At 49.6% G+C, this 68695-nt stretch overlaps 3 protein-coding genes and 1 long non-coding RNA gene across 19 annotated transcripts; 1 reads left to right on the top strand and 3 right to left on the bottom strand.

Moving 5' to 3' along the window:
• Positions 1–659: 659 nt before the first annotated feature.
• Positions 660–16013, bottom strand: VARS2 (valyl-tRNA synthetase 2, mitochondrial). 7 transcript variants are annotated; one of them, XM_073225181.1, is made up of 30 exons: positions 15898–16013; positions 15210–15437; positions 15000–15081; positions 14800–14900; positions 14391–14512; positions 14227–14293; positions 14033–14130; positions 13345–13426; positions 13086–13205; positions 12536–12647; positions 11779–11867; positions 11198–11288; positions 10831–10958; positions 10607–10710; positions 10293–10374; positions 9928–10004; positions 9777–9852; positions 9419–9524; positions 9090–9190; positions 8888–9013; positions 8562–8666; positions 8333–8401; positions 8136–8214; positions 7903–8030; positions 7623–7775; positions 6626–6832; positions 1719–1830; positions 1385–1560; positions 1103–1231; positions 660–997 (listed from the first exon to the last, which is right to left on the bottom strand). In XM_073225181.1, exons 2-30 carry the CDS (start codon positions 15408–15410, stop codon positions 902–904), a joined length of 3219 nt encoding a protein of 1072 aa, XP_073081282.1. In that variant the 5' UTR covers positions 15411–15437; positions 15898–16013; the 3' UTR covers positions 660–901. The 7 variants fall into 7 exon arrangements, with proteins under 7 accessions (XP_073081282.1, XP_073081284.1, XP_073081283.1 ...); XM_073225183.1 differs by having other exon boundaries at positions 9120–9190; positions 15898–16011; XM_073225182.1 differs by lacking the exon at positions 15898–16013 and adding an exon at positions 15577–15886.
• A 109-nt stretch (positions 16014–16122) lies between these two features.
• GTF2H4 (general transcription factor IIH subunit 4) lies at positions 16123–21729 on the bottom strand. Of its 4 annotated transcripts, none has more exons than XM_017680672.3 (14): positions 21482–21725; positions 20774–20916; positions 20412–20516; positions 19946–20077; positions 19582–19678; positions 19403–19491; positions 19074–19185; positions 18856–18924; positions 18565–18648; positions 18182–18314; positions 17848–17978; positions 17113–17160; positions 16886–16964; positions 16123–16416 (listed from the first exon to the last, which is right to left on the bottom strand). In XM_017680672.3, the coding sequence occupies exons 2-14, from the start codon at positions 20911–20913 to the stop codon at positions 16244–16246; spliced, it is 1392 nt and encodes a 463-aa protein (XP_017536161.1). In that variant the 5' UTR covers positions 20914–20916; positions 21482–21725; the 3' UTR covers positions 16123–16243. The 4 variants fall into 4 exon arrangements, 2 of the variants coding, with proteins under 2 accessions (XP_017536161.1, XP_036882515.1); XR_001856349.3 differs by having other exon boundaries at positions 16332–16416; positions 16886–16967; positions 21482–21729; XR_001856348.3 differs by having other exon boundaries at positions 16359–16416; positions 17046–17160; positions 21482–21728.
• A 4293-nt stretch (positions 21730–26022) lies between these two features.
• Positions 26023–41421, bottom strand: DDR1 (discoidin domain receptor tyrosine kinase 1). 5 transcript variants are annotated; one of them, XM_017680675.3, is made up of 21 exons: positions 41320–41421; positions 39728–39888; positions 39429–39546; positions 38734–38795; positions 36853–36982; positions 36658–36760; positions 36222–36450; positions 34705–34852; positions 34350–34458; positions 33694–33880; positions 33343–33589; positions 32705–32800; positions 32436–32587; positions 31394–31559; positions 30606–30716; positions 29271–29515; positions 28991–29118; positions 28511–28729; positions 27812–28046; positions 27124–27273; positions 26023–27012 (listed from the first exon to the last, which is right to left on the bottom strand). In XM_017680675.3, exons 5-21 carry the CDS (start codon positions 36938–36940, stop codon positions 26872–26874), a joined length of 2754 nt encoding a protein of 917 aa, XP_017536164.1. In that variant the 5' UTR covers positions 36941–36982; positions 38734–38795; positions 39429–39546; positions 39728–39888; positions 41320–41421; the 3' UTR covers positions 26023–26871. The 5 variants fall into 5 exon arrangements, with proteins under 5 accessions (XP_017536164.1, XP_017536162.1, XP_017536163.1 ...); XM_017680673.3 differs by lacking the exon at positions 39429–39546; XM_017680674.3 differs by lacking the exons at positions 38734–38795; positions 39429–39546; positions 41320–41421 and having other exon boundaries at positions 39728–39953.
• On the top strand, positions 40052–46018 carry LOC108409890 (uncharacterized). 3 transcript variants are annotated; one of them, XR_012126078.1, is made up of 3 exons: positions 40052–40147; positions 43063–43358; positions 43444–43643. It is a non-coding gene; the product is annotated as an uncharacterized lncRNA (long non-coding RNA). The 3 variants fall into 3 exon arrangements; XR_001856350.3 differs by lacking the exon at positions 40052–40147 and adding an exon at positions 45176–46018 and having other exon boundaries at positions 42024–43358; positions 43444–43507; XR_012126077.1 differs by lacking the exon at positions 40052–40147 and having other exon boundaries at positions 42024–43358.
• The last annotated feature ends 22677 nt before the right edge of the window (positions 46019–68695 follow it).

The raw sequence follows: 68695 nt of genomic DNA on the forward strand, positions 1-68695 counted from the left end.
AGTTTTTATTCTCTGAGCACGTGTCTTCATCTCCCAATGGAGCAAACACCCACTTCACGGGTTTTCAGGAGGATTAAATGGCACCATGGAGCCCATGATAGGCCTGCCATAAAATAGTTACCCAGAGCTGCTGAACAGAAGAAAACTGGGCATGGAAGCACCAGGCCCCTTGAGATGAGACAAGGTGTGTGGTGGAGGTGGACGTCTGTGAATACATACCTCTGTCGGGCTGGGCAGTGTGTCCTTGGCACTCTGGTCTTGGGTGTACAGAATGAGAGGAGGGCACTAGCCCTGTGCACACCATGCAGCCCCTCAGGCCTGGAAGTCCTGCTCTTCTCAGCACCCCTGGGGACAGGGCCAAGGAGCAAGGAAGCTTCCACAAGCTGAGGAGGAGGAAGGGCCTGTAGAAGTCAGGACACTGGCAGTAATTCTGGGAAGTAGGTGGCATGCCAGTCACTGCACCCAGGTCCTACTTGAGAAGGCTCCTCTTTCCTCTAACATGGCAGGCGCTGCCCAGCATCCATACTCCCACTGTGGCCCAGAGCCTGAAGCAAAGAGGCAGCCTTCTTCTTTTCCCAGACCAAAGGCCTGGGCAACAGTAGGAGGCAAGAAAGTCACCCCTAAGGGAAAGAGGGATAAAAGGTGCACAAGCAGACATGTTTGGGATTTTAAAAGTTTATGTGAGTTTTCTCACCCCTAAACTTCCAGGCAGGACCACACAGAAAGGAGGCTGGGGCAGAAGCATGAATGCAGTCAAGCTGACCAGGCCTGTCTGCCTCTTCATGCACAGAATGAGGGAGGTGGCCATGTGGCCTCTGTGGCCCTGGCAGCTGCCAGATCTGTTTGTCCTTAAAGGCAGGTCTGGGAGGGAACAAACCCACCAGGGATGGTGAGTAAGAGCTCACAGCTCCCCAGGGCAGGGAGAGACATCCATCAGCTGTCGGAGGTGAAAGGCCGCTCTGTCCAGTTTTGACAATTCCAACTGGAGAGATGAAAGCTAGAAGAGGAGGGAAGCAGGGGAGGATCCAGATATGAGGCCCAACTCCTCCAGCTGCACCCCCTTGGGCAGTCAGGCTTCCCGAGTAGCCTGCACCAGCCTCACCCTCTGTTGCCTCTGTGTCTCTGCCTCTCCCTCTGATGGGGCCCGGGCTACGAGGCCATCAAGTTGCTTCTGCAACTTGTGCCTTCGGGCAGCTAGCAGAGGTAGATGAGTCTGGGGGTCCACCAGGCCCTGCACAAGAACGGAGAGAAACTTAGACATCGGCAGCCCACCTAGCACCACCTCCCCGTCCTAAGGACCCCTCCTCACTTTATAAGAGCCCACTCCTTCCCCTACTCCCATCCTTTTTGACCCCTCCCCTGAGGTCCAATCTCCTCTGGGCACCTGCAGCTCCATGTAGACCTGAATGGTGTCACTGAGTGGGACGTGGGCCCAGCCGGAGGGAGCCACTGCACCCGGAGGCAAGAAGCTCACAGCCCCACAGTGGCCCAGGGTGCCCAGGGGCTCCAGGAACGCCTCACAGAGCACCTGCTCTCTGGGATCTGAGCTCTGCAGCAACACTGGGGAGGAAAGGGTAATTGCTGGGGTCAGGGCATGAGACCCTACATTCTTCCCAGCCTGCACCTCTTAAGTCTGGGCTTTGCCCTCCAGGCTCTCCCATCTTCCCCCACCAGCTCCTTCTTTCTGCAGGGACTCAGGAGCCCAGGACCCGCCTCACCTTGGGGTCGCGCCTTGCCGAGCTGGTATGTGGCTCGAAGAGCTCTCAGTGCCTGCACTGCCTCCTGGACCAGGGAGAAACTCTGTTCCAGCTCAGGCTGGTGCCAGGTCTCCTGGAGAAGGGGACCCAGAGTTGACAAGAGGGCTCCTGGGAGATTCAGTCTCAATTCTCCTGGCTTTATCCTCCACCTGCCCACCCCCACCTCCTTAAAGGGTCTTTCTTCACCACCACACACAAAATTCGCCATCTCAAGGAAGGAAAAAGAGCAAAAATTGGGGAGTCATCTAACAAGGTCTTAAATGATCTGTGGTCGACGTCTGTTGATTCAATCTGATTGAAGATGGCAAACAACCAAAAATAAATTAGAATTAAAATGTATACTAATTTTTTAGAGACAGATGGCAACATAGTTACTGTGGTGAGCATCCTGTATATAATTGCTGAATTACTATGTTGTATACTTCGAACTGGTGTCATATTATATAGCAACTATAACTCAATTTAAAAATTTAATTTTATTAGCCACAGCAATCAGACAAAACAAAAAAATACAAGGAATCCAGATGGGTAAAGAAGAAGTTAAACTGTCACTATTTGCAGATGACATGATACTGTACATAAAAAACCCTAAAGACTCCACCCCAAAACTACTAGAACTGATATCGGAATACAGCAAAGTTGCAGGATACGAAATCAACACACAGAAATCTGTGGCTTTCCTATACACTAACAATGAGCCAACAGAAAGAGAAATCAGGAAAACAACTCCATTCACAATTGCATCAAAAAAAATAAAATACCTAGGAATAAACCTAACCAAAGAAGTGAAAGACTTATACTCTGAAAACTACAAGTCACTCTTAAGAGAAATTAAAGGGAACACTAACAGATGGAAACGCATCCCATGCTCGTGGCTAGGAAGAATATCACCAAAATGGCCATCCTGCCCAAAGCAATATACAGATTTGGTGCAATCCCTATGAAACTACCAGCAACATTCTTCAATGAATTGGAACAAATAATTCAAAAATTCATATGGAACCACCAAAGACCCCGAATAGCCAAAGCAATCCTGAGAAAGAAGAATAAAGTAGGGGGGATCTCACTCCCCAACTTCAAGCTCTATTTTAAAGCCATAGTAATCAAGACAATTTGGTACTGGCACAAGAACAGAGCCACAGACCAATGGAACAGACTAGAGAATCCAGACATTAACCCAGACATATATGGTCAATTAATATTTGATAAAGGAGCCATGGACATACAATGGCGAAATGACAGTCTCTTCAACAGATGGTGCTGGCAAAACTGGACAGCTACATGTAGGAGAATGAAACTGGACCATTGTCTAACCCCATATACAAAAGTAAACTCAAAATGGATCAAAGACCTGAATGTAAGTCATGAAACCATTAAACTCTTGGAAAAAAACATAGGCAAAAACCTCTTAGACATAAACATGAGTGACCTCTTCTTGAACATATCTCCCTGGGCAAGGAAAACAACAGCAAAAATGAACAAGTGGGACTATATTAAGCTGAAAAGCTTCTGTACAGCAAAAGATACCATCAATAGAACAAAAAGGAACCCTACAGTATGGGAGAATATATTTGAAAATGACACATCCGATAAAGGCTTGACGTCCAGAATATATAAAGAGCTCACACACCTCAACAAACAAAAAACAAATAACCCAATTAAAAAATGGGCAGAGGAACTGAACAGACAGTTCTCTAAAAAAGAAATACAGATGGCCAAGAGACACATGAAAAAATGCTCCACATCGCTAATTATCAGAGAAATACAAATTAAAACTACAATGAGGTATCACCTCACACCAGTAAGGATGGCTGCCATCCAAAAGACAAACAACAACAAATGTTGGCGAGGCTGTGGAGAAAGGGGAACCCTCCTACACTGCTGGTGGGAATGTAAATTAGTTCAACCATTGTGGAAAGCAGTATGGAGGTACATCAAAATGCTCAAAATAGACTTACCATTTGACCCAGAAATTGCACTCCTAGGAATTTACCCTAAGAATGCAGCAATCAAGTATGAGAAAGACCAATGCACCCCTATGTTTATCACAGCACTATTTACAATAGCCAAGAATTGGAAGCAACCTAAATGTCCATCGGTAGATGAATGGATAAAGAAGATGTGGTACATATACACAATGGAATACTACTCAGCCATAAGAAAAGGGCAAATCCCACCATTTGCAGCAACATGGATGGAGCTGGAGGGTATTATGCTCAGTGAAACAAGCCAAGCAGAGAAAGAGAAATACCAAATGATTTCACTCATCTGTGGAGTATAAGAACAAAGGAAAAACTGAAGGAACAAAATAGCAGCAGAATCACAGAACTCAAGAATGGACTAACAGGTACCAAAGGGAAAGGGATTGGGGAGTATGGGTGGGTAGGGAGGGATAAGGGAGGGGGAGAAAAAGTGGGCTATTAAGATTAGCATGCATGGGGGGGTGGGAGAAAGGGGAGGGCTGTACAACACAGAGAAGACAAGTAGTGATTCTACAACATTTTGCTACGCTGATGGACAGTGACTGTAAAGGGGTATATAGGGGAGAGCCTAGTAAACAAAATATTCGCGATGTAAGTGTAGATTAATGATAAAAAAAAAAAAAGCAGTTCCTGTGTGGTGACCTCCAATGAGTTCTACACAATGATATAAAGGGCATATAAAAGTGTAGACATAGGGTCTGTTTGTGTTTATACAGAGGATCAAAGCCTAATTTGGCTACCCCGAAAATGAACTAAGATACGATATGAAAAAGAACTTCCAACATCAGCACTCTTGGGAAGACTCATGCCAGAAGATGACCATCAAAAAACCCCAACAAAGATCCATGCACTGCTACAGATGTAGATGCACTCATCCCACCAGTTCCTGGACTTGCCATGGGAATGAAGAAGGAGATATCTAAGCTGGCCTGTGCATACAGCAAAACAACAAATGTGACTGGATCTAAACTGTTGGAACTCAACCAAGAATTAGGAGAAGTGCAAATTGTAGCGCTCCAAAATCTTACAACTACAGACTATTTACTGTTAAAAGAACATATGGGATGTGAACAGTCCCCAGGATGGGTTGTTTTAAATTGTCTGATTTCTCTCAGACTGTTCAAGTTCAGTTGGACAATATCCACCATATCACAGATAAGTTTTCACAAATGCCTAAGGTGCCTAACTGGTTTTCTTGGTTTCACTGGAGATGGCTGGTAATTACAGGTATGCTTTGGTTACGTAACTGTACTCCTATTATGTTAATGTGTGTGTGCAATTTAATTAGTATACATGCTGAAGTTACTCTACAAGAAGGTATGTCAAATAAATCATCAATCTTCCCAGGTTTTCTTCCACCTGCTACTTCTATAGCTTTTCTTCTTCCTTCCTAATTATAACCCTTTTCATGCCTCATATCGAATTTACCGAGTATCATAATTCTTCCAAGTGGTAAAGACACCTCAAGACAAATGCTGGGCATAGAAGCCACAGGGCATAAAATATGCAAAGAAGTAAAAAGCTAACCTTTTCAAACAATAAGGCTTCTCTCTCACTTACCAACTTAACATTTCCCTGTATGGCCCCGGAAGATGACTGGTTAGCCAGAGATGGTTAAGATTCCTCAAGTGAGGAACAACCTAAGACAGGCACAGTCGCAGGGGGGCCATCAGGTGAGAAAATGGGGATCAACAGAGGTAAGGCTTAGAACCTCCCCCCCCCCCAGGTTCTGAGAGAAATCTTCTGCATACGTGGATGTTTTATTGCCCTTGTCTAGCTCGGATTAACACATAGTCTACAGGCACACACCTGATCATCTACAATTGCTCTCCTACAACACTAAACTATGTTTTCTACCTTTATCTTGTATCTACCTACCACTTCAGCATTTTATTAAAAATAATAATAATAAAGAGAGAAATGTGGTATCCACATATAAATCAAGTATAAAAATCAAATGAATATTCATATTTGAACTGACTGTTTATAGTTCATAATGCATGAGCAAAACCAAAAGCCTCTGTGATGACTGCCCTTGTAATGTTCACCATGTAAGAACTTGTTCGTTATGCTTCAGAAGATTGGAGACTGACGAAAATTAGGCTTGGGGTGGATTAATGATTGTGCATTGAGCATTGACCCCCCTATACAGAATTTTATTGTGGTTAACAACCATTTGATCAATAAATATGAGAGATGCCCTCACAAAAAAAAAAAAAAGTACACACTTCCAATTGTAAAATAAATAAGTAACTGGGATGTAATGTATAGCATAGGAATATAGTCAAAATATTGTAACAACTTGGTACGGTGATAGCTGGTACCTAGAATTATCATGTATATAAATGTTAAATCACTGTGTTGTACACCTGAAACTAATGTAATACTGTCTGTCAACTACCCTTCAATAAAAAAATAAAAATAAATAAATAATTAATTTTAAAAAGGTGTTATTCAAAACTCACTAAATCAAATAAGTATAAAAAAATTTAAACAGTTGAACTTTAGAAGGATTTTTTTGGTAAGTCTATAGCATTTTACATAAGTCGGTAGTTCTAAGCTCTAACTTCAGAAGGAAGAGATTTTGGTGATAACCTATTACTAACTTCTAATCCTCCTCACAACCATGATGTGTATTATTATTATCCCTGTGTAAAAATGGGAGGACCTTGGGGCAGTCACAGCTAATAAGTCAGTCTGGCAACAGAGTCCTGCTCTTGTGCACTGTGCCCCTAAGACAGCTGTGCAGAAATGACCCATCCTCCCAAAGTCTCCATTGGAAAGTGTAAACCCCTGCTGCTGATGACCCGTAACAGTTAACCTTTCAGAAGACTGTCCCCATTACCAGCAGGCCCACTCCCAAGACGCCATGCACATGTGACTCACCAAGCTCCGGGCACTAGGGTAGGGGGCCACAGAGATGCTGGGGGGAAGGGGGCTTCCAGGCCTTGGGGGCAGCCTCTGCCAGAGCTCCTCAGCCATGAAGGGCATCAGCGGGGCCAGAAGGCGGAGACCCACATCGGCACAGGAGAACAGGACCTGAGGAGGCCCTAGGGGGCGGGGCGAGCGCCGCAGCACCGGCTTCACAGCCTCCTAGGGAGGAAGCCAACTGGTCAGGGCCACAGCCATGTCCTTCCCCCACACATCCACCCCCTACCAGCCGGGAATGCTGTGAGTACCAGGTAGGTACGCTCAGCATCTCCAACACCACAGATTGTCCCAGGAGCTGCTCTGCAGCACGCAGGAAGCAGGAATCCAGGGCAGAGATTCTCAGGGGTGGGTGGGGAATAATTTGTCAGGGAGATGTGTGTAGCTTAGAAAGAAAAGCAGTAAGTTTTTTGCTTATCAAAAAGAGACAGTAATTTTTAAAAGGTTGAGAAACAGTAATTTAGGGCAATGGCCCTGAGCCAGAAGCAGCGCCTGGGATGTGGGAACTCTCACCACCCTGCCCCCAACCTGCTCAATGAGCCACCCTCTGAGGTTGGCCAGACCTCCCGGTGATTCTCACATGCGATCAAGTGTGAGAACCCTGGTCTACGAGCACTGCTGTCTGCTACAGCCCCCGGCAACCCAGGGCCCAAACTCAGCATACAGGGACTGAAAAAGAATCTCCATCTGCCTCCCAACCCCACTCTGTCAGACTCAGCTTTCTAGACGTCTCCCCATCCTCCTCCTTCCTCCAGGTGACAGGCAGGGAACAGTGCCCAGGCTGTGCTGCTGAGCCCAATCCCAGGGAAAGGAAATGGGGACATCCCTGGCCTGTCTCTTCCCAGCCAAGGGAAAAATTAGGAACCGAGTTCAGGGCTCTCCGCCAGGGAAGCAGATCTCCAGGGCAACAAGCAGCAGTTCTGGAGTGGAATGCCACACCTTGAGCCTCACTCACCAAGTAGACATCACAGAGGCTATGGAGCCAGAAGTGGTGCAGGGTGTGCGTGACGAGCGGGAGCTCTCGGGCGAGGAAGCCTCGCTCACACTCCCGGGCGGTACTGGCAAGGCGGCTCATGATCCAGGCGTCCATGGGGGATAAAGGGGCCAGCTGAGGGCAGGAGGGGGTTTCAGGGTGTCACGGCTCAAATCCCACTCCCCTACCTCCTTTCCTTCCAGATGCCACCTTCAACCCTCAGAATCTGACTACCCTCGCTCCCAAGCATCTCTTCTCTTACCTCCTCTGCAGGCTGGGGCATGAAGTTATCCCCTAGAACATTGAAGATAAAGCGCAGGGCATTCCAGATCTTGTTACAGAAATGCCGGGAGCTCAGGACCTCAGAGACAGACAGGTGCACGTCACCTGCTGGAATGGAGAAAGGGGAGAGTGGGCCCTTGGGTGGTGGCAGCACAAGGGGCCCTCAGCCCCACACTGCCCCTCTGCACCTCCCTCTTCCTTGCCCAGGCTTACCGAGGGCCCCATGGGAACACAGGGCGAATCTCAGGGCATCTGTCCCACACTCAGGAATCCCATGAGGGAAGTCCTCACTCTGCAACCAGAGGGAGAAGAGGGGTGGCAGATGCCTATGAGGCTGCAGGGCCAGAAGCCTGAGGTTCAGAGGAAAGCAGAGCACTAGAGGCAGGACAGGGCAGACACTGGCAACCCACCTGAGCTGTGGCCGCGATCGCCAGCTCCTCGCGGGCCAAGTTCCCATCCTGCAGCTTTTTCTTAAGCACCTGGGATAGGAGAGTAATTCACTGGCCTCAGTCACAGACCCTGCCCCAACAAGGTTCCCACCTCTCTCCCTCACTGTCCCAGCCCTGCTGCTGGTGCCTCTCCTCAGGTTCCCTTCCTCTCTCCCCAAACCTCATTCCTTGCCATCCCCTTCCTCCTGACCTGTAGCTCCACCCCATGGATGATGTCCCGAGGGTCCAGCACATTCCCCAGGGACTTGCTCATCTTCCGGCCCTGTCTGTCCCGAACCATGGTGTGAAGAAGCACCTGGGGGCAGGGAGGGAGGGTCAGCAGAGGGGGCTAGGAAAGCCTGTCCCTGGAGGGTCCCCTGGGATCGCTGGCCTCCATGCTCTAGGTGTTAGGCTGGGAAGTAAATCAGAAAAAAGGAATCGCGAGCATGGAAACCACATTAGGGGCTAGATGGGGGGACAAAGTTTGGGGCAAAGTGGGGAGTCACAGAGAAGGGCAGGGCACTGAAAGGTGGTTACCTTGCTAAAGGGAAGCTGCCCTGTAAGCTGGGTCCCCAACATGACCATGCGGCCCACCCAGAACAGCAGGAGGTCACTGCCTGTTTCCAGAAGGGACAAGGGATAGAAACGAGCAAGGTCTGGAGTCTAGGAGGAAAGAGATAAGCAGTAAGAGACCCAAGCCCTCTGTGGGGAGCCCAGGTGTCTACTTCATCATCCCTACCTTCAGTCTCTTCCTCTCAACCTGCCATACCTCTTGGGGCCAGCCCAGAGCAGCAAAAGGGAAAAGAGCTGAAGAGAACCATGTGTCCAGGACATCAGGGTCTGGGAAACAGAATGGGGAAAGGGGACAACTGGAGCCTCAACTTGCAGGACCTTAGTCTGTTGCTGTCCCCCCTCCAGCCCAGCCACCCCAACCCTGGCAACACCAGGGGGTGGGCCCTTTGCTCCATTCCCGGTATCCTGACCCTGCCTTCTCCCCCTCAGCATCTGCTCCCTCAGAGACCCAAATGCCCCGACTGCACCCCTGCCCTCTGCAGCTCAGGCACTCACCCCTCTCCAGGGTCAGCTCTGCCCCTGGTCTCCCTGTCAAATCTGCAGCTACTTCTCTGGCTTCAGCCTCTGTCCGCCCGACCACCCAAAAGTCCTCCCTTTCGCCCTGCAGAAATAAGAAGAGGGGAGATGATGAAGAATGGCCCTTTGAAAGGTGTGAACATCATTGAGCTACGTTCTCATGGGGTCTGTAATGGCCAGACCCCTCCGACGCAGACATGAAGGCAGGCAAGCTCAGGTTCGGGAGCTCTGATCACACACAGCAAAGGCAGGGAACTGGAATGGGCAATGAAGTCCTTTGACTCCTGCACTAAGGCTCCCCCATGCCCAGCCCTCCCATCTGCTTCCTCCTGCCAACCTCTGCGTGCTCCTCCATGACCAGGTAGGCCGGAATCTGATGGCCCCACCACAGCTGCCGAGAGACACACCAGTCCCTGCCAAGGGACATGAGTGGTTTCTCAGCATAGCCAGTGGGCTCCCCCCACCTCCATGAGCTCCCTTCCCCTTACCCAATGTGGGCAAACCAGTGCTGCCAGTTCTTCTGATGGAAGGATGGACTGAGCTCCAGGGTCCCCGACTCTACAGCCTGGAGGAAAGGACCCTTAGATGGTTCTCCCTTCCTGCGTCTGCACCCATCCCGGATGCAACAAGTGGCCTCTGAGATGGTTCTAAAACTCAGAAACCTGGAGGAGTCTGTGCTTGAGTGAGGACATGAGTCAGCCGTTTCTGGGCCCCCCTGCCTCCATCCCCACAGCTCTCCTCTCAGTTATGCAGCTAGACAGGTCTGTGGTGCCAGTGGCCCCCGCCCTTCCTTCCTCCAGTTCTCAGAGAGCCCCGCCCCCAGGCCCTGCCTTTCCTAGCCCTGCAGGCTCACCTGGGCAGCTCGGTGCCCCATCTCCCGGCAGCGGACAAACCACTGGCTCTTCAGTAGGTATTCTACCACGTCCCCGGAACGGCTGAGGGGAGACAGAGTGAGACGTTGCTCCTCCAGCCCAGCGCCCTTCCCCCAGGGACATGGGGCCCTGCTACACGCTAGCCCTCAGGACTGAGGGTGCAGCAGCAACAAGGGACTGGCACAGAGCTTGTACTCTTGTGTAAGGGGTGCACAGTTCATCCTGTTGTCACTCTGAAGTTTCATCTGTCCCCTTCCGGGAGTGGCCCAAAGTAAAGGGGTTCAAACAGGGTTACCTGCAAATGGGCAGCACCATGGGGTGGTTCTGGAGGCCCCGGAACAGGCCCCGCTCCCTCAGTGCAGACATAATCTTCTCCCGGGCCACAAATCGGTGAAGACCCTGGGGACAAAGTGCAACGGTAAAGGTTAAAGGCCACTAGAAAGATAGAGTGGCAGGGGAGGAGGAGAGCAGGGCAGAGGGGGCTCCCAGAGGACAGGCTAACCCTAAGGCCAGTACCACCTGCAGCCAGTCCCCACAGAGGGAAGTCATGGTCCCATCCTCCGCAATGACGCTCAGGGGGCTCAAGCCGTGTCGGGCCCCCAGCTCAGCATCAGCAGGGCTGTGAGCTGGAGTCACCTTCACTGCCCCTGGGGGAGAACCGCCATGAGCACTGAACCCTGACCTTGGCTTCTGCTTTTCCAGAGGTATCGTCATGGCCCACCCTTCCCTGTGCCTCCCTCCCCTGCTCTGTCTGTCTCCCTTCTGTTCCCCACTACCCATCAAGACTACCTATATGAGGCTTTCTCTCCTCCACTTTCTTCCTCTCCTGGTTTCCTCCCCTCAGTTCCCAAACCCCTGCTTTCTCTCCTCCCCGACCTCCACTCACCTGTGCCCACCTGTGGCTGAACAGTGGAGTCTATGATAAGAGGGAGTAGCTGCCCCGTCAAGGGGTGACGAAGTTGTCGCCCATGTAGATGCTGAAAGAAAGGAGAGGGATCAAGGACAGGCACATGTGTGGCGTGGCAAGGTCTGGGCTGGGGAGACAACCCTGGGAACAAGAGTATGAAAACCAAAAGGTAAAGAGCAGGGGTCAGTGAACTTTTTCTTAAGGGGCCAGAGTGTAACTGTATTAGGCTTTGTGGGCCAAGAGCAAATTCAGCCTCTGCACTCAGCCACTGTACCGGAATTAAGTAATAGGTCATAGGCAATACATAAGACCATGAGTACAGCTCATACAAACACAGACAGTGGGGTGGCTCTAGCCCACAGGCCATAGCATGTCAACCCATTAGCCAGAGAAAAAGCATAACAACAAGAAGAGAAGGGAATAGAATCAGAGCCATTGGCGAGCTGAGATGAGAGACATCTTAGCAAAAGGAAGTAGAAGCAGGAGGGCAGGAGCCACCATCCCAAAGGGAGGGGAAGAGAATGTGGGGGCAGAAAGGCAGGGAGCACGCATTATATTACTGTGTATCGGGAATCGTGGGGATGAACAGCCACAGCCACGTCTCCAGGCAATGTCTCTGGCCTCGTGGTTCCTACCACAACCTCTGTGTCTAAAGACAAAATTCAAGAACTTAAAGCTGATCACCCCAGCCCCTCACTTCCAACACAACTGAAACCAGGAGAACTAGAGAGGGTGGGGGCAGGGGGTGGTCAAGGATGAGCAGGCCCCCAGGAGGAACTAGAGAAAGTGAGGACCAGTGTCTGTAAGAGCCTGGGGTTTCTGTGGAAGCTAATGACCAAAAGGCCACGAGGTGTCTGGTGCCAAGGAATTCCTTGACAATATGCAAGGAAGAAATGAGTACAGCATTAATAAAAGAAACCAAATTCCTTGCATCATGCCCAGAGGACACTGGGAGTTCTTGGCATCCTATCACAAATGCTATGCATTCTTCAGAGTTAGTGCCAGCTCCTTGGTCCTCCCCTTCCCTTAACACTTCAGAACACTCACTGCTCAAACCACACTTTAGAACTGCTCTTCAGTCTCTTTCAAGAGTAGCAGCCTCCTACAGAATCATAGTGAACTCCAAAGGGAAATGATGATGTGCCCTTTTCTTACACAGCCCAGACAGCCTGGTAAGTGCCCCCAAGAATGCAAACACTACTCTTCCCACCAAGTTGTGTGGCAAACAGGCTGGTGGGTTCCCTCCCCTTAGCTCAAGGTGGGCTTGAGAAACAGAAGCAGAAAGAAGTGGGTGGCCCTTCTGAGGACTATCCTCACCAGGCTCTCCATCCACAGGGAAGGCCACAGAAACAAGGAGGCCAAAAGACACAGGGGTGGGGCAGCCCGGCAGTTGAAGCTCCATGCGGCCAGGTAGGGGCCGGCTCTCCACCTGGAGGTGGCAAAGAAACAGGGTCGGAGAGCAGCCTTTCCACAAGGCTCACACCCAGGTTTTCCCTCCTCTGTTCATCCTCCGGACAGCCCCTCGAAAAGAGATTTAGAAGCCACCTCCCTCTGCCCTCAACAAATTCTTGCGTAGTCACACCTACAGAGAACACTCACAGAGCACATAAACCACATTCAGGTATCATGCTGAGCATCTTCCAGTTCTCATTGAAACCTCACAACACCCCCTGACCAGGCATTTCCATCACCCCAATTTACAGATTGAAGAAACTGAGGCTGACGGAGGCTAATGGCTGGCCAGGAGTCACACAGATGGTAGGAGGCAGGACTCAGACGTGAATCCAGGCAGCCAGTCTGGCTCCAGAGTCCAAGTTTTCACCTGCCCTGGAGCTCTCACAGACCTGCTTCTCTTTCTCTGCCTCACCTCAATATCTGAGATGGCTGATCTTAAAGCGCATGACCAGTTGACAAGCTGCCGGTTTCGGTACAATAACCCAGCCTTGTATAGTCGCACGAAAGCTTCAGTCACGGCCACTGAGAAGCCCTAGAATGACCTGAGTGTCCACATCCAGTGGCTCCTCAGCCCATCACCCCACTCAGGGACTGTGCACTCTCGCCCTCCTACCTCCCAACACACAACCCGCCTCCCTGACACCACAGGAACCAAGGCATGGGACACTCACTGCATCCATAGTGAAACACTCTCGGTCCCAGTCCAACGAGGCCCCCAGAGCCCGGAGCTGCTCACAGATCTCTCCACCTTTCCTGTGCCCAGAGAGATTTTTGTCAGCCAACAGGTTCTGAGCACCAACTATGTACAAGGTGCAGTGATGTCCCCTGCAATGCTGGGCACTAGAGTACAGCTTTGATCTAGACTCTAGAAACTAATGAAGGTAGACATAAAACCCAGTATGGGGCCTTCCATGACATTAAAAGAAGCAAAGAGTTCTTTAGTAACCAAGGAGGGGTTTGGAGCTAATTTGGAGGAAACTCAAAGAAGTTTTATGGATAATAGGTGGTAACAGACCTGAAAGAATGAGGGCAATTTCAGTGAGGGCAGGCGGGAGGTGGGAATAGGTAAGGAGGAGAGATGAAGAAATCTCGACAAGGAAAGATGGTATAAATAGAAGGGGGAAATATACATATATATGCACATATACACACAAATATATGTCTTTTAAAGTACACACACACAGCTTGGAGACCCCACCAAATGCTAAAGGAGTCCAAGAGAGTTTACATGTCTGAGGGAAGTCAGACTGGATGGAAAGAGGCTCGACCACAGGTAGGAGACAGTGGCTGGGAACCTGCCCTCTTGGCCACACACCCCAAGTCCCGACCTGTCCCCAACCCCCTGCCTGGCACACTCACTCTTCCTTCCACTTCCACACCTCCCTAAGGAAGGCTTCTCGGCTCAGCTCGTGTCTCCTCACTCTTCGATCCTTCCACAGTTGTTTCTCCACCACAGCCTATGGGAAAATTAGAAGGGAAATGAACAGTGAATCAGATCACTTTGGGAGAACTTTCTTTCACCCAAGAAAAGGAAAAAGTGGCAAAAGACATACTTGTGTAGCAATTCCTGCATGATCAGAGCCAGGGACCCACAGCACCTGATCCCCACGCATCCGGTGCCTATGAAAGAAATACCTTGAATTCCTGAGCTCACATGTTTATCCTCATTTCTTCCCACAGTTCCTACTCCCCAGCCAAGAACTCAAGCCCCTCTCACCAGCGCACAAGGGCATCCTGTATGGCCACCGTCAGTGCATGCCCAATGTGCAGGGAGCCAGTGACGTTGGGAGGTGGGATGCACATGGAGAAGGCCTCCCCTGTGGCCTGGGGCAGCCTGGTCTAGAAGGAGAAAAGTCAAAGGGCAAGAGAGGATTGGATGTTACTCAGAGGAGAAGCACCCTCTGGTGTCTCCAAGGCAGAAAGAACTTTAGGAAGAAATCTGGCAAATACCAAGGAAGGGAGAACCTGACAAGAGAACACTTTGGAGATGCCGGACAGAAGACAAGCTCTCCCTGGTGTTTTGGCAGGTTCTACAATATGAGCTCCAGACTCTGAGGCCCAGTTGTGCCCACTAACCTCAAGGACCCTATGGGACCATTTAGTAACCCTCCCTGCCTGGTACTAACCTGATATTCGGGTTTGAAGAAGCCCTCTTGCACCCACCAAGGGTACCAGGCAGCCTCAACATACCAGGGGCTATAAGCAGGAGGCAGGGGCTGGGAGACATCTGTGGAAGCAGAGAACTGAACTTTGTTCCTATGCTGCATTTCAGCAGACCAAATGGACAACAAAAATGTAAGAAAAGGCCTTCAAGTGTCCTAGTTACCTTTCTTTTCACCGTATTCCGTGGGGATTTCATACAACACTATCTCCTTAGGAGTCCAGGCCTTAATTGATTCTGCAAATGGCTGGAAGTGCAAGGGACAGGAGATGCAATTCCCAGTATACCCCAGGCATCTGAAATCGAGCCAGTCTCTTCTCCAGCCCCCTCCCGCGTCTTCTCAAAGAACCAAGGACAAGCTGTCTAGCCCCTAACCTTGCTCTTCCGGGCTGTTCCAGCCTCCAGCGCCGCCTGCTTCTCTCGCAGGCGCTTCTGTTTGGCTTCACTGTCCCTCCGGGAAATGGAGGATCCATAAGGCTCTGACTGGGTAGAAAGGGGATGGGACCTGGGGAAGCCCCGTGAGGGCCTCAGCCCGCAAAGTGGTGGTCGAAAAGAGGCCAGAGGCAAATGAAGCATCAGGAGTGCTTGGAAAGAGGCCAAGATCTGTTCCAGATAGAGCACATTAGGAGAATATGGGGATAGGGAAAGGTCACACCCTCTGATGTCACACCCTACACCCTATTCCTCATTCCCTACCTTCTGCTAGCACATGTCTGTTTTTCTGTTATCCCCTCCCACATACCCCTTTCTCCGCAGGGCTAGAGTGCGTGGTGTCGATTGTGACAAAATCTTGGAGTTGAGGACACCAGGGATCATCTGGGGCAGGATTGGAGTCTCTGTCCCTCTACATACGCATCTGCAACGTGGGGTGCCCTCTGACACACGGGAACGTAAAGAACTCCGGAATTCCAGGAGATGATGGACATCAGGGCGCCACAGCCAGCAAGGAGTACCGCTTGGGTCACTGTTATCTCGGCCGCCCCAGCCCCACTCAGCACGCCTTCCTCCCGTCCTACCTCGCGGCACCGCCCCCCGCCCCCCAGGGCCACGCGAGCGGGCTCACCGGGACAGCCCGCCACGATCCCAGGGCGCCCCGCAGCGGGAAGGGTGGCAGCAGAGGTTGAGAGCTACCCGCGACCTCGACCCCGGAACTAGACCCGCGATCTGCGCAGTTCAAGTAGGCGGAGCCCACCTATGCGCATGTGCGGCAGCTGGCTCGTCCCCTCCCGTCTTCCCTCCAGATCCAATGGCCGCCGACGCCAAAGGAATGTCACCGCGGAGGGGCGTGTCGGGGGCCGTGGGGCTCATTTCCACAGCTTTATTAACAAGTAGAGTCCAGACGTGTAAATAAAGCACCCGTGAGTTCTGAGGCCGCGCCCGCCTCCCCGGGGCCGGTCCCGGTCTCGCACTCAGGAGCTGTGCTTCTGCCGCTTCCAGAAGCGCTTGACGTCGCTGTGCCCGGCCGGGGTCACCACCATGAGCCGCTTGGCCGAGTTCTCGAACACCAGCACGCCCAGCTCCCGCGCGTGGGCCAGCAGCAGCTCAAAGTCCACTTGCGACAGGAACTGGTTATACAGGACGCCTGGGGATCCACAGGCATGAGCAAGGAGGGGAGAGAGGCGAGAACGTGAGGCAGGGTCCCTCGGTGGCACCTGCAGGGCAGTGGTCTGGACTTGTCACCCACCACAATTTAAAAACGAACCCTCTACGCTTGTGTCTGTTCCAGGGCTCATCATAACACTAGTGTGATCCAGCCATATTTAGGAAGGCAATATAACACAGTAAGAAAACCCATTAATGCTCACCAAAACCAGATAAATTACTGTGAATTACCCCTCCCAATTTCCCTCTTCTAGCTAAATCTGAATTTCACTGAGTCGAGACAGTTTACTATTACTGATGCACCCCAAAATAGTCTTTACAGCTTTCCTCTGCCAGCCCATGCAGTAAGCAAAAAAACAAAACTCATGAATAAGCCTTTTTAGTTCATCAAGACCAAATTGTCCTTCCTCTGCCCAATAACCAAGAAGCAACCACCAGAAGCCACTCACCCTCAGTGAACCGGAGTCTGTCCCTTTCCAGCTCCCACAGCCGAATCTGGTCGGTAATGGCAGGCGGCAGCACAGGCATCTACTAGGCAAGGTACTGTAAGATTCAGGAATACTGCCTGAGACAGCCCCAGCCCTCCACTCATTTCCTAGATTTGGGTACCCCTTTTCTCTTTTCCATCACTTCATCACCAGGTGCCAGGAGCTGTCAGCCTCCAGCAGTTTGGTACCTGTTTGAGCATCACTGGGTGGGCTCTTGTCCTTAGGAAATGGATGATCTAGGAAAACAGACAAGAATGTGCTCAAGCACTCCAGTAAGAAGGCAGGAAAGTTACCTGAGCTGTCACCTAATGTCACTGGAACATCAGCTTACTATTTAAAAATTCATAGCCTCATGCCTGTCGTCAACTCAACCCATCCCTGTTCAGCTGTTGTCCCACATTACTGTTCCCACTGGTCATGTCTGCTATTCCTTCTCTGGACCATTTACCCTTTCTACAAACTGCCCTCTGGAGTCTTGTTTTGTTTTTCTTTCTTTAAAACAACAACAGCTATTATTTTTTGACCCGTTAACTGCCCTTCAGGCTCTAACCTAAATGCTTTACCTCTCTCATTGAATCCTCCCAACGACCCTGTGAGGCAAAACTCATTATTTCCATTTTTACGACAAGGAAACTAAGGCTCAGAGGAGTGAAACAATTAGGCTGTTTTTGCAGCTCAGAAGTGGTGGCATCAGGACACAAAAACAAAGCTATCCCTCCTCCCTCCATGTTTCCTCCCCTCAAGTGCCTGCCTATTCCCACTGGAGCCTTGACTTTCATGTGCCTGGTCTGTGCTCACAGAAAACTCACCACCACCTGTTCTAACAGACCTGGAGCTAGACTTCTGTAAGGTGACCACTCTCTGTACCCCACAGCCCACGTGCAGCCTGTCTTCCAGCTCCCACCTCTCCCAAGTGGGGATACCTGCTGGGCTGTGATGCCACTGGCGATGGCCTGCTGCACGCTCTCCCGGGTCACCTGTGCCACCACCATGTTAGGGAAGCGATAGAGCATCTCGGAGAAGAGAGCAATGAGGGCGATCTGCAGCTCCGATTCTAACTCAGGGACAGGGACAAGTTGAGGAGGTTACCCCCATACTCAGACTCCCTCAAGACCTTCCTTCATGTGTGATGAGAAATGTCAGAGAACCCTCTAAACTGCCAGGTAAGTATGAACATACACTGGCATTCCCTCCTGTTTCCTCCCCTGCCCCCCTCCCATCCCCGACCTGCTTTCCCCAGGCTCTGTCTGGACTCACCTGTGTAGGCATACAGTCGGTAATTGGTTTCCACGACAATGAAGCCCGGCTGATGCACAGTGCCCCCAGCCCCAGAAACGCCTGATGAGAGATTAATGGCTAGGCGCGTGGGGTAGTAACGCCGAGATTTCCTCTGGAAAAGACAAAAGGAAAGGCAGAGGGCTCTCTCTCAGGTGTCAATGCCAACATCTTCCCACCGGAGACACCGGATCCCTCCCAGTGCCCAGAGCTCAACTCTCGACCTCTCTCTCCAGAGGGACCCAAGCATTCAGTCCTAGCAACTGCTTCCTGCTACTGCCTCCCAAGACCTCATTCTTTTCAAAGGCCAAGGCAACAGACCACCCTGTCTCTTCCCTGGAAGCCAGGGATCCGGGTGCTCATACCTTCCTCTGGAAAACAAGCCCAAACTCACGCAGATGTTGCAGGAAGTTCAACAGAGAATCACTCATACCTTCTACAGAGTAATCCTGGGGAAGAAAGGTGGCCAGCTGGGATCCAAAACACATCCCACTTCCCCTTCCCAACCCCACACACTCATTCCCCCTTCTCCCACCACTGCTTTGTGCTTTGTTCATTCTTACCTTTCCCTCTACTGCCCCATAACCTGTTTCTCCTTCCCATCTCTCTACCCTTCAGCTTTCCCACCCAAGGCCCCAGGTCCAGCCCCTGCTTACCTTGCCCAGAGTAGAGAAGCTGAGCTGGAAGAGGAAGGAGAGAATCTCCACAAGGTCCATGCCCCGACTCTAGGGAGGAATGGGCAGAAACAAAGGGGGAGGAATGGGAGGGAGAAAGTGAGAGGAGAGAGCATCAGGGAACAGAGTCTGCAGGGGCAGCCTCTCAGTGGGCCCTGAGAAGGGCACAGCTTGCCGGCAAGCAGTCCCGGGCTCCTCACCTGGGCTGTCTGCAGATACTGCAACATGAAGTACCAGAGCTGGGCGGGGGTGTCCAGCAACAAGAACTGGAAGCCAGCAGAGGTAATGCAGGGTGGCTCTCCAGGTTCAGTACTTAGAGGGTAGAGAGGACAATGGTAGAGGTACACAGAGAAGGCAACCATCCCCGCTTCTCCTCTCACATCTTCTTGGTTTCTCTCTGGCCATTCTCCTCTCAGCTCTCCTCTTCAGTCAACACTCCCTAATCCTGACTTGTCCTGGACACTCAGCTTAACAGGGACCCATGGAGATGGCAAAGCAGGAAGCTGCTGTACCTCTCTGCCTTCCTCACCTCTTCATGAGCCCAGCCTGGCTGAGGAGCTGAGCCAAGTCCTGGCTGACGGCTGCACTAGGAGAGCCCACCATGAAGTGCAGGACCACCTGAGGAAAGGAAGAGACAGAGAGACATTCCTCTAAGGGCCAGGAGAAAGAGGAGCTAGAGCAAAGACTCACAGAGTCCCAAGTCCTCACCTCCCATCGCTCCTCGGCGTACTTGTCAAGTGAGGGAACATCCCGGGCATGCTTGTCTGGTCCCAGCTGACTTGTGTCATCAGACCAGGCCTTGCCCCTGTGCCAGGATGGGCCAAGAGTAAGGAACCCTGCCTGTGTCCCCTGCCCACCCTTCTTCCCTCTTTCCACCCTTATTCCCATGGGCCATGAGTGGGAGATACCCCTACACCATGCAGCTACATCTGATCCAACTTATTCCTAATGGAGCTCCTAAAGGTGCAGCCTGCAAAGTTGAATTACTAATAGTTTAATTACTCCCCCCCCAACTAATAGTTGAATTACTAGCTCCCCCGGCCTAATTTAGGAAGAAATGGAAGTGACATACCCACCCAAAAGGGCAATGCGGAGGTTCTGGCGGAAGATGGGGTTAAGGATGAGGCCCTGGAGACCACCAGGGAGCAGCTGGCTGTGCCAGATACGAAGGCCACTCAGCAGCCCTGTACTCTCCTCCTGAGTTCTGAAATAGAAGCAGAGGTGAAGGGGATATCTGGAGAACCAAAAGGAGGAGGCCCATACCACCCTCCATTTTTGCCTTTTCTGAACTGGTGATCCTTGTCAGCTGTTTCACAGAGTGAAATCAGTGTCTTCTTAAGGCGCATTCCCTTACTGCAATGCCTACCAGAGACTTGTTACAGACATCACAACTCTCCAAACGGGTAAATACAACATACACAGTTTCCCAGACTTACTTAATTACCAGTTTTGTGGTGTACCCATTAATATTTCCTGGAAGGGTTTGAGAAATCTAGCTGTTGAGAAATTTGTATCTGGAAAATGCAGCAGAGACTCACTTGCTGAATTCCTTCTTTACCCACAGGGCTACAGCAGCTTGTGGCAAAGGCTGCTCCAGAAAGAGCATCCGCATCACCCAGTTCTTAGCCAAAGATGGGAGCTCCCTATAAGCGGGGAGAGGTAAATGTTAATGTCAAAAACTGCCTTAGATCTGCAACTCTGCCCTCAACAACCTCTCAAACATCTCATTCCACCCTGTACACCCTGAACAGTCTTGCCCCCCAACAAACTCCATCTGATTTGGCCTGACACACTTTAATCTCCAAGCCCCCAGGGCTAAGTTTCTACCCATAACTTATCCCAGTCTGCAGGCTGCATTACATTTCCTCACCATGGTCCTTCCCCATAAGGGGGTCCTCACCTGAAGACAGCCAGACAGGTGGCAGGGTGCCCATATAATCGGTCCAATACTCCAGGGCTCAGGCCCCCTAGAAATTCCTGCAGATTCCTGCATTGTAGGTGGACTCGGTTCAGTCCACCCTTTGAGGTGGGGCTCTCCATCACCTAAAAGATGCAAGTGTCAGAAACGCCCCCCCAAAATCCATAACAGTGCCACCCCTCAGCTTTTCATTCCAGATCCACTGGCTCCTGCAACCCATTTTTTTCTGTGGTTTCCTTTTTCATGTCACTCATCTCTCTTTCTGTTTCTTCCAAACCTGACCAACCACCCATTCTTTCCTGCCTTCTCACCCGACTTCTGACCTCAGCTCCAGTCTTCTCTCAATTATCAAATGACAGAATTGTACGTTGTCCCATTTTGTACTTCAGTGACTTGCCTCATCTTTACTTAAGCAGTGACAAAGAAACTTATATCAGTCCAAACCTCTCTCCCTCCCACCTCTCCTGATCAGACCAGCCGATAGCTCTCTTTCCCATCTATTTCTTGGTCCTACTTCTCTTGCTGGGCACGGCAATAAACTATCTTTGCCTCTGTGTCTCCCAAATCTAATTCTACCTCTTTCCTCTTCCCCCTCAAGACCACTTCCCTCCAGTCACCCTGATCCACACGTCCGGTCTCCTGACTTCTCCCCTACATTCCTCCCACTCCACGCCTCTCACTCAACTCTACCTTTGCCACTTTCTTTCCGGCCCCTTTACCACTCTGTCGATCTCCCCTCGTGCACCCTGAGTCTCAAGCCGTCGCTTAATCGGAACTAATGTCTCGCATTGGCTCCCGGGAATAGAGGTAAGGATGATGAAAAAGAAACAGATAGGGACAGCGACCAAGGATTTCACAGACATGAATCCGGATGAAAAGCGTGGAAAAACAGGATAATAGGAGATGCACTCGTCCGCCGCGGGGCATATGGGAATCGTAGTCTTCTCCTTGCCCGCCCCGGAGAAGGCTGACGCACGTCTGACTTCAACTCCCAAAAGGCACCGCGGGGGCGGCGGGAAATACGCGAAGGGCGTGGCTGACCTCGAATGCAGAGAGCCCGGGACACAAGAGGCCAGGCCACTTGGTTCCGCGCCACTCTCCACCCGCGCAGCAACGGCACATTGAGCCGATCTGCTCTAGAGGCGGGACCCCGGAAGTAGAAGTGCTCCGAGGGCTTCCTGGTGGAGGCGGCTCGGTTGTGAGTCGCTTATGTTCAGAGACGCACAAAACGGTTCTTCAAGCTCACTTGTTCCTGTTAAAACTGGACTAATGCATTCTGCAGAGCATTTTCTCGAGTTAGGAGTTAACTCGATCCAATGCGCCTTACTTGGCCCGTGAGGACTCATAAATTTTAATTGCTGTGTCCACTATGCTTCCACTTTGCATTTAATTAGAAGATCCTAATAAAGACAATATTTAAAAGAAACCAATTGGTCTGATTTGATTTATGAAGCTACTGCAAGGAAAAGGAAGGGGACGACTTTAGCCAAGGCCAGAGATACACGTTTCCCCAAGTTTCTGTAAGGCAAGTTTATTATCACCACTTTACAGATTATTCAGTGAGATTAAGAAATTTGCCCATCACCAGACACTAGAAAGTGCCAAAACTGGGATATGAAGTACATTTTCGAGGGGCCAGGAAATGGTATGAACTATGCAAGACTTTGTTAGACTTTGTAAGTCACCCATGCTTGTTTTATTGTTCTTTTTTGAGTGTTTTTAGCCATCAGTGTCTAAAATCCTCCAATGAGAATAACATGAAACGGACAGAGTTTCTTTATAGCAAACGTGAAGTAAAGTTAAAAGAAATTAGTTTAGGAAGAAAAATTGGATAAAATAGACAATATACAAAGCAATAAGGTAAAGAAGCAACGCAATAGAAAGATTGTCTGAAGAAATAACAGACCATGGAAGAAACACAATACTCTATAACCAAATGAAAAAACTCTCAACCTCACTAGTAATTAAGGAAAGACAGTTGAAACACAATATCTGATTAGCAAAAAAATAATCAGGATTGACAACCTCAGTGATGGCTACAGTGTAGGAGCATACATATGTATTTTTGGTGAAGGTTGGCATAGGCCTTTTCAAGGGCAGTTTGGCAGAATGTACCAATGATTATAATGTGACTACCATTTTAGGTAGCAAATCCACTTTAGGAAGCTATCATACGGAAATTCTCCCACATAAGTGTACAGATATACATGCCAAGATGTTTATCCAAGTGTGTTTGTTGTTATATTATGAAAAAAATAGGGACAACCCAAATGTCCATCACTGGGGGTTGGTTAGATAAAATATCAGCCACTGCAACAATGTAGAATACTGTGCGAATCTTAGAGGAGACTACTGTATGCATACTGGCCTGAGCTATGTAGACATATCATGAGGGGAAATGAGGGGGGAGAAAGGCAGGTTACAAAATAGCATACATAGTTCAATGCCATCTTTGTAAGAAGCTTTTACATGAGTGTAAAACTGAAATAGGTCATATGTTTCATTTTGATGGGAGCAAGCAAGAAGGAGCCGGGCAGAGACAGGGGCCCCTACAATATAGGGAAATCTCTAAGGCTAAGCTGTCCAGAATAGAAGCTGCAAGCCATCTGTGTTAATTTAAATTTAAATTAACTAAAATTTTAAATTCAATTACTCAGTCACATTAGCCCCATTTCATGTGCTCCATATAGAGGCCGTTTCCATGATCACAGAGTTCTCCTGGAGAGCCCTGCTCAAAGGGACACAGTGGATGAGGGCAAGGTTCTGATGGCAGGAACTGAGCATAGGCTGAGTTCCTGGAACCAGGCAACCTGGGCTCCTAGGAGCTGAACTGTGGAAAGAGCACCCTGACATAGGGTTATCCACCTGTGCTTTAACACTTCCTGTGATGCACAGAAGTAGTGACTCGATTGCATTCTACTAAACTGAGGGACAGCGACTGCAGTGGGGGGGGTGGGGACTCAATAATATGGGTAAATGTAGTAACCACAATGCTGCTCTATTGAAACCTTCATAAGATAGTGTATCAATGATACCTTAATAAAAAAATATTTAAAGAAGGCAAAAAAAAAAAAAGCCTTCCTATGATGGAGCACTCACAACCTCCTCCTCTCAGGCAGCATCCTGGAGAGAAAGCACAGAGAGCCAGGAGCCCACAAGCTGCTTCCCAGCAGCTTTTCCATTACTTGGCTGTGCTTCCTTGGGCAAGTCACTTAATGTAACAAAGCAGTTTTTTTCTCTGTGAAATGGCAATCATTTTAACTATTTCAAAGGTTGTTGTTTCAAATAAGATATAATATGTAATAGGTATGGTCCTGACACAGTAGTTGCTCAGGAAATTTTTTTCTCTATGTAGAATCACACTCATCATATTACAAAAAAGAGTCATGTGCTCTGAGAGCATCAAGAGGGGATTTGACCAAATCGTGGAGGTCAGGGAAGATTGCTGAAGGATAAGCAGGACAGCAAGGAACTCTGTACCAGGTAGGGGAACAGCACGCAACAAAGGCTATGAACAGGAGGGACTGGCCAGTTGGAGGAACCGAAATGCCAGTGGTACATGAGGGAGAGGGTGAGGAAGGATGCCAGAGGAAGTAGGGGAAGGCAAACTTGGCCAGGATTTTGTTCTTTTTTCTGAGGTCAGTGGGAAGCCATTAAAGGAGTGGAATCAGATTTATGTGTTTTAAAGATCATTTTGGCTGCAGGGCTGCAAGCAACCCAGAGAGGAGCAGGAACAGATCCTGGGAGACCAGCACCATGGTCCAGGCAGGATGGAGGTAGCATGTACCAGGATGGCCAAGGTAATTTGGGAAGCAAAATCAACAGAACTTCATGATAAACTGGACTAGGGGAGTAAGAGTAGGGGAGGAAGGGTGTCAAGGAGAATCTTCAGGTTTCTGGCTTGTGCAGCTAAGTGGATGATGCTGCCCCTTGCTGAGTCAGGAAGCCATTGAGGAGCAGGCTTGAACTTGCTGAGACTGAAGTTCAAAGGAACTCTACATGGCTGCATAGGTCTAGAGCTTAAAGGGAATTCTGAACTCAGCGATTTGGGAGTTCTTGCCTCACTATCATGGTTCTATATTGCTCACCATTCTGGTTTCTGACCTCTAAACTCTTGACCTGTCAATGCATGTCATAAATTAGGGGTCATGATTTTATAGAAATCTGACTTACATAGGTTTCAGCAGGACTTCTAGATCTATGACCCGGATCCCAAGGACCTATTAATTCAACCTAAGATTAAACTATCTTTATTATTATCCTCATTTTCTAGTTGGTTCATTTTGTGAATATCATCACCCATAACCCCAGGGTCTATTTCACATGAAATACCATCAGGATGAGTCTGCCTTTCCCAATACTTGCAACTAGTATTTCTTTCCAACAAATCTGAACTCTGTTGAATACTCTTCATGGTTATGATTTATCTTTCCAAGTCTCTAAGACAATTTAAGTTCTGGCTCCCATCCAAATAGCTTATCCTATTGGATCACCTGCATACTTGGTCAACCTAATACAGGGATTCTCCACCTGGGACTCCCAGACCCTCAGAGGGGGTCCTAGAACCTGGGTAAGAAAAAAATTACACCTGTTTTTATCAACCTTTAAGTAAAATTTATCATTTCCTTCAAGTATGAATATAAGCAAATACCCCAGTAGTATTAGTATTAGCAGTACCTGTGGCTTGTCACTAATACATACCACAGCTATTTTCATATCCCACTAGTTATAGAAATCTCAGCATATGCCTCGTGCTTATTACTACTTGGAAATGTTAGAAGTTACTACCTTTGCTGCTAGGTGTTGTTACTAAGTATATTTAACAGAAGCACATAGGTTTACTGTATCATAATTTTTTTAACATTTTGGTAAACTCAACTGATCTCTGTAATCATACATTATGTGTATGATATATACACACACATAAATAATGGGTTTTAAAACATAATTCTGAGGAGGTCAGTAGACTTCTCTAGACTGCCAAAGGAGTCCCTGGGTAAAACAAGGTTAAGATCCCTGGCCTAACCCGCCTCCCTCCAGGCCTGCTGCTGAGCTCCTGTTCATGCATTCATGTGGTCCCAAAGGCAAAGACCTGGCTTATGGAGAAACAGAACACTGCTGGGCAAAATACATGGTAGGAAATGGAGGGAAAAAGAGGAGGGAAGGAAATGGGTTGGGGTGAGGAGCACAGGAGGCAGATTTTTTTAAAACCCCAGAAACCCACTCACAGCTGTGGAAAACTCAACCTTTATTATTACCTGCCTAGTGCAGGGGATTAAAATTGCATTGAGCTAGATCCATATATTAGTGTAAAAATCTGTGTCTCTCCTCTCAAAAATGTACAAACCCCAAGTGATTATAGAAAAACCCATGTGGCAGCTACAATAGAGATGTCCAACCCCAGGGCGACAGGCCATTGCTCCCTCTTTCCCCGCAATCCCAATATTTATTCCACAGAAACATACAGGCCTAAAGTTCTAGCTACACCATGGCAGGTGGGAAGTAGGGATGGCTGGGGGTGGGGCATGGGTCACCCCAGGTCCAGTGTTTCAGAGATGGAGGAGAGAGAAGCCAGAGCTGGAACAGTCCCACGAGTAAGCAGGAGGGAACATCTTTCTCCCTTTCTTGTCCTTCTCACTCCCCAAATTCTCAGCCAGTGGGGTCCAGTGTGTGATGGAAAGAGAGGCTGAGGGGGACCATGGCCTTCTTTCCAGGAACCAGTGTTGTCCAGTGGGGCCCAGGTGCTCCAATGGGCCTTGTCCAGTGTCTGCCCTATATTTGCCCCATCCTCCCCAAGGGATGGCTGGAAGAGGTCAGAGGATCCCATCCACAGGGCCAGCTGGGTGGGTGGCAGGGGCTTCTAGGAGAGGGGCAGGAAGGGAGCATGAGTGTGTGTCCAGGGAAGGGAGGGCATCAGCTCCCTGGCAGGCCCAGCCCACCTGTGGCCACACTGCCTCTCTCATGGAGGTGAAGGGGGCTTGGGAGGAGGAATGGAGTGGGGTTGCCATTAGTTCCTCTTGTCTTGTGCCGCTGACTTCCTCCGAATCCTCCCTGAGGGAGGGGCAGCTGGGCGTCCTGATTCACACCATGTTGAATGCATCTTCTGCCAAGAACCGATGCAGCTGGGAAAAGGGTGGTCGCTGCTCGGGCTCCCGGCTCCAGCACTGAAGCATCAGCTCATACAGGCCCAGTGGGCAGGCGGGGGGCCTGGACAGGTACACCTACATTGTGGAAGAGTGGACAAAAGGCAGGGAACACACATTCTTTAGTCCTCACAATGACAGGCTCTGTCCCTCCAGACCCAGCCCTGTCTTCCCTCCGTCTGCTCTGACCTGCCGACCCTGGTCCCTGAAGAACTCCCCTGCATTCTCGATGACTTGCTCATCGGTGAGCTGCCCAAAGGGCTGGGCCCGGCAGAGCATCAACACTTCCCACAGGGTCACCCCAAAGGCCCACACGTCACTGGCAGTGGTGAACTTCCCCTGGTGCGTGGATAAGGCAACAGAAGAGAAAGGCATCAGGCATGGTAGGCCCTCCAGTCCTCCCCAAGGGAACCCCACCTGCCCAGCACTTCTCCACCTGACTCCCTCCCAGCCCTCACTGCTCCAGGTTCCTTAGCTAGCTGCCTTCCCCAGTAAGCCTGCTTCTCCTTCCCTCGGGCTCTACCCACTTTTCACTGTTCTAACCCTCCCTCACCCACCACCCACTCTCTCCACCTACCCATGTTCTGGTCCCAACTCAGCCATCATATCAAGCCTCTTCTCTCCCCTTCTCTCCTGCTCTCTGCCACCCTGACTCCAGCCGTCATACCCACTGTTGGCCGCTGGGCCCGTTCCCATCACACCATACCTCCCTGCCTTCTCCAGTCCCCAGAGCCAGAGGGAACCTTGTCAACAACTGGCCCCAAACCTCACTTTGTAGATGGGGAAACTGCAGTCCAGGCAAGGCAAGTGACGACTGAGGCCACGGATCAGTCAGTGGCCCCTGCCATGCTTGCCTGCCTCTCTCGGGGCCTCTCACCATGAGGATGCATTCCCAGGCCATCCACCGGATGGGCAGCACCGCCCGGCCCTGCACGCGGTAATAGTCCCCTGCGTAGAGGTTCCGGCTCATGCCAAAGTCGGCGATTTTGATGGTGAAACTTTCCCCAACCAGGCAGTTCCTTGTGGCCAGGTCCCGATGTACAAAGTTAAGTGTGGCCAGATAGCGCATACCTGAGGCGATCTGGGCCGCCACATGCAACAGCACTGGGTAGCTGAGTAAGGGAGCCAACAACAGGGTCACTGGGTGCCGCCCCAGACGCGCCCCCACCTCGGAGTCCCTGGGCAGGGAAGGGCGCCCACCCCCAAGGCAGGTCACACCCACACCCAGGTAGTGACAGAACGCCCTTGTGGAGGCTGAGGCAGGTGCCTACTCTTCTGTGGTTCACCTGACCCCAGGGGACTACAGCTTTTATCACACTCCCCAAGGTGGCTCAGGGGCAGAGGGAGACTCGCAGGGCCACGTCCTTCACCACCCTCACTACAGCATCCTCCGGCCTCTCTGCTCCACAGGTTCCTGGGTGAACATGGCTACATATCCTCAGCCCATGAGCCCCCTGGAGCCCCTACCTTCCTCCCCAGCCCATGCTCCCCTCTGTCCCTCAGTCTGGAGCTAGAAGAGAGGCAAAGACCCCCTTGGGGAGCTCTCAGGGAAGGGCCAACCTGGGTAAGCAGGCACCTGATAATGGGCCCCCGGGCAGCCTCCCCATCTGCAGAGGCCCCCTCAGCCGCCTTGTCCTCTAGCTGGTGGGCACTGAGGAACTGGTTAAGGTCCCCGTTCTCCATGTAATCAGTAATCATGCAGAGGGGGTCGTCCTGCACACACACGCCCAGAAGCCGGATGATGTTTGGGTCCTTTAGCCTCGACATGATCTTCACCTCCTTCAGGAAATCATTCCTGGAGAAGCAGGGAGAAAGTGGTGGGGATGCGAGGGGAAGACCCACACCTTCCCTCCTGTTCAGACAGACCAGCATCCCATGGCTGGTCTCGCTAGGGATGCTAGGGATGCTAGGTCTCGCTAGGGATGCAGCAGCCTGAGATGGAAGCGTCCTTCCCTATCCACTCCCCGCATTGGTCTCTCCCACCTTCACATCTAGGTCACTCCTCACCTTTCATGGCCTCCCCTCCCTTCTTCCAGCTACTGTCCCTGGTCCTCACCTGGCATTCTTGGTGGCATCTGGCCGGAGGATCTTGACAGCCACCAGCAGGGGGTGCCCCTTGTGCACCGTAAGGGGGAAATCAAGACTAAACAGATCTTGAGGGCTCTCTACCTCACACAGGTGCACCTGAAGGAAGAAGGTCATTTGCTAGGAGGTCACACATTCACCTGAGATAACAGTTGCAATGACAGGTGCCTAGCCAACAGGGACACATGGGCATGTCAGAGACACAGGCGGGTTCAGACACTCTGATGGCTGGGCAGCGGGGTCCTCCTTACCTCCCCAAACTGGCCCTCGCCAAGCTTCTCCTTGAAGCAGAGCCGTGATCGAGGGAAATCCACTCTGGGGGGTCCATCCCCAGCCACCCCTGGGGGCAGCGCGGGCACAGCATAGGTGTTGCCCCCAGTGACACCCTGCAGGGTGACAATGTCAGCCTCAGCATAATGGGGGACGCTGTTCTGGGGAGGTGGGGACAGAAGCGGGGCACCCGGCTTCTCAGGCTCCATATAGTCCCCACTGCAGGCTGGAGGGGTGAGGGGAAAGAAGACAGGACAAGGCATCAGGAGCAACCCGAGAGCCACAGCTTTCCACACCCCAGCCTCCCAGAGGTTCCCTTCCCCCAGCTAGGGGAGAGACTGGATCTTCCCTCCATCTTCCTGGTATTCCACCTGCTACCCTCAAACCAGAGACAACATTGGCATGGGACAAGAGTTAGCTAGCTGTTCCAGAGCTTTCAAGGCAATGGAAATGGTTGAACAAAGAATGTCATAAAGTCTTATTCCCTATGGTTCCCAGCGCAGACCAAGAGACCATGAGTTAAGTTTTGGCTGGAAGAGGAATTCTACTGACCACGGGATAAAGGATGATCCCGGCAACCGGGTCAACCCCCATTTTCCAAACCCTTGTCCCACTCGCCACCAGCCCCTCCATTCACTCAGCTGTCCTACCCACTGCTCTCAGCCTCAGCTCTTCCCTGCTACGGTTACCCAAACCCTCCGTGACCCAACACACCAAGCTCCAAGACAAGCAGAGACAGGGGCACACAGAAAGGAGAGGGGAACAGTTCCTCACGGCCACACAACAAGGAGGCCACAGACAGAGGAGAGGAAGCAGAGCTGTCCCCCTTAGTGGTGGAAGGGGCAACAATGGGAAGGCAACACCAGGGGAGGAGGAGCAGACAGAAAGGGCGCATGAGCCTTCACCTCCAGGACTGCAGAGAGGACACAGGAGGGGAGGGCAAGCACCTGGGGGAGGGCCCTCCTCCTCGCAGCTCTAGAGAGAGGGGAGAACAAAGGAGGAGTTACAAGGGAACCTGGGGCCACCCAGCAGCCTCTTCGCTGGCTCTGGAGAGTAGATGAGATGGGCGAAAGAGAACAAGGGGCCAGAGCTAAGAACCAGTGCACTTTCTATGCCTCGGCTCAAGGCGAAGCCTTTCTAGGAGCAAGCGGCAGCAGAAGGCAAGCTAGGGCACAGCAGCTTTCTCCTCCTCCGGAGCTCAGGAGAGCAGAAGAGGCCACAGAGGGGAGAGGAGCGGGAGTGCGAGGTGTGAGGACTTCTCCCTGTCCCAGTAAAGGTGAGGGGAGCCTAGCGCAGCCCGGGGCAGAGGGGCTTACCCTGGGTGTTGGTGGGTTTGGCCCAGGTGGGTGTGGGGGGGCCCGGGCCTCGAGGGGGGCGGGCGTAAGTGGCCAGAAGGAGGCGGTAGGCTGGATTGGAGAGCAGCAACGCTGTCGGGAGAAGGAGAGGGGGAGACACGGGGAAGGGATGAGAGACCCAAGGCTAGACAGACAGGGAGACCCATAGTAGGGTAAGATCAGGGCTGATGGGAGCAAATGCACTAAGAGACAGTCAGGATAAAACAAAGATCTGGAGAGTGCTGGATAGCTAGATGGATAATGAATGACGGATAGATTAAGACGGATAGGTGGTTGGATGGGTGGACTGACTGATGGGCAGATGGGATGGATGGGTATATGGATAGATAGATGGAGGCTGGATGGGTGTTTGGATGGGTGATGGATAGACAAATGGATATATGAATATATATGGATGGATGGATGGATGGACGATGGATGAATGGAATGAACATGGTGAGTCTAGGAGAAAGGAGAAAGGCAGGAAGACAAGATGAGACAGCACAACAGAGAAGAGAGATAGATGTGTATTGGACACAGAGACAGGGTGAGACCCCTGGGGATTGTGGGTGACGCATGGAAAATTCTTGAGGGAGATCATATGGTAGGGAAATGGAGTGATATAGAGGGTGGTGATCAAGGACACAGAAATAAGAAAATGAGTTGAAACTGGGGAAGACAGGAAAAGAGAATGGGAAAAGAAAGGAAAAGGGATACGATACAAACAGGGAGAGAGGATGGAGGTGGGACTGGAACAAGGCAAGTCTTACCAGAGCCATTGGGGACACTGGGAGCAGAGTGGGGTGGATTCCCACGAGGCCGGGGTTCCTGGTAAGGGGGTGGCTCTCGAGAGCCTGGGCGATTGTTGATGAGGATGGTGTCCCCAGGGACAGAGAGATGAACTGTCAGCTCCTCTTCTAATACCCGACGCTCAGCCTTGTCATGGGGATGGGAAATGTTAACTGCAGCTACTGCTCAGTGCACAATTTCCAGCTCTTTGCTAAATGCCACATGCACGCTCTCTCCTTCAGTCCTCACAACAGTTCTATAGTTATATCCACTATCAACTCCATTTCACCAGTGAAGAAATAGAGACTCAAGCATGTAGATGAGCTCCCTGATGTCCCACAATGGGATTCCAACCCAAATCTGAGGAGGGAATTATGGAATTACCAATTTTCATGCACAGAACTACCACTGGTTTCCCTCCCAGAAGACATGGGCTTGGGTGTGCTGGCCTCCTTCTGATTGCTCCTCTAGCTTACTCTCCCCCTTTCCCTGCCGCCTTCTGCCTCAAGTGGTTGACCAGGGTGGACTGCATCAACAGGCTTGGTTTGGGTTGTCCTCAGAGGAGCCCCAGCAGGAGCATGGAGGGTAGGTGGGAAGTGAAGCTGGGTGATTATTCTCCCAGCCCATCTCTGAGGTGGGGCTCGGGCTAGCTGCACCCCTGCCCCACAGTCCACCACCCTCTCCAGGTGCCCTCCACAGACTCCTTCCTCCTGCGTTCCAGTAACTGCCGCCTCCTCTCATCCTGAGGGCCAGGCTTTGAGGTGACCAGCCCTGGGGAACTGCACTGCCCCTTGTGATGCTGGTGACCCCCACCACACCTTTGTAAGGGGTACCTGGACGAAGCCCTCCTCTAATTACTTTAATCAGACTGCTCTCTGTGGCCCCTGCTGGACCCTACTTAATGCAGAAGACCCAACTCACACGTGGGCTTCAGTCTAGCCTCAAAACTCCACACCCACATGCCTGTCCCCTCCAGGCTGCCCCACCCCAGTAGACCTCTGGCCCCTGCCCCACCCTGCCCACCTTGCTGAGAAGCCTGCGCCAGTGTAGCCGCCAGAGCATGAGGGCGATGATGAGCAGCAGCAGCAGGATGATGGCCACCAGGCAGCCAATCAGGATGGCAGTTGGGCTCCCCTCAGCCTTGGCCACAGGCTGCTGGCCCCTAGGCTCAAGCTCTGGTAGAGGGAGGAGGGTCAGAACCACAGGAGGCTTTCCACCCAAGCAGAGGGGGGCCCAGGAAGGACCCACAGCGCAGGACCCACACAATCCGGGGGAGGCCCAGGGATGCTCACCCAAGCTGCTGAAGTTGGTGGGAGGTGGGCCAGGTGGCCACCAGGGGGCTGGTGCGAAGGTGCCCCCCAGAGCCAGAGAGGAATCATTCACAACATCTGGGACAAAGGAAGAGACGAAAGGAGGGAATCAGCTAGGATGGGGAGACCAAAGGGAGGCACACTGGCATGAGACCTAAGGCATTCTAGTATTGAGTGAGAGGAGGAGCAGGCGAGTAACAATGTGTGTGCCAACCAGTCAGAATGGGTGGTGGGAACAGGGTCCTGAAGGCTCCTGGGAGCTCCTGGCTGTGCTGGTTTGTTAACGATCTAGTTGCTGGATTGTGGGGAGATGCAAGACTCCCAGGGAGAGCACAGGGTGGGGATCCTGGGTATCAGGTAGCTTAGAAGATAGCTCACAACTAGCACAGAGTATTTCAATGCTTTATGGCCAACATTGGCCATCTAAATGTCAGTCATGAGTGAAGGTCTCATAAAGGAAAGATGGGGGACAGGGGTAAGAAAGGGTTCAGATTATTTGGAGCTCCCCTGCTTGGGAAGTCTCATGGGTGATGGGAGATATGGTGCCTGGAGTGGGTATTTTTGGGTACTCGGGTTGGCAATCCCAGGAGCTGGGGAGTGGTCATAGGCCAAGGGCTTACCAGAGATGAAGGAGATTTCACTGAAGAGTAACCAAGGCCCAGCAAAGAGGAAGTGGCACTGCAGAAAGCGGCCCAGGCAGCCTCCCAGGGGCACTGACACAGCCCGGGCTCTGGGGTCCCCCAGGCTGCCCCCCAGAGCATGACGCACGGGCTCCCCCTCCCAGGCCATGGCAGGGCCCCGCTTGAAACGACACTCCACCCCACCAGGCAGGCGGGCTCCCAGGGTGTGCATATTGTTACAGTGGACCTGGGGGAAGGGAGGAGGGACATGGGGTCAGGAAGAGTGCCCAGGTAAGCACCCCAGGTGCACCCACTCTGGTTTTAGAGCCCCCGACAGCTAGACACACTTACCTGCATGACCTGGAAGGCTCTCAGCTGGTCAAACTCAAATTCCATCTCCACATAGCCACTGGGAAAGCTGTGGTTGCCCCACCCCACATAGTCATAGCCTGGCCAGACCCGCAACTCCTGGCTCTTCCTAAAGTCATCCAGCCCTACCACGCCATCTGCCAGCTGGCCAAGACCTCCGTACTGCAGCCTGGAGAGCACAGGAGCCAAGGAAGAGAAGGTTGGGAGAGAATGAAGTGTGGCCTATCCACATGCTCTGCACCCCAAACCCCAACCTGGCCCACAGCCCCTCCACACCCCAACCCCATGCAGCTCTCTCTTCCCCAGCTCCAAGACCATCACAGGTACTGAACAGTCACATGCTGCACCTAGGCACCATCTCCAAGGGACACCATTCAACCTATGGCATATGTATTTATTGTGACAATTTCCAACAGATGTGTCTTAGCAAAGGGGTGCCTTTTTCTAATGGACACTGTCATATGAGCTAGTGGTTACCTTGTTTCCCTTCAATCTTGGTCCTGTCCCCTGAGGCCCCATTTCACCCATTAATCTCCCCAGTTCTTCCACCTCACTGCCCAGACTGCTTACCACTACCACTCTCACCCCTCTACCCTTCCCTACCCAGACTCCATGTCCCACAGGGCCCACTTCTTTACCCGCCAACGGTGTGTGTGGTGTGTCCATCGTAGGTGGAGTCATTGAGGTGCACAGCCTCAGATAAGTACATAGTCTGCCCCACAGGGGCTGTGTAAGACAGGAGTCCATCTGGGGCAGGGTGGGAGGAGGTGTTAGAGGCACGAAGCATCCATCCTGCACCCCTGTGTCAGGCTGGGACAGGTGTCAGGCCCCTTTTTTGAGCCCCTCCAGAGGCCCATTGGCATAGAGCAGGCAATGCTGGCCAATGCCCTCATCACTCAGAGTGACAACTTCCTAACAGGAGAAAGAGGATCCTGGATGTCCCTCGCCCCAGCCCCTAGGCCTGAACAAATTACCAGGAGTCTGATGACTTACCCTTCCAGAGGCAGCCATAGAGCTCCACCCGCAGACAGACACTCATGACCCGGTCAGCCCTGGGATAAAAGCGAACCAGCCGGGCCACCATGGGGGGACCAAGGTCCTTCAGCACCACTCCCCCAGGGTCCTCATTACCTAAGATCACCTGTGACCAGGAAACAGGATGGATAAGTGGGAAAGGCAGGTAGGATCTAACTTCCCAGGCATCTGCTGCTCCCTGGCCCAGCCCACAGTGGCCACAAAAAGACCCATGAAAGCTGACAACACACACACAGGGCTACAGGGCACAGCCATGCATGTACAAAAGGAGGGGCTGCAGCAGAGACTTCTGCCACCTCTCTCAGCCTATCTATCCTCAACCTCAGGGTCAGCTCTCCCACACCTTGCCCGGTTCCTCCATTTGTCTCTAAGCCACTCACCCCACTGTGCTCAAATGCTGCCAGTCCCTCACAGTTCTGCACCCCGGTTTCAGCTTCCCCCTCTTCCCTTAACCATTCCCTTGGTTCACTTAGCAGGTCCTGGCTGAGCACCCTCTCTGTGCCAGCCAGACACATTCTCAGAGGGAAACATCCATCCCTCCCCTTGCATGACTGAGAATCCAGGGAGAGAAAAAGCCATGAAGAACAAGAGACAGGGGTGTGGGGCCAGAGCAGTGGGACATGGGCTGGTCAGACAAGGCTCTCTGAGGGGGTGATACCTGGCACAGTAGCTTTCCTGCATAGAAGGCAGCAAGCAAAAATGTCCTAAAGCTGTGGGGCCAGCCCTCAGTTGTTCCAGGGGCAGCAAGAAAACCAGTGTGGCCCACGTGGAACAAGAAGAAGGCAGAGGAGTGAGGGATTCAGGCAAAGGCCAGGGCAGGCTCAGCTTGTGCACCCAGAAGGCGCTCAGCTTTTATTTGAGCAGAGTGGAGAGCCAGCGGAGGGCTGTGAGACAGGAGGGTCGCACCTGATCTGACTTTTCTGAAGTACACTATAGGGTAGCCTCTAGGTGGAGAGCTGGTTTCAGGCGGGAAAGAACAGAAGCAAACAGAACAGTCTGGAGACTGCGGCATCCCTCTAAGTTGGGGTGGGGGGGGGACCTGGGACGGTAGAGGGGAGGTGGCGAGAAGTGTTCAGACTCAGGAAACACCACGGAGGTAGAGCACACCAGCCTTGCTGATGCAGGAGGTGAGAGACCTGAGGAATCAGGGGCATCATCTTAGCTTATGGCCTGAGCAACTGGGCAAATGGTGGTCCCATTTCCTGTGCTGGAGGATGCTGGGGGAGAAGCAGGTTTTGGGGGCACTGGGACTCAAGTTCAGCTTGGGAAGTTCATGGTAAGTTTGAGATGCCCATTAGACATTTCAATGGAAAGGCCCAGAAGGTGGTCAGGTTTACAACACTACATGGAACTCAGGAGAGAGGCTTGGACAGAGAGGCTATAAATTAGAGTCACCTGTGGACAGGTGGCATTTAAAGTGCAGCTGGGGGAGAGGAGAGCCAACCTTCTCTGGGTGCTGCCCCTGCCAGCCTCACCTCCTGACCCCAGCGGTCCCTCCAGTCCATCCAGCGGTGGCCGTCCCGGGAATAACGCAGCCGGTAGCTGGGGGAGAATTCCTTGCCCAGACCCCCAGCATGCCTCCCCTGAGTGCCCACCAAAGCCACCAGGTGCAGCCGCCGCAGGTCCACCTGCAGGTACTCCTCCTCCTTGGGAAAGACCGGTCCTGCAGGACACCATGCCCCATCCCCGTCGCTACTCTCCAGCCTGAGAAGGGACAGGAGGTCATAGGGAAGGTCTAAGTCTAGGTCTGCTTCTGTCCCTGGTATTTAAAGCCTTGCCCACCCCCACCCCAAGGGCTGAGGGGGATTCATTGGCATTGGCCCTCAGAAGCCTCTCGGCTTGGCAGAGATGGGAAGAGCAAGTAGAGGCCCTGGGAGCTCCCTCCAGGGCAGCCCGAGGTACAGCAGGTACCTGCTGTGGCGAGCAGCGGTGGAATCTGACCAGGAGCTGGAGGCGGAGATATCCCCGTCCGGGATGGTCCGGTCCTGCATGCCCAGGGCATAGCGGCACTTGGCTGGATGAACACAGGCATACTGAGGGTTGATGCCCCCAACACTCAATCTCCCAAACCCCATTCCTCAGGGAGCCAGGAGCCAGTCTCCTCACCAGGGTCAAAATGTCCCTTCATGTCAGCATCTCCAGTTGCCACCAAGAACAGCAGCAGCAGCCAGGATGAGAGGGCCCCTGGCCCCATAGCTCCCAATGCTTCAGGCCGAAGCAGGTGGGGGCAGCATCTCTGCAGGGGACAAATGGGTGCTGGGCTAAGTTAGAGGGTAATCAGAGAGACTGGGTCACAAACAAGAGACAGAGAGACAGGTGGGCTGCTTTGGGGATCTCAGCAGTTAAATGACAACAGTGGTAATTGTTCAAATGCATCAGCTATGTTTTTAGGATGCTTCCCATGTGCCCGACACTGGGCTAAACTCTGATCCCCTCCCCATCTAGGAGCCAGGTATTCTAAGAGAAGTGAGGGACCCCAGCCCCTTCCAGTCCCACTGTCCTATATAGCCCTGCTAGGGTTAGTGTGGCCCGTGGACCAGCAGCCTCAGCAACACCTGGGAGCTTGGGAGAACTACAGAACCTCAGGCCCCACCCTGGAACAGCTGAAACAGAATTTGCATTTGAACACAATCCTAAGGTGATCTGTGCCCATTAAAGTTTGAGAAGCCTGCTCTTCTTCACTGGGGCCCAAGCAGCTTACCCCACCTGAAACCATTTCAACTGGCTTATGAACCCAGCTTATCTGCCCTTTCTAGGCACCCCTTCCCTGTCCTGTCATGTCCTCTTCTCAGTAGGTCTCCACTGAGTTCTCCAGGCCCTGGAATCCTGGGTGACCCCTGGTGCCACCCCTCACACCCTACTCCACCCCTGCCATCAGGTCCAAAGCATTCCATCTGCAGCTCTCCTTGTTCTGCCTTCCTTTCCTAAGACCCAGACCCCTGCCCCCACAGTTCCCAATTTCTGAGGTAGCTGCCTCTGAAGGAAAAGCCCAGAGCAGAGGAAAAGGCTGAGTTGCCTTGGTGATATAGGCGGGACTAAAGACAGGGAAGCCAGGTCACCCCAGGAGGTAGGAGGAGTGGGGGGATACTCCTCCATCCCTTTGTCCTTCTCCAGCTGCTCCCACAATGCTTTAGGGCAGGAATGTAAGACGCAGCTGAGACCCCATAGCTCTGAAGCAGCAGATGAGGGGGCTGACAGAGTTGCGGGGGGCACTAGGTATCAAAGAAGAGCCAGAACCAGACGCATCATGCCTGGTCCTTTGAGGGTCCAGGAGTCCCACACAGGAGAGCAGGCAGCCAGAGTTCCAGGCACTGGCCTGGAATTCCTGGGTGCGCTCTCCACCCCCACCTCCCTCGGGAACAGCGGGGCCCTTGTTCCCCTGAGTAACCTTCATGCATATCCTAGATGAGTCATCGGAGCCAACCTGAGCAAGAGGAGCCCCAGGCAGAGGATAGGAGGCAGAGGGAGACAGGGTGAGAGACACAAAGAGAGAGGTAAATGAAGCAGCCTCAGAAGCACAGGGCACAGAGCCAGAGAAATGCAGACATCTGAGGCAATTCATTCTCTGTGACACCCCCATTTCTCTCGACTGGGTCAGACATACAGTGGACAGGCCCAGAAGACCTACCCCAACCTCACCCATCCCACCCCACTGCAACCAATTACAAGCCAGGCACCCAGATACTGTTGCAGACCCTTCTCCCTTCTCTCCCACTCCCCCACACCCAACATCACCCACACAGCTCTGTACACACACACCTCAGACACTTGAACTCACATCCGCTGTAGATGCTGGGGCTAGACATGGCCTGTACATGCTCATGCACACACACACACACACACACACACACACACACACACACACACACACACACACACTCCTCTGTATCTCACAGACTTTCAGAGACAGATGGTCCTGTGTGGCAACCACCTAAGTCCATTATACACAGACTCCCAGCCAGGAGGAACATGGACGCTCATGCACACCTCAGCGTTCTTTAAAAGTCCAGTCCCATCACTTGGACACCTTCAGACACATCTTCAGACACCTGTGAACATGAAATGACAGGCCCACCTATTCTAAGATCAGAAAAAAGTGTGAGACACACACAGGCCGGTGGGCACAGGATCCCAAGAGGACTGGGGTCCACTCCCTAATACACACTGTGACCAAGCCAGAGGGAAGTCAAGGCGGTGGGAACGCAAGGGAACTTGGGTGGCTGGTGGGGCAATAAGAACAAGAGCCATTCCTCTATCTTCCCATACTCTCAGCTTTCACCTGTCTGCACTGTACCACACAATTCTGGACACACCTATCTGAGTGTGAGCTCCAGACTCTGGCTGGGGGTGGAGATGCTGGAAAGGAACCCTACCAGCCAGCAGAGGACTTGGAGGGTGAAGGCTTTGGGGAGAGGGGAGGGAGGGACACTGAGGATGGTACTCACTGGGAAGTGACATTATCTCTCGTCAGAACCAACTGACCATCCAACATGGGTGAGCAGCCAACACTGGCATGTTAGGATGTCAGTCCCTCTCTGGGGGCTGGGGGCAGGCTGCTCAACTGGGAGGCTGGATGCAGGCTTAACAGTAAATCCCCACAGGGACCGGCCAGGTGGGAGGGCAGGCCCACTTCTTCAGGGGGCCAGAGAAGATGATGACTCTGTAGAGCCACATCCGAGCACCTGTCCTCCCGGGGTTCGGCTTCTCCATACTGGGTAAAGGGGGTCCTTCCTCAATGCTGGAAAACACTTTCTCAGAGGTCAGGGGGTTCCCCCCACTTTCAGACAGTGAGCCAGAGCCCTGGGGAGGCGGACAGGGACAGACTTAGAGGGGCTGGCCAGCCAAGCCCGGGACGTCCCGCCTCCGCCGCCAAGTCCGGCCTCCGCCGCCAGGCCTTCACCCTTGGGCCGCCGCGCCTCCCCGGTGTCCCGGGCCGCCACCCGCGCCCTCCGCCTCGCAGGGGGCCTCCGGCTCTCCCTACCTCTCATCGCTCTTCCCGGCAGACCCAGGCGTCCGGCCCGGAGCGGGGCCTCCGCGGCGGCTTGGCGTTGGCAGGGAGGCGAGGAGCCAGGAGCCGGGAGCGGGAGGCGCCGGCGGGGCTCGGGTGTCGGGAGGCGGCTCCCGAGAGCAGCTGTCGGGGGCCTGTTCCGGGGAGAGGAGCCAGAGCTGCGGCGGCTCGCGCCCAGGCGCCGCCTCCCCCTCGCCCGGCGGCCCCTCCCGCCCTCCTCGGGCCCGCTCCCCTCCGCCGCCCGCCGCGCGCCCCGGTCGCCGCCCGCCCCTCCCCCTAGCGGGCCCAGGCGTCCCCGCGCTCCCACGCCCGGCACCGCCCTCCAGGACCCGCGCTCCTCTCCGCCCCGCCACGCCCACCCCGCATTCCCCGGCGCGTCCCGGCCTCCCCCAGGTAACCAGGCGGCCGGCCTCCGCCTCTGCCTCCGCTCGGCGCTGCGGGCCCATCCCCCGCAGCCCATCCCCAGGTGCCCCACAAAGGAGACCCGTCGAGCTGAGGCCCCAGGGGGCCGGCGGCAGGCCAGCTCAGGGCCTCCCACATAGCCGGGCCCCAGGAGGGGATGACCCCTCCCCACACCCCTTACTGGGCTCAGCTCCTGGACAGGTAGGTGAGGGAGGCAGCCCCCGGGCACAGGGAAGGAGCAGGTTCCCACAGGCCCGGTGCCCAGCCCAGCAGCAGGAGTTTGAATCCGGGAGGGAGCAGGGCTCACCTGCCCCATCCCGCCCCTCAGACCCACTGTGCACACCACCAGCCTCTGCTTCTTTCTGGCACCCTCTGGCCTCCTGTCTCTACAGCCCAACCTAGACTTCCCCGGAATCTGATGGCCAGTCCTCTCTCCTAGCCCCTTCCTTTTTCTACTTTCACCTTCTGTTCCTCCAGCCCTCTCAGGGACCCTGGGGTGCTGACTCCCAGGCCCTGGTTCCCTTGGGCTCGCTGCCAAAGGCCTAGGAGTCCTCCTTAGCGCATGCCTTCCTCAGGCAGCCAGCTCTGGCTCTGACAGGGCAGGAGGTTCTGACCACCATCAAGGACAGGCCTGGACAAGGTAAGTGGTGGGCCAGAGAAGAACAGAGGCAAAGAGAAAGTCAGGCACAGCCTAAAAGGAATAGGACCAAGTTCCAGCGAAGATGGGTGCAAGGAGACTGGGTGAGGTGGGCAGGCCAGAGAGGCTGTGGTGGTAGGTGTTCCACCCACTCAGCACTGCCTCAGGCTCACCACCTCTCCACACTCACATCTGGGAGCACCTGGACATCGTCACCGTGTGCGTAATGCCCCACTGCACCTCACAGCAGATATCAGCTCAGGCCCTACGTGCAGTCCCAGACAGCAGTCCAGGAAAGAAACACGAAGTACGAACCAGACAAGTACACAAAACACTACCAGGAAGAGGCTGGCCCTTGGGAGAGGCCACAGCACATATGGGCATGAGCTCCAACCCATGGGTCCACACACAAACCCAAGGGTGCCCCAACTGCCAAGGGACTTACTAACAGTCCCATGGTCACACAGGAATAGTCTCTTCCCATTGTCCCCCCTAACCAAACCCCCAAGGTCCCCAGAGCACCTACCCCTGTGGAGACAGCCGCTGATGGGTATCTAGGCCCTGAGAGGCCGGCTGGAGGGGTGGAGCCAGGCTGGGGGTGGGGCCAAGGTTTCCCAGGTAACCTCACCTGGGCCGACTCTCGGCCCCTCCTCCTAGGGTTGTTGCTCTGGGGAAGCCCTGGGCAGGCAGGCGGAGCTGAGCGGCAGCCAGCTGCCTCTGGAGAGGAATGACAGCCCCTCACACCCCGGTGGGACATTCCACACCCTGGCCAGGTGGCATAGCAGTGCCAGACGGAGGGGTCCACTGAGGAGAGTAGAAGAAACTACAGAATCCCCTAGGAGAAATTCCTAATCGGTGATGCTCACCTCACCCCAGACCAGAGCTGGAAGAGTGGGAGGGATGTAGGCTGGGGCCCAGTGGAGTCAAGTGACAGCAGAAAGGGGGCTGGAGCCGACTGGAATGCGGGGCTTGGAGCTGAGATTCCCAGGGGCCTGAGAGGGAAATCCCAGCCATCCAGGGGCCCCCAGAACAGCACCAGAGACTGTGCTTGTCCACCCCCCTCCCGCGGCTCCCAGAGCCCATCCCACATCTCCTGCATCACTCCCAACTCCAGATGCCCCCTTGTCCTGAACCCCCAGGGGACCCTCTATCCCTCCCCCATCTATGCCCTCCCATCCAGGGCTTCCCTCCCCTTCTAGCCAATGGCCTCCTGATGCCCAGGAAGGAGAGGAGGGAAACAGCTGAAAAAACGTGAGGAGAGGCACGTAGGAAAGAGTAGCTGGGGCTGCCAACCACCCAGCCACTGCAGGGAAGCCCAGCAGGACCTGTGAGAGGGGGACGGAGCAGATGGGTCCCACACACCAATGGCAGTCCCCTTCCCAGGAGATGCAGCTGCCTCTGGGGCAGGCCACTGGGGCAGCAGCTGGGGACAGTGGGAACTGACTGGTGGGGGGCAGGGTGAGGGGACGGGCAAGGGCTTGGGTGTGAATCAGAGCTTGATTCCACCGAGGACAAATGGGGAACTGAGGCCCAGGAGTGGAAGGAGGAGGAAGAGAGGACAAAAGCACTGCGAGGAGGATGAACAGAGTTCAGCTGTGGAGGGCCCAGTGGATGGGGACTCAGAAGCAGGAGAGCAACTGAGGCCAAGGCTGAGGGGAACGGGGTCACAGAAAGGAAGGGAGGAGGCACACTGAGCCACACACAGCAAAATACAGGAAGGCAGAAGTTTGGGGAGAAAGGAGCTAGAGGTGGGGTTGCTCTGGAGGGCAGGAAAATCAGGAGCTCTGAGAGGCTGGGGAAAGAGGAGGGATACTAAGGCACAGGGGCTGACATGGCATGGGGCGATGACAAGTGTGAAAGGCTAGAAAGGAAGGGTAAACTGCGGAGCAGACTAGGGCAGACAAAGGCCCAAAACTGAATCAAACCCATTTCTGGGCAGCAGGACACAGAGGCCCCAGACCTCCCTCTGGGGACACTCAAACCCCTCAGCCCATCTGCTGCACCATGGGCCCCAATTTTTCTTCCTTCCCCTCCTCCTGCCCACCATGCACCCTCTTCCCACTACACCCCCAGCCTGGCCACCTGGTCCCTCCCTGAGGAGGAAGGACGCAGCTCCAGTCTCTACTCCCGCCCTCCCCGTTCAGCTCTGGCTTCTACCCTCTCACCTCCAGCTCAGGGTTCCCCTGGGTCCCAGTCCCTCCAGTCTCAGGCCTTAGGGGTTCCGGGTCTGGGGCTGCCAAGGCTGCCTGGCTTTGTCTGCCCATCCCAGGGCAGGGAGCAGCTGCCCCAGCCAGCTGTGGCCGGCTTCGACGTGACCATGGCAACCCAGCCTGATCCCCTTCACCGAGCCTCCAGCCCTCACAGAGAGGGAGGGAGCAGCCTGGCTGGGAGAGAGGGAAGGGGGCAGAGCAAAGGGAGACTGCAGACAAAGAGATCCCAAACAAAGGGAGCTGAAGGGAGGCCGCGAGGAAGGGAGCAGTGGCTAGCTGTGGCTGCAGGCTTAGGCAGTGAAGCTTGGTCCTGCGGAGGGGGAGAGCCCAAGCAAGAGGGACAGACAAACGGAAGGTAAGAGAAGAGAGACTCTAAATGACTGGCTGTGTGCCTTTGGAGTTGCCTTCTGGGTCCCTAACTAATCACTTCCTTCTTTCAGAATTTTGCACTCTGAGGAGCACCAGAATACCAGTTCCTACTTGGCTGCCCCGAAGCATTACATGGTGAGAGCCCCGGAACTGGACCAGTGGCCACGGGAAGTCCCTAAGGCCAAAGGCACCCTCTGTTTTCAAGAACAGCGCCCATTTCAAATATACTCTGAGCTGTCACCTCTGAAATACAAATGTCCTTGTCAAACAATGCACTTGGATTCTCGGTTCAGAAAACGTGATCCCCAAAGCTGAAAGTGGCTGATGAGGCTTGGGGACGTGGGGCAGGGAGGGAAGCAGTAAAGATGCCTGAGAGGTAGCAGAGTACCAAATAGGGAGGGAGAAAGCAAGGCTTTGCCCCGTACCTCCAGCTTCTCTGGCTGAGTCCTGCAACATCCCATTTCTGTCATTAGTAGAGGAGATAATACTTGCCTGGGAGTCTGTCAGGATAATAATGTGAGATGCCATCTATAGAGCACAGGCCCTTCTGATGGAAGCAATCATCCTAACTCCATTGACATGATCTCTCTGTGTGACTTTCTAATGTGTCACTCGGGTCTCTGTGAGTTCCGTCTCCCAGGCCCTCCTACAGGTAGTAAGGGATTGTTCAGGGAAGGACTCTGACAGTAAGGGCTATGAAAAATAAATTTGAGGAACACAATGTACTCTCTGTCCTCCAGCCATTTACAGTCTGGAGGGGGAGCCTAGCACGTGCGTGTATTCCGTGTATGCGTGCACGTGTGTGTGTTTGTGCATGTGTGATCACAGAAGACAGCATGACTCAGGTTATAGTCAGAGCTGACAGAGGCTGTGGAAACCCAGGTCCCCTTGAGTGGGGCAGGAGGCAAGATTGAAGGAGACCCCACGGAAGAGTTAGAGCTTGAATGGGGCCTTAAGTCAGACAAAGATTTACAGAAATGAGGGAAGGCCATCACTGGCTGAAGGAGCCGAACACTAGCAGGGAAAATGCAGCTGTGATGGGGAGACAGAGTCTGTCCAGGCGAGAAACCCAGAAAGGCAGCGTGAGATGAGGGAACCTCATTAGCAGTTTGGCCTATTCCCAAGGAGAGAAGGAAGACCCTTGGGGTTTTGAGCTGGGAAATGATGTGATTAGATTAGTGATATTTTAAAAGCAGTTTCTGGCAGCAGTGTGTTGGACCTGTGGTGCAGAGGGTGAATTCCACCTTTATCCTTTCTCCATCTGCCTGGTGTTGTACCCGCAGCCCCTTTCCAGGAATGCCATGAGGAGATGGTGAGATCTCAAGGAAGGCAGTGCCCATGCATGGTATTTTGCTGGTGTTTTCACATTTGGTTGTCTCCTCAGGGCTTCTGAGGTGGATGGGGCAGGGCTCTTCATAAAAATGGAATCCGCCCCGGAGAGGTTGTAACTTGCCTTAATTCTGTGGCAAGTTGTTGCTTCCCCTGGCCAGCACTTCTAGATTTCTTTGCCTTACTTATCCAAAAGGGGGAGGCAGCAAGAGAGGGTTCCAGAAAAGTCTCTGTGGGGCAGACCTGAGCCCCTTGAGTCCTGCCCCACACCATCTCCAAACCCCACCTTTCATGATCACCTCATGATCCCTGCAAAGAACAAGAAGGCCACTAGGTGGCGGTCGCCACACAGGTACCAACACTACAAACCCGGGAAAGAAGTGATAGGGATGGGGGAGGAAAAGAAGTTGTATTTTGTACTGTTCTCCATGTTTTAGTTTTTTATAATGAGCTTAACCAATTTTATATTTTAAGATGCAATTATTTCAGCCTAGCAAGACAGAAAACTGAGACAATCATGGCTCTATCCCAGCCAAACACCGTGGAAAAAATAAATACAGCTCCATTCCCCACTCCCGTCAGCAAAGGCTGAGTGAGGAGCCCTCCACTTCTTCTGATACCTGGCTGTGACAGGATGCCTGGTCTTGAGTGAGCGCCTCTTCTCCCTTCCCTGGGGGTGTATCCAAGAAGACTAAGGAAGGATCCCAGACTTTCCTCCCTGCCCAATAGTAAAAAGCCCTCACTATGGGGCTGTTTTTTTTCAGAACTGAAAAGTACCATAACCAAAATAAGAAGTTCACTGAATGGGTTCCCCAGCAGAATGGAGAGGACCCATGTGGTTATAAGTAGAGATCAAATGTGCCAAAAGACATACAGCTACAGATTCAAGGGACTGAGAAAACCACAAACAGAATAAATTTAAAGAGATCCAAATCAGGACACATCATAATGAAACTCCTGAAAACCAAAGACAGAAAATCTTGAGAGCAGCATGGAATGACACATGACCTGTAGGGGAAAACTATTCAAGTGAGAGAAACTGTGGAAGCCAGCAGGAAGTGGCACAACATTTTCCAAGTGCTGAAGGAAAAGAACTGTCAGGCCAGAATCCTACATTCATGAAAACTATCCTTCAGCAGTGAAGGGAAAACAAGACCTTTTTGGAAGAAAGAAAACTAAAAGAATTTGTCGTCAGCCGATCTACTCTAAAGAAGCACTGAAATAAATTACTGAGACAGGAAGGAGATGATAAAAGAAGGAATCTTGGAATATCAGTAAGAAAAAGAACAAGCAAAAAAAAAAAATAGGGTTATACTTTCTCACCTCTTAATATCAAGTTTGGCCTTGTGACCTGTTCTAGGCAATGAGATATGAACAGAAGTGACGTATGTCAATTCTAGGGAGTAGCTTTGATGGCGAGTGTGTGGTCCTCCATGACTCCATCTGGATCCTGGTGTGAGATGACAGGAACAGAGCCCCAGCCAACCTGCAGTGGACATGCAACATGAGCAAAAAATAAGCCTTGGATGTTGTGAGCCCTGAAGAGTTTGGAGTTTTTGTCACCATAGCAAAACCTAATCTTTCTTGACTGGCACATAATCCCTGGTATTTGCATAGCTCATTTGAGCTGCCAAAATGTTGTCTGCATTATTTCCTTTGACCTTCACAGAGCCCTGTGATTTATGGAGGCCAGAGGTTACCTGGACCTTGTGCTGTCCCCGTTACTGACTGACATTAAATAAATTCCTCCTCCACCTGATCCATGGTTCCATGGAGATGCCCGTGTAAGAAGCAGCTGGACAGCAAATTAGTTGCAGCAATTTGGAGCAATTACAGATACAGCTTCCTATATGAGGTTCCTACTTGCCCTTAGTGTTCGTTTTCTTTGTCCACAGCAACTTGGTATGCTTGGAATGTCTTTCCAGATTTTGTCATTGTACATAAATTTAATCTGCTCTGGTGGGTGACTGACAATTTCTTTGAGGTGACATGAAGACTCTTAGATACAGTGCATGCCACATAGCATATATTTTAAGTCTGTCTTTATCAAACAGAACCTTCAAATTTGTTGAAAACCCATTGTGTTGGTTTCTATTGCCGTGTAACAAATTACCCCGTAAGTTAGTAGCTTAAAACAGTTATTCTCTCTCTTAATATACACAAATTATTACAATTTGTTATTATTGAAGTTTTAAAAAATAGTTCGCACATCAAAACCCACCTCTTCTCCTTGCCACCAAATTGGACCTCTTCTGGAAGTTTCTACTCATAAAAAAATTGCCCATCACCATCAGACTGAACAAGCCCAGTTTCTTAGACCCTCCTTAATTTAATACCTCTTTCTGTCTTTTATTCGCATATTCAATCCATCACCACATCATGTGGATTTTACTCCCTAACTGTTTCTCAAATCTGGCAATGTCTTTCCATCTTCTTCATCAGCACTCCTAATTCACATGCTATCATGCTGGGCATAATCCAGTGCCCACTGGCCTTCACCCCGAGGCTTCGCCAATCAACCTTTCACACTACAGAGAGAAGAACCTTTTCAAAATGGACCTCTGGTCATGTTTTCCCCTAAGTGAAACTCCAGCGATTCCCTTTGTTCTCCTAGAATGAAGGTAAAACTCCCAACGGGACCTACAGAGCCCCTGCCAACCCCTGCAGCTTCATGTGCTGTCAGGATCCCTGCACTGTTCCCTCTCAGCCCCATCAGCTTCAACACTGCTGCTCATCTACTGAACCCCTGGGGCTTAGCACAGGGCCCAGCACAGAGTCAGTGCTCAGTAAGTGCTGATGGGACGAATGAATGAATGGGCTTGTAAATCATGCAAGGGTTGGGTTCAGGTCTCTAAGACAGCAATAAGCAATACTGATGGATCTTAAAAATACAGCACCGAGAGAAAAAACTAAGAAATATAATGAGGTTTATAATATATTGCTTTGATACTTTTTAAAAATTAAGAGTACATTAACTCACAGTAGCACTAGCAATTATACTTAAAGTATACTCAAAATAGCCATACAGTTTACAAAAACACATTCAAAGAGAAGGAACAACATGGAGCACAGTAGGATGGATGCCCAGTGAAGGGAGAAACAGAATTTGGGGCCGAGTAAAATGGAATAAATAAATAGAGCATCAGCCTTACACAGACACATGATGGCAACGTGCCATGAAGTCTCACAGGGGAAGAATGAGAGAGAATCACCGGTGTAGAATAAGAGAAGGGGCCCCTCTGAGCCCTGAGAAGCTGCCATGCTTAAGGATGAGGAGGAGAAGGGTGCCAGCAGAGGAGCTGAGCTGCGGGGGTGGGAGAGCAGGAGGGGCAGGGGAGGTGGATGGCTGGAGCAAGGAGGGGCTGGCCGCTGCAGTACTGAGCCCAGAACAGGGTCCCTCCAAATCCCTCAGCTGAGTGGCTTAACTATTTGATTTTATATTTAGAGCATCTTGATTTATTTTGAATAGGTAATACCTTCCCACAGTTCAAAATTGTAAACGATCTAAAAGTACCTGCAGCCAAGCTTCCCAGGCCACCCGTGACCCACCCCAGAGGCAAAGCTGCCAATGTTTTCTTTATATCCTTCCACCTATATTCTCATATCCTTCTATACATATACAGGCAAATTTATAAGATACGCACACAACCATGTTTTTCTTCTTTTTTTAAACAAAAGGAAGCATTCTATAGAGATACATATACTATTCAGTTCCCTGCTTTTTTCACTTACCACATATCGGTGTATAAAGAGTCTGTATATCTTTTTTTCACAGCTGCACATCATTCCACTTTATGGAAAACTATCATTTTTTAAACCAACCTCTATTCATGATCATTTGAATTATTTCCAACCTTTTGCACAGCAATGCTGAAGCAAACTACCTCTTACAGGAGCCGTGCACACACGAGTGACTGCGTTTGTAGGGATGAGTTGTAGAAGCAGATTTCCTGAATAACGGGATTTGTGGTCTTGGTAGACTTGGCCAGCTGCCCTCCATAGAAACTGAACAAGTTTACACTCCAACTGTGACTGTTGGAGGGTCTTCTTAGGATAGCTTTTGACAGAGAGCATATGCCCCCCATGAAAGGCAAAATTAAGGAGTTGAGGAAATTGAGGTATAATTAGAGGCACTGTAATTTTTTTAAAAAAGACAAAAACAAACAAATAAACCCACCCTTGTATGTTAAACAGAGCTTTTGAAGCTCCTTTCTGTTTTGTCTTTGAAAGAGGCTTTGCATACCAAGCCCCACACATTACTGACCACTGAAGCCTGCCTTCTCTGTCCCCTTGTTTGGGTCCTGCCATTCAAGCTCTAATCTTATTAGGAATACTGAGAAGGAAAAAATCCTTGCTAAATTAGCAAAGCATAGTGCAGAGCAGAACATGAGGATAAATAAAATATAAATAATTTTCAAAGGGAACTTGAGACATGTCAACCAATTGCAATATGTGGATCTTATTTGGATCCTGATTTTCCAAAACACTGTGTGTGTGTGTGTGTGTGTGTGTGTGTTTGTGTGTATGTGTAAAATAATCAGAACAGTCAGAAAAAAATTAATCCTTTAACCTTCACTGGTTATTTAATGATATGGAGAAATTAATATTGATATTTTGAGGTAAGATAATGATATTGTAGCTATGTATTTTTTTAAAAGAGGGCTGTTACTCTTAGTTACCAGAGTAAATATTAATGGGCAAGATGCCACAATGCCTGAGGCTGCCTCGGCATAATGGGGCCAACGCGGCTGCCAGTGGATAAACCAAGAAAGGCCATGAGTGTGTATGCCGCAGATGCACAACGGGGACAGTGGAGTCTATTATAGTACTGCCTCTCCTTTTAAATATGCTTGAAACTTCCCCAAATAAAAACGGTTTCTAATTAAAATTTTTGAATGTCTTAAAAATATTTTTGCCTCCCACCCACCCAAAATTATAGGTCCTGATGAGATACTTGAACTTGCCCATCAGTCAGATCAGTAAGAGAAAATTTGAATATATTTTTGCTCAGAAATAATTTTGGTAAGAGAAGGTGGAGAAGTTCTTGTCTGTGCTACAAATGGAAGCATTGTTCCCTTAGAGACTAGAGCAACTGGAGGCCGGGGCAGTAGAGGCACAGGGATGGTTTCCCCTGAGTCTGCCTGGGGACCTGCAAAGGCCTTGGAGAGGGGGTCACACCTGAGCTGGACAGGAAAGATGAATAGAGTTTCCAGGCAGAAAAACAGGGAGGGAACATTCAGGCAGAGGAAGATGTTATGTGCAGAGCCCAGAAGTGTGAGAGAGACCACCACAGGTTCTAAGACAAAGGAAAGAAAAGGTAAAAGGTGATACTGGGTGTGTTTATCAGTCAGAATGCCCATAGCTGTAATTATCAGAAGCTTAAACCAAAATAGGTTCTGGGTTAAAAGGGTTCTAGGTTACCCCATACACAAAAGTAAACTCAAAATGGATCAAAGACCTGAATATAAGTCATGAAACCATAAAACTCTTAAAAAAAACATAGGCAAAAATCTCTTGAACATAAACATGAGCAACTGTTCCCTGAACGCATCTCCTTGGGCAAGGGAAACAAAATAAAAAATGAACAAATGGGACTACATCATGTTAAAAAGCTTCTGTACAGCAAAGGACACTATCAGCAGAAAAAAGCATCCTACAGAATGGGAGAATTTATTTGTAAATGACATATCCGACAAGGGGTTAACATCCAAAATATATAAAGAACTCACACGTCTCAGCATCCAAAAAGCAAATAACCCTATTAAAAAATGGGTGGAGGATATGAACAGACAATTCTCCAAAGAAGAAATTCAGATGGCCAACAGGCACATGAAAAGATGCTTCACATCACTAATTATCAGGGAAATGCAAATGAAAGCCACAATGAGATATCACCTCACACCAGTTAGGATGGCCAACATAGAAAAGAATAAGAACAACAAATGCTGGTGAGGATGCAGAGAAAGGGGAACCCTCCTACACTGCTGGTGGGAATGTAAACTAGTTCAACCATTGTGGAAAGCAGTATGGAAGTTCCTCAAAAACTAAAAATAGAAATACCATTGAGGGAATTCCACTCCTAGGAATTTACCCTAAGAATGCAGGTTCCCAGTTTCAAAAAGACATATGCACCCCTATGTTTATCGCAGCACTATTTAAAATAGCCAAGAAATGAAAGCAACCTAAGTGTCCATCAGTAGATGAATGGATAAAGAAGATGTGATACATATAAACAATGGAATATTATTCAGCCATAAGAAGAAAACAAATCCTACCATTTGCAACAACATAGTTGGAGCTAGAGGGTATTATGCTCAGTGAAATAAGCCAGGTGGAGAAAGACAAGTGCCAAATGATTTCACTCATCTGTGGAGCATAAGAACAAAGCAAAAACTGAAGGAACAAAACAGCAGCAGACTCACAGAACCCAAGAATAGACTAACAGTTACCAAAGGGAAAGACTGGGGAGGGTGGGTGGGAAGAGAGGGAGAAGGGGAATAAGGGGCATTAAAATTAGCACACACACATGAGGAAGGCAGTATAGCACAGAGAAGACAAGTAGTGACTCTATAGCATCTTACTACACTGATGGACAGTGACTATAATGGGGTATGTGGTGGGGACTTGATAATGGGGGAAATCTAGTAACCACAATTTTGCTCATGTAATTGTATATTAATGATACCAAAATGTAAAAAAAAAAAGGGCTCCTGGTTTATTTGGTGGCTTGATAATGTCAAGAACCCATCTTTCTGCTCTCCCACCCTCAGGGTACTGGGGTCACTCTCACAGACCTCGGCTGGCTGCCGCAGCAGCAAACACCACATCCTCAACAACCACATCTGGATGCAGAAAGCCTTTTGCAGAAGTGCCACAGCCGTCTTTCCCCCACATCTCCCTGGGCTCAGAGCCCTACTCCTACATTCTTCATGGCGAGAGGGATGGAAGAGGCATTAGACCAATCAGAGGAATATATCTCTTGGGCTGTGAAGGGACCTCCTTCTCTGAGTATATGGGAGGGCAGCCTGAAACAATAAATAAAAATTTGTAAAAACTTTGCTAGCAGGGAAGAGGGATGATTGTTTTGTGAGTGCCAAGTGTCTTCTACAAAATGCTTTCATGAGATTGGACAACCTTGCATGAAGGGACTTGCCTGCCATGCCAAAGGGTTTGGATCTTATCCAGTAGGTTCTGGAAAACCTTTTAAAAAATTGAGCCTGGACATGATCAGATTTGCATAGTGCTATAAAGGATGATATGAAGGAGGACGTGAGATTAGAGGCAGGGGTGCCAATAATAAGACTTTTTTTTCTGTGCTTCTAATTCTAAATCACATACATACCAGGAAACCAGAACTGGAGGTGGATGGATGACCTATCATGTCTGCTGGATCATGGGCAGCAAAAACTGACCCTCTTGGGGATCTTCCACCGGGACTCCACAGCTCTTCTCATTTGGGTGGAGCTAGTGTAAGTAAAACAGCAGGCTTGGTGCCTAACTAGGATCCAGAGCCACCTGATGTGGGGAGAGGGGGGTAGTCCTAAAGTTCAGAAGTCAGGGTGAGAAGGGGCTGATAGTATTTTACTCAAAGGAGGCTCACACAAATGCTAAATTCTGCCACTATCCTCTCTGAACAGATCACTGTGTCCCATTCCAGGCACCAAAAATGACAACCTCAGGCTCCTGATTACCTAATTAGGTACCATGCCTTAAACTGTACTCCCATCTATGACACATTCATCTAGGGGGAATGCCCAAGGGACACATCCTACATCTCTCTAGGACTTCCTAATGGCCTGCCCCCAACGTGCGGGCCACAGCATGATACAAAGTGGAGCACACCATCCTCTGTACTGCCTGAGTCCCTCCATTCATCAAGAAAATTGTCTGCAGCCACTTGCACAACTATGTGACAATAAGCTGAGATTTGAAGTTCACAGCCTCTCTCTGGAAAACAGCTTTCATACTTCTCCACCGGAGGAGTCGCCTGTCCACTTGCGGCTGCCCACAGTTGGGGGCACATACAGTATACGAGCCTTCTGGAGGCTCTCCTCCAATCTTCAGCCAGGTTCCCACCTTGAGTGAAGCTTGGCCCAGGTGCCCCATGAAAACCCTGCACCGAGGGGTGAGGGGTTGGAGTACCAAGTGGAAGAAGACACTTGTCTGTAGAGATCTACCCTCCCCATAATGGGATCAGCCTTTTAAGTTACTGAACTGACTTTACAGCATCATTTCTTGCATTATTACTTGCAAACAGAGTGAAATTATGAAAGAATCTCTCATTTGATAAAAGAATCACGTGATCCCATTAAGTATCATCTTCTTTTAATGTTTTCAGATCAATAGACACTTAGAGGGAAGGAGTGAAACTTCCTGTATTCCAAGCCACAGAACCAATTAGAAAGTAAGCAAATAAAGAAAGAAACCTAGATTCTAAAAAAAAAAAAAAAGTATATATCTGGTTTTCATGGACAGGGAGCTAAAATTCTGGGCTCACGTTCAATCCTCTGCTGGCTTTCTGTGAGCTCCACATCTGGAGGTGATGTGCAATGGGGAAGACCTGGGATAGGATGAGAGGTAGGCAGGGGCTCAGTCTCACTGTTTGTTTACTGGGATGTCCTTTATGAGATCCTTCCCTTGTAGCAAATGAGGCAAGAACACCATATGCCATTTGGGATTTGGGGAAACTTTTCACCCTTACAGAAAACCCCAAGGAAGGTTGGTACTCAAGTTTTCAAGGCCAAAATTCAAACAGTACAGAGTCTCTGGGATGCACCAGTCACTCCCTACCATACACCCACCGCCCAGGCCCTTGGGCTATCTCTACGTGGGGTTCCCTAGACCAACAGAATGTGCCCCCAAGACCTCCCTAGTTTCCTCCTGTACCTCCTTCTTTAACCTTCCCCTTGCCCTCCCCAAATCCCCTTCCCTTTCTATCTCTTGGTTTCCCACCTCCCCATGTCTTTGCTCTTCTGCCCCTTCTTCCCCCAGGAGTAGCAAATCCCTGGCCTCCTCTTGTAGTTTTTGTTATCACAACCACCTAACCAGTGTCCTCACCATCCAGTTTAGCTGCTGGGAATGGGAAGTTTGGAAACTGTGGTGTGGAATGGAGAAGAAAGAAAGCTGTGGGGGAGACACAGTTCATGTTTTCTTTGTCACTGCGTGTTGAAACCCTTCAGATGTTTTTAGCATAGCAAGGGTTAATCCCTTGCACGGGGCCCCCAGTGAATCGCTCAGCAGTGGGGAAAGGGGAGGGGTGGCTCTGCCCTTGGTGAGCAGGCTGTCAGCGCCTATTTGCTTGACAGCTGACAGGCTTCATGCACAAAACTCATCCAAACCAAAGCAGCAGCCAAGCACAGTGAACGTGACCTTATAACAAAGTCTTGAACATTAAATTTTAAGTGCCTTCTGTGTGTGTGTATGTGCTGTTGTGCCCTGCATAGGGCTGTAAACCTCATGGTTGCAGAGGTCACACTTATCATCTGAATTCAGGAAATATTTGTTGAATAAAAGAGATTAGGGACAAGCCTTCCCTGCCTTGGCACAGACACCTCCCCAGTACAGATTGGTGCCCTAAGGGCTTCAGTTCTTGGGGCGGTGCTCAGCAGGAGATGGAGGCAGAACTCCAGTACCTGGATGCCTAGGTTTAGGAGCACATATGGGATTTACCTCAAACCCCCAGAAATACTGGGGCAGAGAAGGGGACTTTTCAGGGATTAAGAAAAGACACTGACAATTAGGTTGTGTGTAACTAATACCCAGTTATAACAATTAGGTTATTAATTACCTAATAACCCAAAAGCTAGCCCCATCTGCATATCCTGGAAGGCTAATGAGACCCAGGGAAACTCAGGTTACATTTTTGGAACTCGAAATACTACTTGCATGATGGACTAACTACTACTGCTGGGATGAGAGCCCTTGATCTGTTGGGGACAGTGTCCTGCTGGCATGGCCTTGGGTGAGGGGGGCTAGAAGTTCAAACAGAAGAGAAATATGAACACAGGGTCACTAGAGCTTCTGGGGATAGTTCCTCTGCCATGCAATGGATATATGAGGTGAGTGGGTGGACTTGGTATCTGGAAAGCAAACAGTGGCTCTTACACAAGACAATGAACTTCTAAAAAGTTTGAACCACTTTCTAAATAAAAGAGAGGGGAATGATGAGGAGAGAGGCCAGATTCCTTAGGAAGCAGGGCACCTCTATGGTCCCAGGCTGGAGAGCATCCCCGGGAAGGTGGGAATGCAGACTGGAGCAGGAAAAGGGGAATATAAGACTGGCATTTGCCTCGCCTCCAGCCCCAGGAAGGAGGCTGCAGCAGTACTCCTCAGAGAGTTTCATATGTGTCCTTGTGTTTGGAGGGCAGGGTGAATTGGTGCTGGCTCAAGTTGAAAATCAAAAAACAGGAGGCAGGCTAGCTGCCCTGATGGTGGTGTAAGACAGATTGCTGGCTTAAAGGGCTGCCAGCCTTCCCAGATTCCTAAGTGCCCCAGAACACTTCATGATGTTTTCTGTGGATCATGTGGGTGGCCAGCAAAAGGGAGAGCTGACACAGAATTATGTTCGATCCTGTCCAAAAGACTTGCCTGGAGGGATTTGGTGATCCTACTAGAGGGATTAGAGTCAGTTTAGAGGCTCCCAGAGCCCAGTCTTAGAGGCTGCAGAAAGAAATATAGTTGATCAGCCTAAGAAAGGCACTTGCCCACATTAAAGAATCAGGGAGTGAGAAAATCCTAGCAAGGGGAGGATTTATCTCCCCAAAATCCACAAATGTCTAATGAAAGGAAGACTGAGCTCTGCCTGACAAGCCAGAGCGCACTAATGTCAAATAAGCCCCCTCCTGGCCCCATTAGACCTCTCCCTCCCCCTACTCCAGCACTGGAGGGATCCAAGGTCAGAGTCAGCAAGCAGAGAGGAGGGGTTGGCACAGGCACACGAGACGACCTATATAGTTCTACACAGGTGCAGCTGCTGGGGGAAAAAGCTGTGTGTTTAAGAAAAAAAAATTTTATTTCTCATGGAATAGTTTCAGCATAAAGAGTCCTGGGCTGGTTATAGCAACTCCACTGTGCTGGGGACCCTGGCTCCTTCGGACAGCTGGCAGAACAGGTTAAGTGAAAACGAACAAGCTAGATTCTAGAAAGATAAACGATGGCAAAACAGAACGTGGTTTCTAACTGGTTCAAACCAACTAGATTGGGGATGGGGAACAATAATAACCTACAGTTACCCCAAAGCTCATTATATGCTCATTAGCATACTAAAAATCACACCCTTGGCACCAGGACAGTGGAGAAGCTGACCATACAGGACAAAAAGAGGGCATAGCCTCTTTTCCCCAAAATCCCCTCCCTATTCAAAGAAAACCCCACCTAACCTGATGAATATTCCACCCCCTGCTTAAACTCCAGCTGTGAGACCACCCAACCTGAACCCGAGCACACTGCTCACCTCTGGAGCATGCCACTCTCTCTCTTTGAGTGTGTGCTTTCACGTTATTAAATTACTCTCTGCTTACACCTGCTCAACCTGCTCATGAATTCTTTCTGCATCAGACTCAAGAACCCTCTCCCGGGCTGAGGTCTCACCTACCTCACAGAGAGAACTGTCAGGTTTGCATGTCCCGACAGCACTCAGTCTTGCTGTTCTGCCATTTTCATGCCCTAGACTTCTGCTCTCACCTGAGAGGTTGAAATGACCTATACCAACATCTGCTGGGTCCAGATTCCAGCCAGTGAGAAGAGGGAAAATGGATGGGGAGCACCATACGGCTGCCCAGAGCATCACCAGAAGGTTGCTCATTCACTTTATTCAGACCTTGTTGCCCAGAAGTTACACAGCTAGCTTCAAGGGGTGCTGGGAAATGTAGCCTTTAGTCAAAGTAGCCACAAGTCCAGCAAAAACTTAGAAGTCCTATTTATAAAGAAGAGGAAAATGGTATTGAAGGACAATAGCAATTTCTGCTACAAAGCACAAAGTGGAAAATGAGCAAAGATCACAGCACATCTCAGTCCCCACGGAAGACAGCTAGTTAGCAAATGGCACAAAGATAGGAAGAAGCTTCTAATTTAAAGAAAGTTTAAAGTTTTTACCATAATATGAGACTGGACCATTTAATTACTGAACTATTTAGGGAATTAAAGTGACTAAATGGCCTTTGATTATCTACAAATAAACAGAAGGATCATAGGACCTGCTTTAAATTTCATTTAGGGGCAGAAGGAGAATGGATCCCACAAAATAGATTTAAAGGAATATAGAGAAATGAAAATAAAGTTGCTTCCTGAGCCCAACTTAATTATTAGGGTAGACTAGGCAGTGGTAACAAAAAGACCTAAAAGTTGCAGTGCCTAACATAATATAAGTTTATTTTTTAGATGACACTTCTGGGCAAGTTTGGATTCCAAGGCAGCCCTCCTTATGGTCAGTCAGGAACTTGGACTGATGGTGTCTCTGCCATCTTTCCAAGATCACTTTGGGTGTCTGGCTTTCAGTCAGCCAGAGGGGGAAAGAGAAAGGAGGACCATGAGAGAGGTTCCTAACAGACACACCTGGAATTTGGCAGGAATACTGCTGCTCACATTCCCCTGGAGAGAATGTAGTCATGTGACACACCTGTTTGCAAGGGAGGCTGGGAAATGTAGTCTGTGTACCCCAAGAAGAGAGGGGATTTTGCTACGTAGCCCACACTCTGTACCATTATGCCCCATGATGTTACCAATTATAACAATGAGTTACCAAAAGTTCAAAGTCTGTGGACTAAAGATGATTTCTGGCAGTATCGTACCAGCCCCAGAGAATGAACCATTTAATGTGCTGGCTGGAACTTTCCTCTAAGACACTGGAGGAGTAGAAGAGCTATAGAGGAGGAAAGAGGAGGAGGCTGGTCCAAAGTTTATGGATCCGCATCTGAAATATCCCTGGTGTCAGTGCAGACTGGGCTCTGGGGCAGGAGGCTTGGGGTGGCATGTACACAAGGTTTAGGATTGTGGAAAGCTACAGGCCCATGCCATTAAATTTCATAGCAGATGCTAGAACAAAAAGGAGAATCTCTATGTATAGCTGTTAGAAACCTATTCCCACAAAGTGGAAAAGAAAGGGACCCCATCCAAAAAAGGGCAATTCTGGCTCACTCCATCAAGTCAGGAGTGGTGGACAAGAACAGCGCACCCATCTCCTATGATTAGTGACACTAGTGCAGGAAAAGATAACCAAAAGAGGAAGCCTAAAACACTAGCAAGAACTATAAGGACCATGGGCCATAGATATAATGCTCAGGAAGGCTGAGGACCCAGCAGCTCAAAATGGCATCCAGGCAGTGACTTTAAAGCCAACACCAATGGGGAACGTGTCTGAACCCACAAGGGGAGCACTTCTGAACCCACTATCTAATTACTGTTGTGGTCAGAATGGCCTTTTCCTGGCAAAGTATAACTGTGCACTGAACAACTACTAGTGACTGAGAAAATATGACCTGCTGAGAGGTGCCCCAAAATATCACGTGGCCACTGGCATGAGTCACCAGGATCTTTCTAGGACCAAGCATCATGGCCATCCCTAAATACTAAGGCCATAGGAAGGTGCCACCCAATAATACAGTTTTATGGATCATCCTCCTACCCCAAAGGCTCCAGGACACTTCAGGGTCTTCCTCTGGTGTCTGTATAGGAGCCACCACCCTGCCACAGAAGTGTGAGTGGGTGCTGGCCCTGCCTCTGTAACTCCAAACCAGCTTGCCACTTTTCTGAATGATGCTCCATGGCCTGCAGAGATAGTGGCATGAGCCATAGACTCTCAGAGTCTGTTCAGAGCAGCCATCACCTATCTTCCATGTTGTTCCTAACCTATTCCCATCTCTGGTTACTTCCGACTGAGCTCCCTCCCCTATCTTAGACTTGCCTAGGAACTCATGCTCTCTGGCTTGCTTCTCAGCTCTCTCCAGGCCTTACCTGAGGTCCACCTCGCCACTCTTTCAACTTCAGTTGTCTTGGGTAAGATACTCCACTCTAGTCAGCCCCTGGAGACCTAGAGCTTGATTAAAATCTAAGCTGGTACTTCAACCAAACCTCAGCTGGTCTCCAGCATTTCTCAGGGTGGCCAAAAAGATGCTCAGACATAAGGGAAAAGCTCAAGACGGTGTAGGATTACATGGTTTCCTACACCAATGCTGAAGCACCTCCCAGTGTTTTCCAGTGGGAGATACAATGAACATGAGATAGGACTCCTAAGCTTGAAGGGGCAAGACTGTAGCAGTACAAGTACAGCTGTTCCCAGTAATGGACATACCTGGCCTTGTCCATGGTGTGTGCTTCCTCTGAATTAGCTTACTGGGTAGACAGGTAGAAACCAGCAAGAGCAGTGTTCCCTCCACCCATGTGCATCAGGCCACCACTTGAACCAATTTGTCATATAAAGGTTGGTCAATTTCAGTTGTCCAGGTTGGAATCCTAAGCTCACAGGCAAAATTCTAGATCCTAGTGACTGACTGGCACCTTCTCCTGCCTGATGGCTAAATTCCACTGGGCACCCAACACAATGTTTGGGGAAGCAGATACCAGATAATTCCCATACTCATTTTTGGGTTTTTTTGCTTTTATATTTAGACAAGACCAGAACTAAACACCATGTTCTCAGCTCCACCTCAGCACAACAAGGCCCAGGTACACAAAAAAGATCCTATTGCACTAAAAAGCTGGGAGCTTTATCAGGCTGCCTGAATAACAGCCCCAGGAAAGCCTTGGAGGCAAGGACTATGTCTCCAGGGTAGCCTTTGAGCCAAAAGGACTTAGGTCTCTACCCTTGATCAACCAATGGTTGGTTAAGACTCGACAGGCAGAGAGTGGTTTGTGTACTCAGAGGGTGGTTTCTTTAACTCATGGGCTCGTAGTTACCAGCTCACAGACTCCTGCCTCTTAGTCTTGTGAGTTACACTTGTAATCTGGGCCTAGTTGCTGTGGGCACCCACCTCTGGAAGGATATCTGCAGGTTTTCCACTATGCTGCCCTTCAGCTACTTCTAAAAAGCATATTTATGAAGGCATAATTGGCATACCACCACACAGATTTAAAGAATGCACGTTGATAAGTTTTGTCAGATGTACATAGCTGTGAAAACATCACCACAGTCAAGTTAGTGATCATCCCCAAACATTTTCTCCTGCTCTTTGTAATTCCTTTTCCCCCTGCCCCTTCCCGTCCCCCTTCCCGAGCAACCACCTGATCTGCTTGCTGTCACCATAGGTTAATTTGCATTTTCTACACCTTTGTATAAATGAAATCATACAAGATGCACTCTTCTTTGTCTAGCTTCTTTCACTCTCGCTGTCCACTTTTAAGAGACACCACTCTGATGAAAGACAGTTCAGCCCAGAGAATCCTGCCAAGGGCTCATGTACTTGCCTGTACAGTGAGTAGGCATCATGAATTCTGGTTAGGTTGTGTCATTTTTCTGTGAGGATGCCAAATCTACTTTCTGCTTAATGGATCTGCCTTAATCAGCAACAAGAATCATTTGCACTCAAGCTTTTGCCAAAACATATAATCTTGATCATGGCACCCTCTCACCCAATTCTTTCCAAAAATTCAGTTAAGTGAAACAAAACCCAAGTCAGATTCCTGGAAAAATATGCAGTCCCTCCAGCTCTGTGGATTATGTAATTACAGACAGTCACAGCACTGCTATTTTGGGTTGTACTGTTTTAAATATTTATGTAAACATTTATAATGAATTGTACTTTGGCATTATGGTCTCAGCTAGCAGGGACTTGATAAGAATTGGGTGGAATGCTGAAACATTCAAGTGTCATGTCTGAAATTTGTTTTAAAAGATCTCCAGTAAAAAAAAAAAAAAGTGGTATGGGTAGATTAAGTAAGTATGGCTAAACTTTGGCAGGTGATGGTCACAGGATGAGTCACGATACTTTTCTCACTATTTTTGTGTATGTTTGAAAATTATCAACATAAGCCTTTTTTTAAACAACTAAGAAGTTCACCACTGTCTTCATTGCAGGGATGTTGTTTATAGGGAGAGTTTCTGAAAGAAGTTTTACAATTTCTAGAGTCTCAATCCAGAGGGTAAAATTTACTATGAAATATTAAAAGAATAATACACCATGACCAGCCAAGAATGCACAGTAGCTTAATATTTTTAAATATGTTCAAATTTATCACATCTATAGGCCAAAGGAAATAAAGCATATGATTATTTTCATTACTAACATATGATGAAATTGAACAATCACTCCTATATATGTATAAAAAGGACTCTTAGAACCTAGGATTCAAAAATACTTCCTTATCATGTAAAGAATGTCAAATCAACAGCCAAGTTAATACTTACTGAAATATTTCTATGACATCAAGAATTAAGCAAGTTTCTCACTATAGCTGCTATCATGAATTATTATTTATATTTCCTAGCCCATCATATGCAAAACAACAGCGTCTAATGCTTAAAGGCTTAGGATTTGTGTCTTCAAAGGATTTCAAGAATGGGATAAAGAGCCAGGGGTGTGTGTAGGTTTGACATGTGGTCTGATGATGTCTGTCTCTGGTGAGCGACACTATGTTACTATCCATAGTCAGTCCTCTGGTACTCTGTAAGATAAACTTAACACATGGAATTTATTGACCCTGTTCTTCTCTAAAATAGTGGTGATCCTCCAGTAGTGGGGACGCATCATTTAGTACTGCTCACCCTGCCTTAGGATAGGGTCGGCTGTTGGCTCATCACCTTAAAGCATGTAAGGAATATTACCTCCTAACTCTCTGGTTTTTAAAATGGAAGAGATGGAGTCCCTCCTGTTCTTACTATTTATTTCTTGGCATTTTTCATCATAGGCAAGAAAAATTAATCATGACGCTTGTCCCATGTCCCTGCCCCACCTCAGTGTGATTACTCTAGCCTGGTTTAGGGGTTGTTCTTTACTGGCTTATTAAGATACATTATCCTATATGCTAGTTGATTGTGAAATTCCTGTAGTGAGTCTATGTTAAATAAATTGCTGGCAAAGACAGAAAAAAAAATTAAAGGGCCTAATGTAGGAAGAGATCAAAGTTTTCTTATCGGTAGACTTGATTATCTTTTTAGAAAATCAAAGTACCAACTGAAAGAATTATTAAATCAGAAACATAGACAATTGCAAAGTAATATATAAAAACAATAGATTCTCCATTTATCAGCAACAGCCTGTTGGAAAATGTAATTCAAAAACTTCTAATTCACAATATCAATATATAAAATACCTAGAAACATAGTCAAAAGAAACATTCACATCCATGGGAAGATTATAAATGTTTTTGGATGCCCATAAACATTAATGGAAAACCCCAAGTTCTTGAATGTGAATCAATTTTGTAAACACATCAATTTCCTCCAAGTTATCTATGAATTAATTAAAATAATTAAGATAATTAACTAAAATTAATAATAGTTATCTATGAATTAAAATAATTAACTAACATTAATGATGGGATAATTGATTAAAATTAATTGGTTTTAAGTAATTAAAATAATAATAGGATTTTTAGCACCATAAAATTTCAAGAGATTTTTGAAAAATAATAATAATGCAGTATCAGACCTATAAGATGTCAAAATGTATTGGGAAGTCCCAACAATTAAAATCAAGTGTTGCTGATACAAAAGCAGCTTAATCAGTGAAACAGAGCACAAAGCCCCTAAAAGACCTATGTGTTTACAAGAATTAGGTATTTGGTAAAACCTACATTTCAAACCAGTGGGAAAAGAATATTATATTATGTAAATGGTCTTTAGGTGCTTGAAATACAATAATTAGAATTATCTCACAAAATCAATTCCGTATGAATATAAATGTGGGATTGAATTTGGGAGGAAACCAACTTTACTATATGCTTCCTGGTTGATCTTTAATTTTGTTCCATCCCTAAGAGAAAACAAAGAATAAATAAACTGTAACAGATCTTCCATGTTTGCATCCTGACACATTTCTCAACCACGCTTATCTCCTGGAGCACGAATTCCTTTAGAGTGTTCTGGGATTTATTACATCCACTTTTCAATTTCTGCAATAACTGGAAGCTTGATCTATGATTCCATAATAAGAAGAGACTGTGTTTGACTGACTTTCATAATGCATTTGCTAAATACTTAAGTGTGAATTCCTTAAAGCTCTGTGATAGGCTTTTCAAGACATGTCAATTTCTCATGTCTCTTCTATTTTATATTATATTATGTGTCCCTGTTGCACAATGAATAATTTGACTGCCCTTCATCCCTGGTTCCTGGGAGGGAGACTCTAAATCCTTGGCATTTCCTGAGTAGTAAGTGTATCTTGGTTATTCTTGAGCCCCTTGGATTACAAGTGAATTTATGCTAATAAGATGACTCAGGATAAGGGAGTGGTCATTGGAAAGCCCAATCATGTGATTCCAGGGTTGGAGCTTTGAGCCAGGCTGACCCCCAGGGAGGGGAGGGTGACTGGAGATTGAGTTCGTATGGTTTATTAACTTTTTTAATGATTCGCTCAATCATGCCTGAATAACGAAAATTCTGGACACCAAAGTTCAGTGGAGCTTTCTGGTTGGCGAACACATCGATGTGCCAGGGTGATGTGCACCCTAAGTCCACAGAAAGAGGACATGGAAGCTCTGAGTTTGGGACCCTCCCAAACTTCACCCTATTTGTCTTTTCATATGGCTAGCCCTTCTGCTTTATATCTTTAATAATAAACTGTAATTGTAAGTATGTCATTTTCCTGAGTTCTGTAAGTTGTTCTAGCAAATTATCAAAGCCTGAGGGGTTTTGTGAAAATACCTCAGATCGATAGCCAGTTGGTCAGAGAATCAAGTGGCCTGGGGACCCCCAGGTTTTGGCTGGTGTCTGAAGTGAAGGCAAGTCTTGTTGGGAACTGTGCCTTTTAGTGCACATTCCTAAATTTTTACAGTTTCTTGCTTATTGCTTCTCTGCCCTGATTTTCATTTCTCTTATTTTACTGGATTATCCATATTTTGTCAAACAATATATTTATATATATTTAACTTACATGCCTTCAGGATACACTCTCCTGTTTCCTCCATTTTTTCCCAGAACTTCTCAGTTTGTCTGTGTATATGTAGTTGTTGTGTTAAAAACAAGACAACAGGCCCCAAATAGAGTTACTTATGCTAAGGTCCATGTTACCAAATCCAGACTTCCTTATAGTTTCAGCTCTCCCAGAAATGGAATCTTGAACCAGTTGATCAAGAATCACCTGACCAGCACTGGTTATCTGCCTAACAGACCACTGCCATATCCCAAAGGAAAGTGACCTTGCCAGAGCCAGTCTACTTTTTGCCTCCTCATTCCCGCTCCTTTCTGCCTGTAGAAGTCTCTCATTTTGTACAGCTCCTTAGGAGTCCTTTCTATCTGCTCAATGGGATGCTGCCTGATTCATGAGTCACTGAATAAAGTCAATGAGATTTTTTAAATGTATTCACTTGAATTGCTCTTTTAACAGTCTGTGATATCGTTAGCCTGACTTTTCATCAAAGAGGTTTGCCATCTTGATGTTTTCTTTGCCTAAACAAAGCAACAAATGGCTTCTGCAGAACAAATAAGTGAGTGACTATTACACAGCAATGATCACTGCCAGGATGTCAAATACACATTGCTTAAATCCTCTGAAATGGAGAGGACAGTTTCCTTCTTATTTTTATTTTTTGCTGAGAAAAGCTGCTCCTACTCTAGGCTATCCTGAACTGAGCTGCAAAGGCCTAGTGTTACCCACCCCACAGTCTTTTCATTGCCCTCAGGATTCTTGCATCCCTGGGACTCCCTGCCTTTTCCACACACTGTAGTACTCCTCAGCAATGTCACAGCCTGAGAAATCTCTTTCTCAGTGTGGTCTCCTTTTTGCCTCACTGAATTCCTCTCACTGATTCTCAAAATGGCTTTAGTTGACTGCTGGCTTTCTGGGCCAAAGAGATCATGTTCATGAAGTTATTTGCCACCCACCAGCCAGGATGGTGCAATGGTGCATTTATCAACCACATTTTCCAATTTTATTTTAGCTTGTTTAGGATAAAATCATTATCTCCAGCTCTTGGAGGGTGATTCTGCCTCATTAAATCTTATGGGAATGTGCATGAAAAGGAATCTTATCTGATCTATGTCCTTTGAACTGAATTGAAGGCTACCTATCTTTTGTTACTGACTGGCATTGCACTTTCTATCCTGGGATCTCACTTTGAGGGATTCTTCTGATAGAAACTTGCCAAGCATCACTGTCCCCCAGGATGGCAGAGGGCAGGATGCAGACCCCAGGGACCCTTGTCATTAGCCTACGGCTCCTTCAGCACCTCTACGTCTCCTGCATTTCTTCCATTTGCCTGGTGTTCAGTGTGGACTCAGCCATACTGTTCCTTCCCAGATGAACCAACTCATCCCAGAAATACTGAAATTCAGACCAAAATGAAAATGCTGTCTTTAATCTAAAGTAACTTTTCAAAATAGTCATTAATCCTGAGGCAGCAAAAAGCACACCTAAGGGGACCCTAAGTCTGACATGTCAGCAAGAGGCTGACCCAGACACTCTCACCTGTGTCCTTCACTTTGACAGGTTTTTTACACCCTAGCTATTACTCCTTGTGGTGGTTAACTTTATGTGTCAACTTGACTGGGCTGAGATGCCCAAATAACTGTGAAAACATTATTTCAAGGTGTGCCATGAGGGTGTTTCTGGAAGAGATTAGCATTTGAATCAGTGGACTCAGTAAGGTAGATTGCCCTCCCCAGTGCAGATGGGCATCATCCAGTCTGTGACGGCCTTGATGACCACAGAGAAGGAAGAAACACAAGCCGCTCTTGGCTTGAGCTGGAATGTCCACCTCCTCCTGCACTCAGACATCAGTGCCCCTGGTTCTTGGGATTCAGACTCTACTAAATTGCACCACTGGCTTTCCAGGTTCTCCAGCTGCAGACAGCAGGTTGTGGGGTTTCTTAACCTCCACAACTGTGTATCATATATATATATATATATACACACACACAAAATAACCAATACAAAACCAACAGGAGTTTGATACATTCTCTCTCTATCTAGCTATGCATGGTTCTGTTTCTCTGGAACCCTGACTCCTGGACAGAGCATGTTATCTTAATTCTACCATATCCCTGACCCCCTGCCCCATCATCAGAAATCTCTCTCACTCTGGAGGAAAATACTGAAGTCCAGACTTCTTAATCTGACATAAAAGGCTCTTTCATCCATGTAGAGCATTTCATCTCCTACATGAAAAAGAGCTCCTCCACTCAAGAAGGGCAGGCCTTCCACTGCTTCCTCCCTCCACCCCCATTCCTCCTGCTCCAGCCACTCCTCACACACCCTGCTGCCCCGGTGGCATTCAACCTGCTGTGGGGAATCTGGGTTTTCTGCCTTGTATTTTAAACTTGGTTTATTAGAGTCCTGTCTTTATATCACATATAAACCAGCTTTTTTACAATGAGAAATCCATTAATAACTCCTTTTATTTATTAATATATCAATTTAATAACTCCTTTTTGTTTAACCAAATATCCTAAATTGTAAGAAAATCAGCAGTCTTACATAATGGGCTGAGCTAGATCAATAAGGTGATAGACAGCAGGTTAATTAACACCAGATTGGTGGGTAAAATCAACTATCAACCTCCTATGAAAAGCATGGCTTAAAACTTTAAGTTGACAAGTATCTTTTTTATTTAAAAAAATGTTGACAAATATTTTTTATAACTAAGATCCATGGTCTCAAGTTGCAAGTTGACAGCTTGAGCAACAGCTGAGCAAGATCATAAAATTGAGGTGCTTATAAGAAGCTCTTGCCAGAAGGAATAGAGGGGCTGAGCACCAGCACCGAAGGCTGGGTTGGATGAGCTGCTCTGCACCCCACATCCCAGACACCACTGATGGGGAGTGTAGACCCTGGGATGGGGAAGGAGAAGGTAAGCCTGTGGTTCCTTGGGCTTGGGGATGTAGCTCCTGAAACCCTCTACCGAGGGATGAGGAAGAAGGTGGTGTCACCAACCATGGCCAAGAAGCTGAGGAATAGGAGAGCATCTCTAGGGCCCCTCAGGCAGACCTCTGACTGTCCTGTCTCAAGGGTCTCGGCTCCGCAGCAAGGCTGGGGCTTCCATACTGCTCCTCCCACATGCTGAGTCATCTGGGAAGCGGTCCTTGTAAATCTGGGCAGAGATGTGAGGATGTGCTAGTGCTTTAAGGACCTTCACAGAGACCTGCAGCCCCCCTCACCCTTCTCTCTCAGAGATGTCTAGATCCTGGATGTACAGCTCCAAGAGAGACTGTCTCCATCTCTCTCTCTCTCTTCAGTATCCCAGATTTTCTGCATTCCAGGAAGGGAGTTACGCAGGCTGCAGCTGCCCCAGGGTAGTGAGGAGCATTCCACACAGTCCAAGCATGTAAGGGAGAAGGGGAAGGAGACCGGAGACTGGCGGGAGGAGCTCACTCAGAACAGCAGCTAGGAAGATAGCTGGGTAGGAAGGTAGCCTGCATAGGCCCAGCCCAAGGTACCAGAAAGCCCAGCTTTCCCCCAAACTAAGGCCCAGAGGCCCCCACATACCCTCACACCCCCTTCAGCTTCTCAAACATTCCTCTTTCTCTCTCTCTACTTTCTGTTCTTTTTTTCTTTTTCCCACTTCTATCTTCTTTCCCATCACTTTGTTCTCTCTCTCTCTGGGTTCACATTTGGCTTCACTAGGTTTTGATAGAGAGTTTCCTGAGGGCACCCACTGTGGGCCTCTGGTTGAAAGCCGAGGTCTCCTCTTCCCACCTCCATTTTGCTACCTCCATGGATTCCTGGACACATTCACTGTGCCTAGTGGGAGAGACAGGGTGTGTGACCTGGGATTCAAAGACCCCCTAAGTAGTCCATGGTTAGAATCATATTTCAGTCATTAATTTCCTTGTGATCCTATATATTTTACTGCATACATTTAAAACTCATTCCAGGGAGTCCAGGGTGTTCACGCATTGTGAAAGGGGTCTGTCTGGTTGGGCTCCTCCAGCAGCAGATCCGGAGAGGAGATTAGTTGGGAGGGAATCCCAGGAGTCATTGATCAAGAAGTGGAATAAAGGCAGGAAAAGGACAGAAGGCAGTTGAGGGGATACGAATGAGCCCTGTGGGTAATGGAGGCTCAGTCCCATGGGGGACCCCCAAGAGGCTGTATAGAACACACCTCAGAATCACACCACCCACATGGAAGCAGAGGTGTTTATCCACCAAACCACTTTTAGTTGAGAGCCATCCAGGGCACTGATACCCCAGCATTTCTAGGCTTCCCTCCCAATGGGCAGCGCTTCTGTAGCCAGCATAAGCCCTCCAGCATAGGGTCTCAGATGCTTTTGGAGGGAGCCATCTGAGTGGCTAGCATCTAGAAGACTTGGGTAGGGCACAAGCAGCGCTGGTTATTAAGACCTGTAGCACTGAAAGGCTCAAAGGATCGGCCTTGGGATTGACCTTACTCTGCCACCTGTCTCCCCTCCTCGTTGCTCTGCCTCTGTCTCCTATGTCTCCAGTGGACAGCCCAGGTCCCAGCCTTACAGAGGAGCTTAGTAACTCGAGTTCCCTTTCAATGTTAGCTTATTAACAGGCACAGCCCACACTTTTTCACCTTGGTCTGGCTGTTGCTGGTCTCCACCCCCATCCTCCTGGCACCTGGTTTGTGTGTGAACCTGTCATCCTTACCCACCAGTAGGAGGAGTAAATTTTCTTTGAGGGAAAAAACAAGACTTGTAATGAGAGACCACGCTGTGGCAGGACAAGTTCCTATAAAACTGATTTGTGTTTTGTTTTCCCTGGTTTTTTCCTCAGGTAACCCTTCCACCCCCTGGCTCCTCAACACCCCCGTCCACTACAGGAGAAAGGACTTTGGACCCCCTCACCTAGGATAGCCTGAACTCAGAAGTTCCTTGCAGACAAATTTCCTATGAGGCTTTTGTTTGCTGGAGACTGGAGCTCCCAGAAAGGACAAGGGGGTGGC

Source organism: Manis javanica, chromosome 16 (assembly GCF_040802235.1).
Source record: "Manis javanica isolate MJ-LG chromosome 16, MJ_LKY, whole genome shotgun sequence".
Lineage (NCBI taxonomy): Eukaryota > Metazoa > Chordata > Mammalia > Pholidota > Manidae > Manis > Manis javanica.

Bases quoted from the DNA above. Each gene is read 5' to 3' on its own strand.
- GTF2H4 (XM_017680672.3), bottom strand. From the start codon at position 20,913: ATGGAGAGCCCCACCTCAAAGGGTGGACTGAACCGAGTCCACCTACAA. The intron at 19,679-19,945 runs GTATGTCACTTC...ATCCTGGCACAG, and splicing joins CGCATTGCCCTTTTGGGTGG to GGGCAAGGCCTGGTCTGATG. The intron at 19,186-19,402 runs GTGAGGAAGGCA...CTACCCTCTAAG, and splicing joins CAGGCTGGGCTCATGAAGAG to TACTGAACCTGGAGAGCCAC.
- DDR1 (XM_017680673.3), bottom strand. From the start codon at position 36,940: ATGGGGCCAGGGGCCCTCTCATCCTGGCTGCTGCTGCTGTTCTTGGTG. The intron at 28,047-28,510 runs GTGCCTGCTTAC...TCCCTTACTCAG, and splicing joins GCCCGGGGGCCCATTATCAG to CTACCCAGTGCTGTTGCATG. The intron at 27,013-27,123 runs GTCAGAGCAGAC...TCCACAATGTAG, and splicing joins TCAGGGACCAGGGTCGGCAG to GTGTACCTGTCCAGGCCCCC.
- VARS2 (XM_073225181.1), bottom strand. From the start codon at position 15,410: ATGCTTCATTTGCCTCTGGCCTCTTTTCGACCACCACTTTGCGGGCTG. The intron at 11,868-12,535 runs GTGAGGATAGTC...TTTTGTCTTTAG, and splicing joins CCCTGTGGATGGAGAGCCTG to ACACAGAGGTTGTGGTAGGA. The intron at 10,375-10,606 runs GTAACCCTGTTT...GTCTCCCCTCAG, and splicing joins ATGGTGCTGCCCATTTGCAG to CCGTTCCGGGGACGTGGTAG.